This window comes from Megalobrama amblycephala, linkage group LG3 (genome assembly GCF_018812025.1).
Source record: "Megalobrama amblycephala isolate DHTTF-2021 linkage group LG3, ASM1881202v1, whole genome shotgun sequence".
Taxonomy (NCBI): Eukaryota; Metazoa; Chordata; class Actinopteri; order Cypriniformes; family Xenocyprididae; genus Megalobrama; species Megalobrama amblycephala.
The window spans coordinates 40,825,755-40,897,843 of record NC_063046.1 but is presented as its reverse complement, the minus strand read 5'-3'; the positions used below and the strand labels follow the sequence as shown (position 1 = coordinate 40,897,843).

Genomic DNA, 72,089 nt, shown 5'->3' with positions numbered 1-72,089 from the left:
CTGCTCTAGAAACTCTTAGTTCCTAAAAAGGAACATCTGTAATACAAATGATTCATTTTCGTTCATCATTTTTTCACATGTTATCTCTCCTAACAGCATTTTTTAACAAGCCGTAAAATATTAAACTGAGTGTCTTCAGGCAAAACTACTCAAAATCGTGAAGGAAAGATAACAGCACTTTCAGGCTCTGTTGGTTTCCACTGTGTGTGGCCTCAATAAACACAGCCTCGCTCTAGTCTACACTACTGACACAGTAGCCATGTCAACCAAAGGGGAGTTACAATTTCAAATGTAGACAAATTCAATATGATTAAATTCTGCTCTTTTATTAGCATAAAAATCACCATTTTTCATGTTAGCATAGTTTCGAAAGGGTCAGGTTCTGATCAAAAGAGCACAAATGGAGAAATGCATGAAAAAGTTTCTCTGAGGACTGACTGTTTGTGTAATTAACCATTCCTAAAGGAAAAATCTTCGGTTCTTCAGCGGGCAGAAAGTCAGTAAGTTTCAGTGGTTGATAAAACAAGCAAAAGTTGAACCTGAGAGTCTGAAAAATCTATAATTTAACTGAGATTGTTTCTTCTGCTTTCTAAATTGAGAAATCAAAGTAAGTGGAAAAAGAAAAAGGTAGACAAGTATGAATAAATACATGTATCCCATGTTATTTAGCAAGGTTAATGTAAAATGTAAAAAAAAAAAAAAGTTGGGGGGGTCCTAAAATTATATATTCCTTTTGCATTTAAAGGATTAGTTCACGTTCAATGAAAATTACCCCAAGCTTTACTTACCCTCAAGCCATCCTAGGTGTATATGACTTCTTTCTGATGAACACAATTGGGAGTTATATTATTAAAGGCCCGCTGAAGTGTCTTAGAACGTGCAGCATTTTTCAATGTGTTGACGTGATTTCAACTGAAACAGGAAGACAGGGCGATATATCGAACAGCCCCGCCTCTTTTTAAAAAAAATAGCCAATAGTGTTTCGTTTATATCACAGCTTGGCCAGAGCAGTTAAACTCAGTAAAACCTCTGTTTCCTATTAATATCTAACCGTTTCTCCTCCTAATCTCCTCTATATCACTGTAAATTTAGCATTCTGTGCAGAATTTAAATGGGTCCGATACTCGCGGATATGATCCGCTCTGTCCTCTCGTGTCCCTGGGCCAGAGAAGACAGTGCTCGCGCTGCGGCAGTTCACGTTATAATAACGACTTCATTCACATCAATGGAAAGCATATTTACACTGTCTGAATCGTTCCCTATTCTCTATATAGTGCACTATGTGCACTTTACCATGTAGAAACTAGTAAATGTGTGAACAAATGACCAATTTCAATTTGTCTGTGTTGATAGTGTAGGAGGGGGCGGGACTTCAGACTCTAGAGAGCATTTGATTGGACAGAAGATTTGATGAGAAGCTGAGGGATGTCATGAAAATCTGTGATCCATTTTAGCGGAAGTGAGAGACTACGTTTTGAATGCTTATATCTCCTAAATGTGAATTTTGTCATTGTTTTGGGACACACCAGCTTATTCATAACCTTAAGTCTAACATATTCATACTAAAAGCTAAAAAACTTAAATTTTGATTTCATGCTGATTTTGATTTAATTTTTCCAATAGCAATTAAAGGCAGCATTACAACACTGATTTTTATCCTTAGGAACCATATACTACATCAACAAAACAAAGTAGACTACTGTCATTACTCATCCCTTCATTATAGATTTACATATCACAAACACATGACTGAAAATCAAAGACAAAAAATATAGACCAAAATCGCACACAGATACAATCAAGTGTAACCTCAGCATTTTTGGTATCAAAAAAATTTCCACCATTTTCCTGCCACAATGGACATTCAAAAGTAGCCAATAATTTAGACAACTCAATGTAGGGCTGCATAAGGCAGCCAAGCATTGAGATGAATGGAAATGCAATAGCTAACAATACCATTGTGTTTTTGCAGTGAGAATTGAAGAACATTAGGCAGAACACAAGTTATTTTCTCCTGAAGCAAAACAAAGCAATGAAACATTCATGATGAGAATATATGAAGACTCCACTCAATATAAGCCACTATGCTTTTTCAATTATACCTATTTCATTAATGTATTTCAGCCTCTTCATTGATTCACCCCTCCTGCTGTCAATGAACAGAGGACTAGAGTTCACTGGCTCTTTGTCATTACTAGGCCCTAATCTAAAATTCATAGCTTCACATTGAAAAAAAGATGATGTAAGCTTCACCTCAACGGGCAATTCCAGAATGAAGTGCATTACCTGCATCTCTCCCAGGAAATGTCATTTGATGAACACACGTAATCAAAAAATCAGGGCCAATAGTAGAGAGAAAATCCAATTAACCAAAGCAGGAGCAGCTCTCTCAGGAAAAGCTATATAGCATGAGGTAATTGGGAAACACCTAGCGTCAGATCCAGGGAGACCCCGTTATTCCACAAACAATGGATCATATCCTAGCAGAAGGATAGACCTATTCAAAACCACTGGTTTCAATTAACAGAAACTATTGTGCAACACGAAATATCATGTCACTTTCATACTGAACAAGTATCTGATTCATATCACCCTTTGGATAACTTGAATATGCAATTAGCTACTTGACTTTTAGTCTTTATGACAAAGATCTTCTTTATGTCATGGTGTGCGTTCGACTTAGTGAAGGCGTAGTGTCCTGACAAGAGTTCATCATGCTGCAAAATTGGAAAACAGCAGCTGTGCTTTTTGCTACTTTAATTAATTCATGTTCTACTAGAATCCCAGGTGATCAATTTTGCATATCTAATTAAGTCAAACCAAAGAGGACGATGGAAAAAAGCCATCCACCAAGAATTTCAGTAAAATTACTCTGTATATTTTAATAGTCCTTCAAGACTCTCCTTTAAGTCTGGGCGAGAAACCAAAACACCCCTAAAGGATCCAGCTGGGCAACCAGGAAGCCCAAGCCTCATCTCTTCGCTTCACGCTAGGATTTACACCAAGCAAAACATGTCATACTTGGAGAGGCAAGCAAATGGGTATCCGTTTACATGTAAAATCAGATTCCCAAAGACGGAAGTGAAACATGGGCCTTGAGGAATCTCTAAGCCAATTAGTTCAGCTCTTGAGAACAGAATGCGCCTGATCTGAGGGGCGAAACTGGATCGGATGCAAAGAACACTCAGGTTTGTGATTACTGCCCTAAAGTTATTGTGTGTTACTAGCCGTTTATTAGTTTAATTTATCATACAACTTTCATGACTGCTAATCTGCACTGAGAACCTTGGTAAACCAAGGATTCGCTTTCCAATAAAACAAAACAATGGACATTGAACTACACTTTTACATTAAAGGATTAGTTCACTTTCACAAATTTCCTGAGAATTTACTCACTCCCATGTCATCAAAGATGTTTAGTCTTTCTTTCTTCAGTCGAAAAGAAATTAAGGATTTTGAGGACAACATTCCAGGATTTTTCTCCATATAGTGGACATCAGCAGCTAGGGTTGAAGGTTCAAATTGGAGTTTCAGTGCAGCTTCAAAGGGCTCTACATGATCCCAGAAGAGGAATAAGGGTCTTGTTTAGTGAAACGATCTGTCATTTTCTAAAAAAATAAAGAAAACTGTATATACTTTTTAACCACAAATGCTCGTCTAGCACTAGCTCTGCGATGCGCCACGCATTACGTAATCATGTTGGAAAGGTCACGCGTGACGTAGGCGGAAGTACTGCAGTAGGGCTCCATTTCCAAACACTCCACCTCATTTTCTCCTCCAACTTCAAAACATTGTTGTTGTACAAGGGTGTTTGACTTAGTCTTTGTACATTCGCTTTGTAAACAGTTGCTCAGTACTTCCGCCTACGTCACATGTGACCTTTCCAACATGATTACGTAATGCATGGTGCATCGCAGAGCAGTGCAAGATGAGCATTTGTGGTTAAAAAGTATATACTTTTTTTTTTGTAGAAAATGACCGATCGTTTCGCTAGATAATACCCTTATATTCCTCAGCTGGGATCATGTAGAGCCCTTTGAAGCTGCATTGAAACTGCAATTTGGACCTTCAACCCGTTGAACCCCACTGAAGTCCACTATATGGAGAAAAATCCTGGAATGTTTTCCTCAAAAACCTTCATATCTTTTTGACTGAACAAAGACATAAACATCTTGGATGACATGGGTGTGAGTAAATTATCAGGAAATTTTAATTCTGAAATGAACTAATCCTTTAACACCAAAACTCTGGCATTGTTTTTCTCATGCTTCACTGCTATAAAGTCTAAAATTATCCACAAGCTTTGTGGTCAGCACATGCATTTGCAAGCAGTCATAAAGTAGACACACAAATCTCAACACAAGTCAATTAAGCGCCATTGCACCTGGTGCTATGCTATTGGGCCATATGCCAAGGGACGTGCACGGCCTCAGCTGACCATAAATCACTGGATAATGTGCAGCACGGCCAAGGTGAAAGTGTTCCAAGTTTCTCTTTTAGCATTAAAATAAAACTGCAAATGATTGAAATGCTGCAAATGAAAATTGAAGAATCAAATACAGGCACAATCCTATGTGGAAGCTGAATGTTCAAAAGCAAAATAGCGGAAAAAATCAGGAAGCTTTAAATTTATGAAACAGTGCAGTTTTACTCTCCTCAAAAAAGAAGATACTAGTATCCCAAATCAAATCACTCACCTTTTTCTGATCCTCCAGACCATGAACTACCTGCTTCCGCTTTTGAGGCTGAGATGTAGACGCCTCGGCTCCCGACTCAGACATCTTCCTAAAACACTCCTTGAAGTATCCACGGCACTTCTTCAAATAAAAATCCAACGCTCTCCTACCTGTTCCAGTGTTCCCGAATCCAAAGTCCCTATGCGACCGAGCTAATTCCCTTTGCCACAGTAGTGTCCATTCATTCGTGCGATTCATTGAGTCTGGGGTAGGACAGACGTGTGATCACACCATGGTGCATCCCTTCAGATGAAGCCCAGCACGGCTGCTCTGTGACAGGCATCGGGAAGGGGGGAAGGGCCCCTGTGACCAGCAACCCCAACTTCATAATTACACATTTCGGTATTCACAAAGTCATTTTCCTGATGAGATGAAAACTTGCAAATGACATAGTGTCATGTTCTTGCAGCTTTACATCACAGTTGGTTCTTGTAAAATCCTACAAATCCAGAGATGGTACTTTTGCTCCAGACTTGTTCTTCTTTACATAACCAGGTGCAGAAGAAAACAAGACAAAGCTAAATTAATTTTATTTTAATATAAAATAACTAAGTAAGGGCAAAATAACTGTTAAAGTTCACGAGTATTAATTTAATATTTAACCTAAATACAGTACAAGCAATTTTGCACAATGCGAGATTGCATACAAGGATATTTATTTAATATAGATAGATATTAAATCACAATTCATATTAGGAAATCGAATAAACAACAAAAAAACGTGTCTAAATAAACTTTCTACTCTAAAATACAAATACTAGAGTTGATACATTGTGCAAGTTTGATTTCGCGAACAATTTCTTAATTCGTAAGACACACAAACAACTAATTATTTTAAAAAAAAAATGTTTTAAAACACCTAATTCTTATTCTGACTTTGGACATTTTTTCATTCAAGACTCGTAATTTAAGTAATCATATCTCTGCCATGCAACCCCTCCTTCACAACGCTCGCATTGTAGTCGAAATAATTTGGTTCTTAAGTGATTCAATATAAAAATGTAACACTGCACAACAATTCTGCCCGCGAAGCTTATAAATGAGGTTTGATGAAGCATATTTAACACCGAGTACCTACTTACTGGCGACATATCAGAAAATAAAAGAGACAACTCACCCCAAACAAGAACGCGGAGCGTCCGCTGAGGGATGCGGAGCAGCAGTGGCAGGCAGTGCACGCGGGACCAGCGCTACACCAGCTTCAATCCATCACATTACGTCATTCCGCGCACGCTAGTCTTTCCTCGCCGCTTCATACCGCTGAGCGTCTCCATGGAAACGTCCACAGCGAATACGCACACTGTCACCTAGCGGCAAACAGAGGCGTTGTTGGTAGAGATATTTGACATATCAACAACACACATGTAAAATAACATGATTAGTTTAACATTTAAAAGTTAGATTTCATACAGTTGATTGCGAAAAAATGAAATTAACAATAATGTTTTATTATATGTAATTAAAAAATGTGTTTTGACGATTATTCTGTTCCAACATAGGCTAGTATTATTTAATAGGAACCTAATCATCGTCAAAACAGACGATGAAAATTTGTCTTTTGAAAAAGATAATCTATAAACCGCTGTCTTTTTTTATTTTTATTTTTTTTATTAATGCCATAAACCAACAATACAATGAGATATATCACTGAAGTAAAAAAAAATAAAAAATACAGCAACTAAAATAAAATGAAATAACAATGCCAGAGGACAAGAACAAAATTATAACAAACAAAAGGAAGAGGGTGCTACTTTATACATCATACCTGCTTACAATGTTAGCTCGAATTGCCTTTTTACTTTTACAATTACACAAAACAGAATTTTTTAATCCAAAAAAAATTGCCTTGGAGTCAGACCATTTCATCTTATGAATGTGAAACTTTTCCATTAATATTAACAATTGTATGAAGTATGCCTTCTCTTTCTCAATCCCATGATCATTAAAGTGTATCATTATATCAATAACATTAGTTAAAATGTATGCTCCACATCAATCCAAAATATTTTTGTATGTATACAATGGAAAAATAAATGAAAAACAGTTTCCTTTTCACCTTTACAGAAATTACAGTAAAAGTAATCAATATCTAATTTAATAGGGTATATGCATTATTTTAAAAGAGACTTCTTTTACTTTATTATTAACATAGAATTTATCCATTGTTCGCCAGGCTTTACGCCAATTCACATCCCCAAACACAGAAGACCAGAAAAAACGAGCTGGAGGATAAACAATATTATTAAGTATATTTCTAATATAGTTATTTGAGACTCTATTTTGTAAAATATTTGTATTACCAATAACTATTTTACCCTTGATATCTGTAAAATTTAGATCTTCCTCCTGTAATGCATTCCTCAGAAGAATCAATACATTTTGGGGAATTGCATCAATACAACAGCAAACTTCTTAGGTCTAACTGGCACTTTAGATTTATTCAAAAATTATCTTTATGTCAGTAAATTTCCATCATTATTTAAAAGCTGACTAACTACTATAATATTGTTTTCAAACCAGTGATCAAAAAAGAGATTTATTTTTGTATAGTATGTCTTTGTTGTTCCAAATATAATATCTCCTATAGGTGAAAAGTTATGCTTAAGGCCCAATATCCATGCCGTGAGAGCTTGTTTATGAAATTTTGCAAGCTTAACCAGTATTTTTTCGATTGAATAATTACACTTTAATAAAAATGAGAGGTCACCCAATTGCTTAAATAGATAATTGGGAAAGGAGTTCCAAATACTATCTTTATCTTTTAAATATTGAATAAGCCAATTTATTTTAAATACATTGTTTAAAGCATCATAACTCAACACCTCTAAACCACCATGATCTTTGGAATTGCATAAAATGTCTTTTCTCAGATAATGAGGCTTGTTTTTCCAAATAAAATCAAAACGCATTTTATCTGTTTGGTAACTTTAGGGGGAATGTCCAATGATAATGACACATATAGCCTACTAATCTGGAGATTCCTTCGGCTTTTGACAAAAGCACCCGCCCCTGAATTGACAAATCCCTTTGTAACCACATATTAAACTTCTTATTTGTTTTGTTAATAATTGGATTAAAGTTTAAACAATTACGCAAATATTCATCTTTACATATAACAACTCCAAGATATGTTACTTGATTTGCAATTGTACTATTACAGAGATTAGTTAAACGACAGTCTTTAAGAGGAAACAGAACTGACTTATTTACATTCATTCTTAGCCCTGATACAGCTGAAAAATATTTTATGCATTTCACTGCTTTAATCATTCCTATCTTTCACAAATAAGGCAGTGTCATCTGCAAATTGACATAGCTTAAATGTTTTTCCTAATGCTGTAATTCCTTGAAAATGTCCTTTTTTGATAAACCGCTGTCTTCATTGATGTATGTGCCAAGGACCACGTAACAACCTGGTTCACTGAGAGTTTTAACCCCCCTTGACCTGCTGTCGTATAGCAGCCGGAAGTCTGACTCCGCCCACCGCCGGGGTTTATCTAGCTGATTGGCGGAGAGGACTGTGGAGGAGGGGCTGGGTGTAGCGCGCTGTGTGTCCAGTATCTAGGCGGGACAAATGGTCAGACTGATCAAATAAACTTTTTTACTCACTAGGAAACGGACACATACAACTTTTCCCTCAGCTATGCATCAAAGGCAGTTTGTGTTCTCTTTTTATTTATTCACGGTTACTTTAATGTGACTTGGGTTAACTTACAGAAGCGTTGGATAAGATATTCTTGGAGACCAGGAACTGTAAACGTGTGATACTTACCTGTAAAGTATTCCTACGGATTTATGGGCACGACTGATGCCGAGTAGTATGTGAGAAAGGTACAATTCTCTTTTTGGGTAAGTAGCTTTCTATATTTTGTCATGTTTTTGTAGTTTTACTCTATGGAGAATGGAGAGAAGTGGAGGTAGTTGGATGTAAGCTCGCGAACTAAGTTAGCTAGTTTCATGCTTGTTTTGCTTAACATGCCCGCGTTAGTTATTAAAACTAATCGAAAACAAAATTTTGCTCTAATATGTGCGTTAATTTCATTAATTATCATGCATTTAGGACACACATCAGACTGGCGGCTCTTGGCTCTCTGGATCTGAACCCGCGCTAACTGTGAAACCGCTAGTTTTGTAATGTTATGAGCCAACATGACTACAATCTTGACGTAAATACGTATGTTTGTATCTATTTAATTAGTTCCCGAGCGCTAATTAATTATATTCTAATTTTAAATGAATTATACAGCATGTAAGCAAATAAGTTATTAGCCAACTATGTTGGTTGCCGGGTAATTTTAAAAACTAGTTTCAGGAAGATTTATGGTTTATCTAGACCGTCCAGTTATTAAAAACGCAAGACAATCGAACAGATAGACGATTTATTTAAAGTTGTAGAAAAGTTAGTTACTTCCGGATTAAATATTTCGCAATCTGCTAGATTCCGCGCCAAGATTTCAAAAAGTGTGGAGGCGCGCTGGACGTGGTGGAGTCCCGCCTCCTCGGGCCCTCTCATTGGATGCTGTAAGTTGGGGGCGTGTTTTCGTTTAAGTTCTCCGTAGTCATTCGATGGAACGCTTGTCAGTTATTGCTAAGCGCAAAAAAAAAATCAACACTGTAATTTGAAATCAAAATACTTATTGATTTATTACACATTTATTCACATCTGTTAAATTAAAAAAAATTAGTTTTAGCTGTGCGAGAAACATTTGAGAATTTTCACAATGTTATCTCCAAGAATGTATAATGCTGTGAAGAAACGGTAGGATTGATTTATATCATTATGTAACAATGTACGTGAACGTTGATTATTGTAACGTTGCCTCGTGTGTTCGTTTTCTTTAGGTGGAAAATGTCCAGTCAATTATCAGAAGGTCAAACATTAATCAAGAAACCTTTAATAAGTCCATTGAAGGCCACAACAACAAATGACAAGGTCAGTTATAAGTATTTTGGTTTGACAGATGTCAACAAAATAGTGACTTGAAGAACCAGTACAAATTATTGTCACACTCTAGAAGCATTTTTTGAAAAAGAAAACCTATTGTGTTTTCTGTGTAACAGGGACATGTTTTTGCGGAACCACAAACGCCACTAAAAAACGCAAATAAGGCTCCAGTATCTGAAGCTGCATCACTTGAGAGCCATAATAACATGGGGCCCCTGACAACTCCTACTAAGGGCCTTGAGGCACCGTCTAGCGAGCCCTGGACACCCACCTCCAACCTGAAGATGCTCATCAGTGCAGCCAGTCCTGAGATTCGCAACCGTGAGAAGGAACAAGCCGTGGACAGCGGTGAATCGGAGAACTCACAGGTATCAGTAAAAGTCTATGTGTAAAACATGCATCTCTCACTCTGTGTTGCTAAAATGCTTTGATATGTGTGTGTTTTCCACTGTCGTGCCACACAGGAGCCTGAGCAAGGGGAAGAAGTAGAAAAGCTCCAGATAAGTCGTAAAGACAAAAGCCTTGGTTTGCTGTGTTACAAATTTCTTGCAAGGTACCCAAACTACCCCAATCCTGCTGTAAACAACAAAATCAGCCTCGACGATGTGGCAACAGAACTGAGTAAGTCACTCACTGATCAAACAAAACTACTTATCATCAAATCATGCTTGTTTCATCAATCCTAATTGCTTCCGTTCTCATTATCCCCTCAGATGTGGAACGACGCCGGATCTACGACATCATGAACGTTCTCGAGAGCCTAAACATGGTCAGCCGGCTGGCTAAGAACTGCTACACGTGGCACGGCCGGGTAAAACTTGCGCAGACGCTTGCCGAGCTGAAACAGGCCGGCAAAAAGAACCGTTATGAGCAACTGATGCACCAGATCCGTCAAAGGAACCTAGAGCGAGAAGAGAGAGAGTTTGACTTGGAGGGAGAGGAGAAGGAGAATGAAGAAATGTCCAGTTTTGATATGGATGGAGACTCTGGTCAAGCAGAGCTGTCAGGAACAGATCCTAAAGCAGGTAACAATATCAGACCCTCTGCTTAGGCAGCACTGTTTTATTATATTTATCTATGCATTAAATTAAGACATTGGGTCTCATTCACTAATAACTGCATGGATTATTTTGTATTTGTACACACAGGAAAAATGTCTACCTAATTCAAAACGTGTGTGCGCACATTAATTTGTTCTTAGTTTTGTTCTAATGTTAATATGGAGTAAAATATTTTCCATAAAATAAGTTACATCTGACTATAAGTCACTGCGTGTCAAAATTCCATTGTTGAGAGAAACAAAATACACAGATTGAGTCACTTAAAAGTTCAGAAACGCATTCAGAAATAATGCAAAATGCCGGTAAATAAAACAAAACATTTACAAACATTAAAAATGTATTAGTTTCTCTCAGTCCACAACAAATTCTTTCAATTTAATGGTATTCAGAACAGAATAGGAATGAAATCAAATTATAGTGTCATTCGTTATAAGCAACACTTTTGATAAACACCAAGCCTAAACAAATTTATTTAAAGCAAAACTTAAACTACTGGCATGTGGGAAATGTGCTATACAAATAAACTTACCTTCCTCATCTGGCACAAATCCGAATGTGAGCGATTTTCCTATGTTTTGTGTGCAAGGTATATCTGTGCTTTTATGCAGAGAAACCTCACAGCTGCTATAATGCAGTTTTTCCTGATGTATATGATTAAATGTGTTTAAAGGTGCTCTATGTAATTTTTGGACTGTACTAAAGCATAAAAAATTCCGAAATATGTTTGCCGATATTTAGGAAACATACTAGGTTCACATACTTGTTACTCCGAAAAACAAAGCTACCGCCAGTTATTCTACCTTGAGATGTTCTGTATCAGAATATCTGTTTTTGATTTGATCTGTGTGATCCCGCCCACTGCCAATTTACCCAATAGTATTTCGCCACCCCGGGTTGCCATTTGGTGGAAAACACCGTGATGGAAGCCAGCAATCAAACTGGCTCAGGGATCGCAGATTCTACCCGACCTAAAAAGCTATAGCATCCATCTAAATACCACTATGACCAGAGGCATATTAAAACACAGATAAATAAACTCAACTTACAGTGTAAGACTTGTTGCTTTCCGTTGTCAGTTGCGTTCATTCCTGTTCCATGTCTTTAACCTGGCAACCTACATGAGCTTTGAGTTTGAGGGGTTGGGAGAAACAACTCTCCAATATTTTACATTTGGAGTGCAGTACCCATTTCTACCACTAGCTGTCAATGTTACATACTGCACCTTTAAAATGAAATATCTCTGTTTAACATTTTATCTCAAAACTGTTATAATGCTATGCCACCCTTTGTAAATTTAGAGTACATTTTTTATATGAAAGTTATTGGCGAATCATGATTTGTTCATTAAAAGATTCGTAGGCAGATTTCACACCCAAATTTGTGCTCAGTGAATAAACTTTGCTTTTTCCTGCAGCTTCAGCGAATAGTCGGAAAGACAAATCTCTGAGAGTGATGAGTCAGAAATTTGTCATGTTGTTCCTGGTGTCCAGCCCTCCTGTGGTTAGTCTTGAAATAGCTGCCAAGATCCTCATCGGTGAAGATCACGTGGCGGATCAGGACAAAAACAAGTTCAAAAGTGAGTGCTTTTGTCATCGTACATATAAAATACACTTTGATCACTATGTTATCCATTTCATTTGGTGGTTGAAAACAGATACAAATCTTGCAAGAAGTGCATAATCAAATGTACTCAACCAGTAAAAACTTCTTTGAAGAAACTGATTTTCTTATAACTTGAGTTAGGGATTGTTTACATGACAGTTTTCCCAAAAAAATTTAAAAGTTGGCCTGAAAACAGGTTTCAAAGTGCATGTTTTTGAAAACGATACCATTATAGTCTACAAAAAATGCAAATTTGTGAAAATTATGACGTCATGCATGCTACGTTTGTACATTGTTGTTGTGTAAACATACCCTAAAATTCATCTAATTTAACTGGAGATGGAATTGATTATCTCTTTTTCTGATGGCAGCTAAGATCCGCAGGCTTTATGACATTGCAAATGTTCTGAGCAGCCTAGAGCTGATAAAGAAAGTGCATGTGACTGAGGATAAAGGAAGAAAGCCTGCTTTCAAATGGACTGGACCAGAAGACTTACCATCTCCAAAGGGTGAGTGTGACTTGTCTGATTTGTTCATAATCCTATTCGGACTTATGTTGTTTATTTTAAGCAATGTGCATGTATGTTCTTGGTTATGTTTACAGATCTGGGGACCTCCACTACATCATCAGCATCACAGCCTCTAGAGTCTCGTTCCTCTGTTGATAACTGTGCTAAAAATCTCTTTTCCTCCCCCGGAACAAAGCGAGGTTTTACCCGCCACCATTCCTTAGTCAAGCTGGTTAAGACCATACAGAACGACCGCAGGAAAATAAACTCCGCACCTTCTAGTCCTATTAAAATGACAGGTGAGCCATTGTTGTTGATTCATCGAAAGCAAGCAACTGACTGATCATCTTCTGTTTTCTGTGGGAATTTGAACTACTTTCAGATATCAACTGGTTGTTAAGGTCAGTCATTATTAATAGTACCAGTCTCAAGTTTACCTTCCTTCTGCCTCCCAGCTTGAGATTGTCTCTTTGAAATCTGATCGCACAAACAAAATTTATTTTAGAGGCTTTGTGTTGACACTAAAAGCCTGACATGGGTGAACAGTTTCTGGTTCTCCACTGATGTCCATTGAAATAGAGACAAAGTATTAAATGGATAAGTTTTTTTTGTTGTTGTTTTTTAAGAGAGAGAGAAAAATTAATACTTTCAGCAAGGATACATTAAATTGATCAAAAGTGATTGATCAAAAAATTCTTTTTGAAATAAATGTTTATTGAACTTTCTATTCCTTTAATCATTGGGGAGGAGTATCACAGTTTCCACAAAAATATTAAGCAGCACAACCGTTTTCAACATTGATGATGATAAGAATGTTTCGCATCAAATCAGCATAGAAGGATTTCTAAAGGATCATGTGACACTGAAGACTTGGAGTAATGATGCTGAAAATTCAGTTACTTTAAGTTGTAATAATATTTCACAATATTACTGTTTACTATATTTTGGATAAAACAGAAAGTCTCATTTCTTAACATTAGTTAATGCATTAACTAACAATGAACAATATATTTTAAACAGCCTTTTATTAATCTTTATTGACTATTGTTAGTCAACACAAATGTTCATGTTAGTTCACAGTGCATTAACTAAAGTTAACAGATTCAACTTTTGATCTTAAATTTATTAGTGAATGCTGTGATTAACATTAACAAAGATTAATAAATGCTGTAGAAATATTGTTCATTGTTAGTTCATGCTAACAAAATCTTATTGTAAAGTATTACCAAAAACTCAAAACTTTTCAACAGTTTAAAACTTATCAATTTCTGAACTTTTACTACACCAGAAAACTAATGCTCCATCTCTTGTCTGATAGGTGATTCTGCAAACAGTGAGTTCTACACAAACAAAATGGCCCATCTGGCTGCTATCTGCAAAAAGCAACTAGATAAACAGTCAACGTAAGTAAACGTAACCTTTGCATCTTAAAACAGAAAGCAGACAATGAAATACCAATTTCAGATATAACGCCTATGGATTTGGCTTACAGGGGCCGTCATATTCAACCAAACAATGAGGTGACAGATGCTCTGAATGGAAGCCCTTCACACTCATCTGAATCCACGTCTGCTAGCAATCATCAGCCCCATGGGCCTTCAGGAATGCAGATCCCAGTTTTGCCCGCTGGGGCAATCTCATACCTTTCTACTAAGTGCTCTCCAATCATCCCGGTTCTGATTCCTCAGCACCAGGCTGGTGGGTCATATGCCGTTTACGTGCACCCCACCTCTCTTAGACCGCAGCCCACCAGCCTAGCGGTCCGGTCAATGACGTTTGAGAGCCCAGGGAGTGCAAACGCAAAGACCTCACCGGCTGCCATGACTAGCAGTAACCAAACCAACCACCAGTCATCACATGATAAAGAGCCGACAAGTCCCTCAACCCTTAAACGAGCATGTGGAGAAAAGAGCTTAGTGGAAAGTCCATCCAAACTTCAGCGGATAGAGCCAAAGGTGAGGATGCCTGAGGTTTTTAGTTAGAAGTAGTTTTAAATTTTGAAGGTCATTCAGTCTTTCTCAATATGGCTCTTTATTGCTTGGTCCATATTTTTTCAATCTGAAAAGAAAAAAAATTTACTAGCATTTGCAGTCTGAACTGTTAAATGAACTGCATTTCATGTATTGACATTACTTTTAGTAACATTTCCAACCTTCTGGTGTTTGTTTCCTATTAAGAGTGTTTCTCCAAAGCTGTGTGAGATTCTTCAAGCTCGCCTAAAGGCCCGTAGAGGGGCTTCTGTCTCCCACCGCCCTTCCCCGCGAGCCCTGCATCTGGAGTTCTCCAAGCCCTGTGAGAACCAGCCTCCCTCATTGCCCACCAGCACAGCGCCTCTGGAGCACAGCGTGGAGACCTTCCTGGAGAAGGAGGACAAGGTTCAGACCTCAGACAGTGAGGCAGGACTGACCCCTGTCCGACCGCCACAGTCGCAGGCCCAGAAGCTCAGCGTTCCCTTTCAGGACATGGGACTGCCATCCGGACCCATACATACAGAGGTAGGAATAACCACATATGTGCATCTTCAACAATTCCTCATGTAGGAATCATCCAAATGGTTTTATTTTCGTACGAGTTACGCTCTTGACTATAACTTCTCTTGTTTGTATCAGACTTTGATCCCTGCAGGTTATTTGATTCCGATCCCTCAGCAGTCCATCGTCAACTTCAGAGATGTGCAGTGCTCCGCTGGAGAAATCTCCAAAGCCTCCACACCAACATATAATGTCTACCACACCCCAACAGCAGGTATGCTAGTACCCAAGATAAGTACTTATTTAGTAATCAAACAGCTGGAAACAACATGGATATTCAGTGCTCAGAAAGTATAGGAACCTACATGAGACGGTTTGAGAATTCATTTTGGCCCAAATTCATCATAAGGGCTTTTCACACTGTGCTTAACCCTGGGTTATCATTGTTCTAAACACCACTTTTAACCCCAGGTAAAGGAGCGTTTCACACTTATAATTTAGAAGCAGGGTTAGCACTGCTTTTTTCCCGGGGTTATGAAACCCTGCTCCAGAGCAGGGTTAGCACAGCTTTTGCAGTGTTAACCCGCATTGCGGTGCCAAACTTGTACAGTGTGAAATGATGCGGTGTTAGAATGTTACAGCTAGACGCTTAAAACCGACAACCAATCGCGTATTTGCCTGCTTTGGACAGTAAATATAAACCATATTGTATATAAACAGTAAATTCAGCATTTGAGAGGAAAAAATGTCAAATGCTGACAGACAACACAACTATTTGAGTGAAGAAGAGACAGTTTCATTCTTACCTTTATAGTCTGAAACGTCCATTCAGTATAAACTCGATAGTACAGTCGGCAATACGAGGATGCGCAATGCTAGAATTGTGTAAACAGGTGGCGTGCTGCGTTTATCCAATCAATTACATTAACACTGCAAATATGCAAATAAGGACTTAACCCAAGGTTTAGGAAGGTGTGAAACATCAGCTTATGAATACCCAGGATTAATTGTTAACCCCGGGTAATTTATGAGTAGTGTGAAACGTGAAGATACCGGTTTATCCGTTGACCCAGAGTTAACTATAGCCCTATTCGGACAGGATTAGTTTTACATGGGGAGGTGGGGGTAAAGTAATTATTACCAGAGCTTCTCAGTGATTTTAGTCCCGTCCGAATGTGCCGTCTGAGTAATCATTATGGACAATGTCAGTAAAGATTACGGCGACTTTTACCTTCTGTAAAAAGGTCTGGAAAAATTACCTCAGGTAATACTAATCCCGTTCGAATAGTCCCGCTGTATGTACGGTAAAATTCTGTCATTTCCTGTTTAAAAGTAGTTTTCTGTGCATTTTTCAAGCATGGAAGCACTTGAAGAAACATTCATTTGTGTTGTAGGTGGTGGGACAAGTCTGTGGCAAACCTCAAGTATTTTCCACATACCATTCAGAGCAAAAGGAAGATCGTCGCAATTGTCAGAGGCACAAAACTAATTTTATCTTTAGCTAAGTGCCTATTACCATCATAATCCAATCAGAATTTAATTAATAAATCGGACCTAACTGCTATTTATAGTTTATATATTTAGATTATATGTGTTTTCGCACATTGTATCAGGAAGCAACGTATACCCACATGACGACAGGGAGGTGACGGCGGTGCATAAATCGGCCCCTCCCACTTCTGCTAGTTTTACTGAGATGTCTTGTCCCGTGCGAATTGGCCAATTAATATTACAGACATCCTGAGGCAAAATTACTTTACTCCACCTCCCCACATAAAACTAATCCTGTCCGAATAGGGCTTATGTCAAGTGTGAAAAGCCCTATATAGTCCACAATGTTTCACAATAAACATAAGTGAGCATTAGACTAGCCAGGTGAACATGATTTCACCAAGTACTACATGTTCCTGGATCAACATCTTTGTTGACTTTACAGTTTATGTCAAGTTTAGGCTGACAACCAGGGTTAGGTGCTTCTACATCAGTGTTATTCACCCATCATTTCTCTCTGATTTTAGGGATCATAGGGATAAGGGATCTGATTATAGGTAGGGTTAGGTTTAGGAGTAGGGATACAGTTAGGACTCAATTTTCGAACAGGAATGTTCCAGGACCAACAAAATATGTTGATCCAGAAACAAGCCATAAGGGTTCTTGTGCAGAGTGCTATATATACAGTTAAACTTGAAAAATCACTGATGTAGCCATTCCCATTGTTTCCAGGTTCTAGACCCCCTCTTCCTCAAGAAGTGACCCCGACTCGGCTCCCTCTCCACCGGATACCGCCCATGTCCCCCTTTCCTTCTCACGGCCATCGCATCCACAGCCCCAGTCCTGCTATTCTCAACTTCACGCTGCAGAATCTGGGCCTCATTCCCGGCACCACCACACCAAACTCCACTCCTGAGTCATCCAGCACACTTCCATCTCCCCACCCAGGGCTCCCTCACCAGGGCATGATCTTTGTAAAGCCCCTCTCACCTGCCCGAGCTCTGCAATCGGCTTCAATACACGGACAACCCGTCACGCTCATCAGCATACCACAGGTACAACCACTGCTGTGCAATACATCAGATAATGTAAGAGATAATGTACAGTTTTTTTTTTATTATTATTATAACAATTATTATTATAATCTACATTAGATGGATAACTGTTGAAAAACCCTGACGTAATTTAATGTTGTTGACAACAATACATGGAATCAATTTTCTTTCTCTTTGTATTTTTTATCAGTATGGCACAAGATTATACTATTTGTTTTAAACAAGTTAGGTCAAAAGTAATCAAATGTGTAACAATAGGTTGTTACCAACTACAATTTTAATCATGCAATAATTTGTAAGTAATGTACCTAGCACTGCACTGAAGACTGGTCTAATAGCTTCTGAAAATTCAGTTTATCATCACAAATAAATGACATTTTATTATACAGTAATCAACATTTGAAGTGGATCAAAAAAGTTAATCAAAGTTGTCTTAAGAAGAAGGTTTTAGGAAAACTTTGAAAGGTTTTGTTTTCAAATTTTGACTACTATATATTCAAATAGAGAACTTTTATTTTAGTGGATTTTACTGTATTTCTGATCAAATAAATGTAGCTTTGCTGAGCATAAGAGACTTTCAAAAACATTAATCCCCAGTTTCACAGACAGGCTTAAGGCTGTGTCCACCAAAGTGTTTTTTCCAGTGGCTAGTGTACTTTTCCAATTGTTTTCAATGGGAGCACTGCGTTTTTTTAAATGCCAGGAGTGTAACAAGGCACTGAGCGTCTTTTTCATGCTCAAGCACTGGCCCTTTTTTACCGTCGCTGTGAGTTGAAGCATGTTCAACTTTTTAGCCAGCCACTCCATCAGAGTGGAGGAGGGGCGGGACAAATACAACTCTGACCAACTGTCACAAAATTCTTGCTGTACAACAAAATCAACAAGCAGAGAACCGGACAAAACGTATGAGAAAATAATATTGCTGGTCTCCAAACATGCATTGCAAGCACTCTACGTTGTGTCGACTTTTTTAGTCTGAAACAAATTATTTGCCAAATCAGTTACAAGTAACAGTGCCGCGGATATTCCATATCTTAGCAACAAAGCGTCTCAACTGGGGAAGAAAAGCAGAGAGCCTAGCGTTTTTGGTGGACAAACGGCCTAAGTCTAGTCTTAGGGTGCGTTCACACTTGTCATGTTTGGTTCGATTAAAACAAACCCCGGTGCGATTGCTCGGATAGTGTGGTTCATTTGAACATATGTGAACGCTGCCATCCGAACCCTGGTGCGCACCAAACAAGCGGACCGAGACCGCTGAAAAGATGGGTCTCGGTCCGCTTCCAAATGAACTCTGGTGCGGTTCGAATGATATGAACGCAACACGGACCAAAGACATGTAACCGAACCAAAAACAGGAAGACGAGAACCGCAGTAAAGATAGTTTGCGGTTTGATATTCAGATTTCTTTTGGCTATAAATACACAGTGCGCTGTCATAGACATGCAAATAATACGTAATATCGTTCTCCATGATTTGTGAATTAAGGTGACACTGTCCTTTGGGCCGAAATCAGGTTTTTTTTTCGTAGCGACTCTTAATTTTATAATGGCTATAGCTCCAAATGTTGGACACTTAGAGGAATGAAACTGGTGTCATCTTCACCAGCTTGATCTGTGAATTTTTTCACAGCAAAGCTCTTGTCCGTAAACCCCTTGGTCAGACCGCCAGTAAGGAATGCGAAATAAAGGCGTTCTTCATGTTTAACGTCTATTACCAATGAACACGCAGACTGCTGGAATAAAATAACATTGTTTTAGGTCGAGCTCGATTTGTGAAAACTTTCAAAATAGCATTTTATCTCGTGGTAGTGTTTCTCTTTGCTCTGCCCCCCGTTTTTTGTATAATATGATATATATATATATATATATATATATATATATATATATATATATATATATATCATATTATATAAATGACCTTGTACAGATAATGTACATCACTATTCTCATCTGTGAAAACTTTCACAGTTCAGTACGGGTCAGCTGACCCATCCCAGGGTCACTAACATCGCTATTCTGATCTGTGAAAACTTTCACAGTTGAGTTTTGGTCAGCTGACCCTTCCCTGGGTCACTAGCATCACTATTCCGATCTGTGAAAACTTTCACAGTTCAGTACGGGTCAGCTGACCCATCCCAGGGTCACTAGAATCACTTTTCTGATCTGTGAAAACTTTCACAGTTCAGTACGGGTCAGCTGACCCATCCCAGGGTCACTAGAATCACTTTTCTGATCTGTGAAAACTTTCACAGTTCAGTACAGGTCAGCTGACCCATCCCAGGGTCACTAGAATCACTTTTCTGATCTGTGAAAACTTTCACAGTTCAGTACGGGTCAGCTGACCCTTCCCTGGGTCACTAGCATCACTATTCTGATCTGTGAAAACTTTCACAGTTCAGTACGGGTCAGCTGACCCATCCCAGGGTCATGTACATCACTATTCTGATCTGTGAAAACTTTCACAGTTCAGTACGGGTCAGCTGACCCTTCCCTGGGTCACTAGCATTACTTTTCTGATCTGTGAAAACTTTCACAGTTCAGTACGGGTCAGCTGACCCATCCCAGGGTCACTAGAATCACTTTTCTGATCTGTGAAAACTTTCACAGTTCAGTACGGGTCAGCTGACCCTTCCCTGGGTATTGTACATAACTTTTCTGATCAGTGAAAACTTTCACAGTTCAGTATGGGTCAGCTGACCCTTCCCTGGGTCACTAACATCACTATTCTGATCTGTGAAAACTTTAACAGTTGAGTTTTGGTCAGCTGACCCTTCCCTGGGTCACTAACATCACTATTCTGATCTGTGAAAACTTTCACAGTTCAGTACGGGTCAGCTGACCCCTCCCTGGGTCACTAGCATCACTTTTCTGATCTGTGAAAACTTTCACAGTTCAGTACGGGTCAGCTGCCCTTCCCTGGGTCATGTACATCACTATACTGACCTGTGAAAACTTTCACAGTTGAGTTTTGGTCAGCTGACCCTTCCCTGGGTCACTAACATCACTATTCTGATCTGTGAAAACTTTCACAGTTCAGTACGGGTCAGCTGACCCCTCCCTGGGTCACTAGCATCACTTTTCTGATCTGTGAAAACTTTCACAGTTCAGTACGGGTCAGCTGCCCTTCCCTGGGTCATGTACATCACTATACTGACCTGTGAAAACTTTCACAGTTGAGTTTTGGTCAGCTGACCCTTCCCTGGGTCACTAACATCACTATTCTGATCTGTGAAAACTTTCACAGTTCAGTACGGGTCAGCTGACCCCTCCCTGGGTCACTAGCATCACTTTTCTGATCTGTGAAAACTTTCACAGTTCAGTACGGGTCAGCTGACCCTTCCCTGGGTCATGTACATCACTATACTGTATACTGTGCGTCAAGAGAGATAATAACCGTGTCTGTTTGTTGCTTGGCATATAAAATATTAAAGAGGCGGCGTAAATTAAAAAACATGTATCTACCAGGCATAAAGCCTGTTTGGTCTGAATGTATAATAGTGCAAATATGACTTTTCAAACGATTTGCCAATATTTTTCCAATAAGTTTTGTTTCTATTGGGATCAATGAAATAGGACGATAAGAAGAAACTAATAATGGATCACATCCTGGTTTAGGAATTAGGGTTATATTGGCCTGATATAAAGTAGGAGGCAATTCGGATATGTCACGACTATATTTATACATGCGTAAAAGAAGGGGGGAAATTATGTCACCAAATTTCTTAAAGAATTCAATAGTAAACCCATCAGGGCCAGGAGATTTATTGTTTGGAAAAGAAAAAATGGCTTTATTAATCTCTTTAAGGCTTATGTCTGCATCTAGATGTTTAACTGCTTCTTCATTTAATTTAGGAAGATTCAAATTGGCTAGGAAATCTACTGCAGTGTTTGTAGTTGTATTGTCCTGAGACCGGTATACGCATTCATAAAATTTAACGAAGCTCCTATTTATATCAATTGGGTCGTTTATGAGTTTGCCGTTATTCAATCTAATTGAATGAATAGCTCGGGATGCTTGAGCCTGCCTCAACTGACGAGCAAGCAACGAGCAAGTCTCCCAATTCAAAATATTTTTGTTTAACTTGATTAAGCATTTTTAATACATTTTTGGACATAAATGCATTATATTCATATTTTAATTTTACAATTTTGCCAAGCGTTTCAGCATTTTGAGTGGCTCTATATTCCTTCTCCAACTGTGCTAGCGCATCCTCGATTTCCTTCAGTTTACCTCTTTCCTGTTTCCTTTCTGCAGCCTCATATGCTATTATATTTCCTCTCAACACAGCTTTCATAGATTCCCATAAAGTTGCATCGTGAACATCACCTTTATCATTTGTAGAAATAAAAAAATCTATTTTCTCCCTAAGGTAATCACAGAAGCGAGTATCTTTTAATAAATTATTATTCATTCGCCATGTATATTCTCCCCTAATTATACCTAAATTCAAATCCAATGAATGTGGGGAGTGATCCGATATTAACACATTATGATATTTTGAGGCAACAGCCCTAGAAATTAATTTGGAATCAACTAAAAAATAATCAATTCTTGAATAAGATTTGTGCACAGAAGAGAAAAAAGAATAATCTCTGTCAGTGGGGTGGAGTACTCTCCAAATATCTACTATATTGAGATTTTTAATATAATTATTAATAGTTGTACAAGACTTTGATACAGTTAACTGACTTGGCTGTCTATCAAGAGCTGGGTCTAGGACGCAGTTAAAATCTCCTCCAATGATGACATTTGCGTTTTGTAGGTTAGGAATAGCTTCAATTACTTTAATGAAAAATGATGGATCATCGAAATTCGGGCCATATAAATTGACAAGAGTAACTGGAGTCTGATTAATCATCCCTTGAACCACAATGTATCTGCCATTTTGATCTGAAATAGTTTGTTTATGTATAAATGGAAAATTCTTCCTAATAAGGATAGCAATTCCCCTAGCCTTTGTTGTAAAATTAGACTGATATACCTGGGAGGCCCAGGCTGGCTTAAGGCATCTCTGAGCTGTTTTTTTCAAATGCGTTTCCTGGAGAAAATGTATATCTGCTTTAAATGTCTTTATGTGCGCAAATACTTTCCCCCTTTTCAATGGGCTATTTAAGCCACGTACATTCCAGCTTAAGAATCTAACCAACCCCTCAGTCGAATTACTCAGAGCTATAATCCAGTAGACATTTATGATAAAGTGCCCTTAGAACAACATAAATTATATAACATAACACAAGAACGCTGACATAATAATTAGTACATAGTCCCTCATAGAACTCAAAGAACATTCCCCCATACTCCCAGCAAGTCCATCTTTCTCTTCTACTTCACTTAAACCTAACATCACGGTGCTGTGGATGTAGGTTCCCATTCGTTATACCAATCAAAACAGAAACAAATATAGGCTATGCTCCATCCAACCTCCCTCTGAATTATTAATATCTTATTGTATAAAAAATTAAATCTCACCCTTTTACCTTAAGCAAATCAGTCTGATAACATGTAAGAGTTCAATGTCACTCATCTGCATTGTAGACCATCGAAATAACTGAACACATCGATGATTCAAAAACTTCAAAGTTCTTGGCCGCCGCTGGACCAGTTCGCCACCTTGTTGCTCAGAAATTCGTTCGCAGATTCTGGGGTCTCAAACGTCGCCGTGATGCCGTCCGCTGTTACAATGAATCTTGCCGGAAAACGAAATCCGCACCGTATCTTCATAGCTCTACACTTCTCTCTGATGCTGTTGAACACCTGCCGCTTTTTCAAGGTATCCGTTGTCAGGTCTGGGTATATTGATACCCGTGCTCCCATATAGATCAGCGGTTGGTTCTGTCTGGCCAAACGTAAGACGAGCTCCTTGGTCTGATAATGGTGAAGCCTGACGATGATTGCTCTCGGCCTACCGTTAGTCGCCGGTTTTAGACTACGGTATGCCCGGTCCACCTGAACCGGAGTTTGAAAATGTTCCTCTCCAAAGAGCTTCGGAAGCAGCATTTCGACGAACCTGGTAGGTTGTCCTTGCTCCTCTTTTTCTTTTATACCTACTATCCGGATGTTTTGGCGACAGGATCGAGATTCCAAGTCGTCCAGTTTTGCATACATTTGTGACGACTCCGTAGTCAACTTTGAACACAGCAGCTCTAAGGCCTCAATACGCTGTTCATGTGCATTCGACGCTTGTTCAATTCCATCCACTCGCACGACAACTTCATCTACTGCATTTTTTAGTGTGGAGAGTGAAGCTGAGATATCGTTAAACCTCTTGTCCATATTGGCGCTAAGAGTATTAATAGCAACCATTAGGTCATCATTACTAACCGATGGAGCGGGGGAGCTCGTGCTAGCATCCGCTCCTTTAGCGCCTTCGCTAGCTTTCATCGTCCTGGTTTCTTCCTCCTCTGCGCCTTTATCTCCTTTTTTAGCTTTGTTTGGCTTTGTCATTATTCAAAGAACTATGCGTGACTGAATTTTTATTGTTTTTTCACAAATAAAATGATTTAGGTGAGAAAATTAGGGAAGGTGAGGCAGAGCTTCAGAAAATGCGTCTATTCCATTTCGCGCCACCGGAAGTCCCCCGTACATCACTATTCTGACCTGTGAAAACTTTCACAGTTCAGTACGGGTCAGCTGACCCTTCCCTGGGTCACTAACATCGCTATTCTGATCTGTGAAAACTTTCACAGTTCAGTACGGGTCAGCTGACCCATCCCAGGGTCACTAGCATCACTTTTCTGATCTGTGAAAACTTTCACAGTTCAGTACGGGTCAGCTGACCCTTCCCTGGGTCACTAACATCGCTATTCTGATCTGTGAAAATTTTCACAGTTCAGTACGGGTCAGCTGACCCATCCCAGGGTCACTAGCATCACTTTTCTGATCTGTGAAAACTTTCACAGTTCAGTACGGGTCAGCTGACCCTTCCCTGGGTCACTAACATCGCTATTCTGATCTGTGAAAATTTTCACAGTTCAGTACGGGTCAGCTGACCCTTCCCTGGGTCATGTACATCACTATTCTGACCTGTGAAAACTTTCACAGTTCAGTACGGGTCAGCTGACCCATCCCTGGGTCACTAGCATCACTTTTCTGATCTGTGAAAACTTTCACAGTTCAGTACGGGTCAGCTGACCCTTCCCTGGGTCACTAGCATTACTTTTCTGATCTGTGAAAACGTTCACAGTTCAGTACGGGTCAGCTGACCCATCCCTGGGTCACTAGCATCACTTTTCTGATCTGTGAAAACTTTCACAGTTCAGTACGGGTCAGCTGACTCTTCCCTGGGTCATGTACATCACTATTCTGATCTGTGAAAACTTTCACAGTTCAGTACGGGTCAGCTGACCCATCCCAGGGTCATGTACATCACTATTCTGATCTGTGAAAACTTTCACAGTTCAGTACGGGTCAGCTGACCCTTCCCTGGGTCATGTACATCACTATTCTGATCTGTGAAAACTTTCACAGTTCAGTACGGGTCAGCTGACCCTTCCCTGGGTCACTAACATCGCTATTCTGATCTGTGAAAATTTTCACAGTTCAGTACGGGTCAGCTGACCCATCCCAGGGTCACTAGCATCACTTTTCTGATCTGTGAAAACTTTCACAGTTCAGTACGGGTCAGCTGACCCTTCCCTGGGTCACTAACATCGCTATTCTGATCTGTGAAAATGTTCACAGTTCAGTACGGGTCAGCTGACCCTTCCCTGGGTCATGTACATCACTATTCTGACCTGTGAAAACTTTCACAGTTCAGTACGGGTCAGCTGACCCTTCCCTGGGTCACTAACATCGCTATTCTGATCTGTGAAAATGTTCACAGTTCAGTACGGGTCAGCTGACCCTTCCCTGGGTCATGTACATCACTATTCTGACCTGTGAAAACTTTCACAGTTCAGTACGGGTCAGCTGACCCTTCCCTGGGTCACTAACATCGCTATTCTGATCTGTGAAAATGTTCACAGTTCAGTACGGGTCAGCTGACCCTTCCCTGGGTCATGTACATCACTATTCTGATCTGTGAAAACTTCCACAGTTCAGTACGGGTCAGCTGACCCATCCCTGGGTCACTAGCATCACTTTTCTGATCTGTGAAAACTTTCACAGTTCAGTACGGGTCAGCTGACCCATCCCAGGGTCACTAGCATCACTATTCTGACCTGTGAAAACTTTCACAGTTCAGTACGGGTCAGCTGACCCTTCCCTGGGTCACTAGCATCACTTTTCTGATCTGTGAAAACTTTCACAGTTCAGTACGGGTCAGCTGACCCTTCCCTGGGTCACTAGCATCACTTTTCTGATCTGTGAAAACTTTCACAGTTGAGTTTTGGTCAGCTGACCCTTCCCTGGGTCATGTACATCACTATTCTGACCTGTGAAAACTTTCACAGTTCAGTACGGGTCAGCTGACCCTTCCCTGGGTCACTAACATCGCTATTCTGATCTGTGAAAACTTTCACAGTTGAGTTTTGGTCAGCTGACCCTTCCCTGGGTCATGTACATAACTTTTCTGATCTGTGAAAACTTTCACAGTTCAGTATGGGTCAGCTGACCCGTACTGAACTGTGAAAGTTTTCACAGATCAGAATAGTGATACTAGTGACCCAGGGATGGGTCAGCTGACCCGTACTGAACTGTGAAAGTTTTCACAGATCAGAATAGTGATGTACATGACCCAGAGAAGGGTCAGCTGACCCGTACTGAACTGTGAAAGTTTTCACAGATCAGAATAGCGATGTTAGTGACCCAGTGAAGGGTCAGCTGACCCGTACTGAACTGTGAAAGTTTTCACAGATCAGAAAAGCGATGCTAGTGACCCTGGGATGGGTCAGCTGACCCGTACTGAACTGTGAAAGTTTTCACAGATCAGAAAAGCGATGCTAGTGACCCAGGGAAGGGTCAGCTGACCCGTACTGAACTGTGAAAGTTTTCACAGATCAGAAAAGTGATTCTAGTGACCCTGGGAAGGGTCAGCTGACCCGTACTGAACTGTGAAAGTTTTCACAGATCAGAAAAGTGATTCTAGTGACCCTGGGAAGGGTCAGCTGACCCGTACTGAACTGTGAAACTTTTCACAGGTCAGAATAGCGATGTACATGACCCAGGGAAGGGTCAGCTGACCCGTACTGAACTGTTAAAGTTTTCACAGGTCAGAATAGTGATGTACATGACCCAGGGAAGGGTCAGCTGACCCGTACTGAACTGTGAAAGTTTTCACAGATCAGAATAGCGATGTTAGTGACCCAGGGAAGGGTCAGCTGACCCGTACTGAACTGTGAAACTTTTCACAGATCAGAAAAGTGATTCTAGTGACCCTGGGAAGGGTCAGCTGACCCGTACTGAACTGTGAAAGTTTTCACAGATCAGAATAGCGATGTACATGACCCAGGGAAGGGTCAGCTGACCCGTACTGAACTGTTAAAGTTTTCACAGGTCAGAATAGCGATGTACATGACCCAGGGAAGGGTCAGCTGACCCGTACTGAACTGGTAAAGTTTTCACAGGTCAGTATAGTGATGTTAGTGACCCAGGGAAGGGTCAGCTGACCCGTACTGAACTGTGAAAGTTTTCACAGATCAGAATAGTGATGTTAGTGACCCAGGGAAGGGTCAGCTGACCAAAACTCAACTGTGAAAGTTTTCACAGATCAGAAAAGTGATGCTAGTGACCCTGGGATGGGTCAGCTGACCCGTACTGAACTGTGAAAGTTTTCACAGATCAGAAAAGTGATTCTAGTGACCCTGGGATGGGTCAGCTGACCCGTACTGAACTGTGAACGTTTTCACAGATCAGAAAAGTAATGCTAGTGACCCAGGGATGGGTCAGCTGACCCGTACTGAACTGTAAAAGTTTTCACAGATCAGAATAGTGATGTTAGTGACCCAGGGAAGGGTCAGCTGACCAAAACTCAACTGTGAAAGTTTTCACAGGTCAGAATAGTGATGTACATGACCCAGGGAAGGGTCAGCTGACCCGTACTGAACTGTGAAAGTTTTCACAGATCAAAATAGCGATGTTAGTGACCCAGGGAGGGGTCAGCTGACCCGTACTGAACTGTGAAAGTTTTCACAGATCAGAAAAGTAATGCTAGTGACCCAGGGATGGGTCAGCTGACCCGTACTGAACTGTAAAAGTTTTCACAGATCAGAATAGTGATGTTAGTGACCCAGGGAAGGGTCAGCTGACCCGTACTGAACTGTGAAAGTTTTCACAGATCAGAATAGTGATGTACATGACCCAGAGAAGGGTCAGCTGACCCGTACTGAACTGTGAAAGTTTTCACAGATCAGAATAGCGATGTTAGTGACCCAGGGAAGGGTCAGCTGACCCGTACTGAACTGTGAAAGTTTTCACAGATCAGAAAAGTGATTCTAGTGACCCTGGGAAGGGTCAGCTGACCCGTACTGAACTGTGAAAGTTTTCACAGATCAGAAAAGTGATTCTAGTGACCCTGGGAAGGGTCAGCTGACCCGTACTGAACTGTGAAACTTTTCACAGATCAGAAAAGTGATTCTAGTGACCCTGGGAAGGGTCAGCTGACCCGTACTGAACTGTGAAAGTTTTCACAGATCAGAATAGCGATGTACATGACCCAGGGAAGGGTCAGCTGACCCGTACTGAACTGTTAAAGTTTTCACAGGTCAGAATAGCGATGTACATGACCCAGGGAAGGGTCAGCTGACCCGTACTGAACTGGTAAAGTTTTCACAGGTCAGTATAGTGATGTACATGACCCAGGGAAGGGTCAGCTGACCCGTACTGAACTGTGAAAGTTTTCACAGATCAGAATAGCGATGTTAGTGACCCAGGGAAGGGTCAGCTGACCCGTACTGAACTGTGAAAGTTTTCACAGATCAGAATAGTGATGTTAGTGACCCAGGGAAGGGTCAGCTGACCCGTACTGAACTGTGAAACTTTTCACAGATCAGAAAAGTGATTCTAGTGACCCTGGGAAGGGTCAGCTGACCCGTACTGAACTGTGAAAGTTTTCACAGATCAGAATAGCGATGTACATGACCCAGGGAAGGGTCAGCTGACCCGTACTGAACTGGTAAAGTTTTCACAGGTCAGAATAGCGATGTACATGACCCAGGGAAGGGTCAGCTGACCCGTACTGAACTGGTAAAGTTTTCACAGGTCAGTATAGTGATGTACATGACCCAGGGAAGGGTCAGCTGACCCGTACTGAACTGTGAAAGTTTTCACAGATCAGAATAGCGATGTTAGTGACCCAGGGAAGGGTCAGCTGACCCGTACTGAACTGTGAAAGTTTTCACAGATCAGAATAGTGATGTTAGTGACCCAGGGAAGGGTCAGCTGACCCGTACTGAACTGTGAAAGTTTTCACAGATCAGAAAAGTGATGCTAGTGACCCTGGGATGGGTCAGCTGACCAAAACTCAACTGTGAAAGTTTTCACAGATCAGAAAAGTGATTCTAGTGACCCTGGGATGGGTCAGCTGACCCGTACTGAACTGAGAAAGTTTTCACAGATCAGAAAAGTGATGTTAGTGACCCAGGGAAGGGTCAGCTGACCAAAACTCAACTGTGAAAGTTTTCACAGATCAGAAAAGTGATTCTAGTGACCCTGGGATGGGTCAGCTGACCCGTACTGAACTGTGAAAGTTTTCACAGATCAGAAAAGTGATGCTAGTGACCCTGGGATGGGTCAGCTGACCAAAACTCAACTGTGAAAGTTTTCACAGATCAGAAAAGTGATTCTAGTGACCCTGGGATGGGTCAGCTGACCCGTACTGAACTGTGAAAGTTTTCACAGATCAGAATAGTGATGTTAGTGACCCAGGGAAGGGTCAGCTGACCAAAACTCAACTGTGAAAGTTTTCACAGATCAGAAAAGTGATTCTAGTGACCCTGGGATGGGTCAGCTGACCCGTACTGAACTGAGAAAGTTTTCACAGATCAGAAAAGTGATTCTAGTTACCCTGGGATGGGTCAGCTGACCCGTACTGAACTGTGAAAGTTTTCACAGATCAGAAAAGTAATGCTAGTGACCCAGGGATGGGTCAGCTGACCCGTACTGAACTGTAAAAGTTTTCACAGATCAGAATAGCGATGTTAGTGACCCAGGGAAGGGTCAGCTGACCCGTACTGAACTGTGAAAGTTTTCACAGGTCAGAATAGTGATGTACATGACCCAGGGAAGGGTCAGCTGACCCGTACTGAACTGTGAAAGTTTTCACAGATCAGAATAGCGATGTTAGTGACCCAGGGAAGGGTCAGCTGACCCGTACTGAACTGTGAAAGTTTTCACAGATCAGAAAAGTGATTCTAGTGACCCTGGGAAGGGTCAGCTGACCCGTACTGAACTGTGAAAGTTTTCACAGATCAGAAAAGTGATTCTAGTGACCCTGGGAAGGGTCAGCTGACCCGTACTGAACTGTGAAACTTTTCACAGATCAGAATAGCGATGTACATGACCCAGGGAAGGGTCAGCTGACCCGTACTGAACTGTTAAAGTTTTCACAGGTCAGAATAGCGATGTACATGACCCAGGGAAGGGTCAGCTGACCCGTACTGAACTGTGAAAGTTTTCACAGATCAGAATAGCGATGTTAGTGACCCAGGGAAGGGTCAGCTGACCCGAACTGAACTGTGAAAGTTTTCACAGATCAGAATAGTGATGTTAGTGACCCAGGGAAGGGTCAGCTGACCAAAACTCAACTGTGAAAGTTTTCACAGATCAGAAAAGTGATGCTAGTGACCCTGAGATGGGTCAGCTGACCCGTACTGAACTGTGAAAGTTTTCACAGATCAGAAAAGTGATTCTAGTGACCCTGGGATGGGTCAGCTGACCCGTACTGAACTGTGAACGTTTTCACAGATCAGAAAAGTAATGCTAGTGACCCAGGGATGGGTCAGCTGACCCGTACTGAACTGTAAAAGTTTTCACAGATCAGAATAGTGATGTTAGTGACCCAGGGAAGGGTCAGCTGACCCGTACTGAACTGTGAAAGTTTTCACAGATCAGAATAGTGATGTTAGTGACCCAGGGAAGGGTCAGCTGACCAAAACTCAACTGTGAAAGTTTTCACAGATCAGAAAAGTGATTCTAGTGACCCTGGGATGGGTCAGCTGACCCGTACTGAACTGTGAAAGTTTTCACAGATCAGAAAAGTGATTCTAGTTACCCTGGGATGGGTCAGCTGACCCGTACTGAACTGTGAACGTTTTCACAGATCAGAAAAGTAATGCTAGTGACCCAGGGATGGGTCAGCTGACCCGTACTGAACTGTAAAAGTTTTCACAGATCAGAATAGCGATGTTAGTGACCCAGGGAAGGGTCAGCTGACCAAAACTCAACTGTGAAAGTTTTCACAGGTCAGAATAGTGATGTACATGACCCAGGGAAGGGTCAGCTGACCAAAACTCAACTGTGAAAGTTTTCACAGATCAGAAAAGTGATTCTAGTTACCCTGGGATGGGTCAGCTGACCCGTACTGAACTGTGAACGTTTTTACAGATCAGAAAAGTAATGCTAGTGACCCAGGGATGGGTCAGCTGACCCGTACTGAACTGTAAAAGTTTTCACAGATCAGAATAGTGATGTTAGTGACCCAGGGAAGGGTCAGCTGACCCGTACTGAACTGTGAAAGTTTTCACAGATCAGAATAGTGATGTTAGTGACCCAGGGAAGGGTCAGCTGACCAAAACTCAACTGTGAAAGTTTTCACAGATCAGAAAAGTGATTCTAGTGACCCTGGGATGGGTCAGCTGACCCGTACTGAACTCTAAAAGTTTTCACAGATCAAAATAGCGATGTTAGTGACCCAGGGAAGGGTCAGCTGACCAAAACTCAACTGTGAAAGTTTTCACAGGTCAGAATAGTGATGTACATGACCCAGGGAAGGGTCAGCTGACCCGTACTGAACTGTGAATTTTTTCACAGGTCAGAATAGTGATGTACATGACCCAGGGAAGGGTCAGCTGACCCGTACTGAACTGTGAAAGTTTTCACAGATCAGAATAGTGATGTACATGACCCAGAGAAGGGTCAGCTGACCCGTACTGAACTGTGAAAGTTTTCACAGATGAGAATAGTGATGTACATTATCTGTACAAGGTCATTTATATAATATATATATATATATATATATATATATATCATATTATACAAAAAACGGGGGGCAGAGCAAAGAGAAACACGACCATGAGATAAAATGCTATTGTGAAAGTTTTCACAAATTGAGCTCGACCTAAAACAATGTTATTTTATTCCAGCAGTCTGCGTGTTTATTGGTAATAGACGTTAAACATGAAGAACGCCTTTATTTCACATTCCTTACTGGCGAACTTACCAAGGGGCTTACGGACAAGAGCTTTGCTGTGAAAAAATTCACAGATCAAGCTGGTGAAGATGACACCAGTTTCATTCCTCTAAGTGTCCAACATTTGGAGATATAGCCATTATAAAATTAAGAGTCGCTATGAAAAAAAAAAACTGATTTCGGCCCAAAGGACAGCGTCACCTTAATTCACAAATCATGGAGAACGATATTTGGTATTATTTGCATGTCTATGACAGCGCACTGCATATTTATAGCCAAAAGAAATCTGAATATCAAACCGCAAACTATCTTTACTGCGGTAAGACGAGACCCTAAAAAGGACAGAATCCTCACGCATGTCGGTTTTTCTTGTCATAGTCGCGAGTTTGCCCATCACAGGCATCAGACACGCGTCTCCATGCAGCAGATCATTTGTGTGTGTGTGTGTGTGACGTATGGATTCCCGCCGCTGTTTTGACTACACATTTTATAAGCTCTTCACGAGTTCCCAGCTGGCCAAAATACCATCACATGCAGACTACGCACACACAACGACCGCATTTACCTCAGCACACAGCATTGTTTTGGATGTTCGGTAAGTTCCGTCTCAAAATAGGCAATACGTCATAAAATCCGACCAATCACGTTGTGAATGTATCCCTATGCCTTAAGGTTCGGTGATAAAATTGCCAATGTGAACGCTAACCGGACCAGGACTAAATGTTTTTTTTTTTCTTCTTTGGTCCGGACCAAATGAACCAAACGAACCGAACTACAAGTGTGAACGCACCCTTAAACTAAAGGTTTGAACTGAAAGCACTCACATATCTTAAAATATGTCAGAACCATTATTTTGTCTCAAGATGCACACCAGTAATGTTTTTTTTTTTTTATAAGGCACGTTTATAAAATCCCTTAAATGTCCTAATTGAACTAAGACCTAATCCTGGCTCAGTCTAAGCCCTGTCTGTGAAACCAGACCTAATACAATCTTACCGACTCCAAACATTTGAACTGTAGCGTAATTTCCATGTTTCTTGGAGCCTCCCTGAGTTTGTGTGAATAGTCCTTTGTTGTTTAAGACAGTCATTTGCATATTTGCGCTCTCTCCTGCAGGCTTTAGTAACCACACCTAAAGGCGGTCAACCCCTCCAGCAGAGTTTCTTTCACACACCCGTCTCCTTCCCTACTGTAACCAACACCACAGCTCCCAAAAACATCTACATCCCTCAGAGAAAGCTTGATGTGAGTCCAGAGGACAACTAAGACCTTCACACTGAGGATCATCACACCTGCAGTCCTTATGCTGCTAAAAACCACTGTTCTGTTTGAGCCATTGTGTGTGCTTGTTATTTGTCTTCGAGTGTTTTTATGTTTTTTTTTTTCCTTTTTTATATTGTTACTTTACTGTAGATTCTGCATTAACTTCACATGAATCTGTGGTTCTTGGTGCTTTTCACTGCCGAGACCGAGGAAGGCAGGACAGCATGCAAACATGGTGCTACACTATTTGGCAGGAAAAAGGTTAAGGGTTTCTTTGCAAAATGAAAGAATAATTCAGGTGGCTCTTTTTAAAATTCTGTAAATGTAGGGTTAAAAAAGGAAGAATGAACAAAAACTGTTTAAAGATTTGTATGAAATGTTAACAGGAACTCTAATTTCAGGGATTTTGCCAGAAATTGCCAAATTTTAAAGATTTTGTTGCGAATGGCATTGACTTTAAGTGTTAAAGTACCACAGTATATTATATAGCCATAACTTGGCTATTGTGTTATGATGTATTAATATGGGAGAATGTTAGATTAAGGGTGTTATAAAATATTGTAGATGTATTGTATTTTATGTTAATGAAATCTAGTAATATTACAATCTGCACATCATTTATTTGAACAATTGGATTTCTATGTAATAAAGAAATGAATGTGCTCTACTTTTGTTTCCCTTTTTTTTTCTGTTAATTGTTGGTGAACAGTAGCCACGCCCCAAACTCACGCTATTGGTTGAGCTGGAGATAGATTGGTGGATCTGAGCGGACCGCTCTCATGTTTACATGTTTTGAGGGAGATAAACCCTTGAATGGCAGACTAATAGTAGTCAAACATTAAACTAGATCAAGATAATGCATTTTAACATTTAAAAAAAAAAATCGTACATACTTCACCTGTAAACTCACCGTTATCACTTTAAAGCAGGGTTCTCCAGACTCGGTCCTGGAGGGCTACTGTCCTGCAGAGTTTAGTTCCAGGCTGCGTCCGAAAACTGGAAAATGCTGCCTTCTGAGGACACATTTCAAGGTAGTGAGGCATCAAGGCACGTCCGAATCCAATGTTAGCTTCACTTCTATGGAGTTTCTTTTGTGTCTTTTTTATTCAAACAAACATATTGTGTTTGAGAGTAAAACTAATTATTTTGTAATTAAGAAATATATATATTGCAAAAAAAGTCGTCTTAAGGCTCAAAAATAAAGAAGTTGATAACAGAATTATTTGCAGTGCGTGTAAATCTTTGAAAACCTTTATTTTTCCTTGTGCACTTCTAGAACTTTTCATCCCAAACCCACACATTTTGCTCTCTTTTCTGCTGTCTTTTTTGCGGGTCAAAATATTTTGCTTGCGAGGTGAATAGGTTTGCAAGCTGAAAAGTTTTGCAAGTTGAAAAGTTTTGCGAATTGAAAAGTTTTGTTTGCACGTGAAGCTGTAGCTCAGTGGGCGGTCTCTACCAACCAGGATGAAAGGCATTTTTCTATTGGTCACCCTCGATTGAAGTGACAAGTTGGCCACGCCCACTACGGTTTCCAGCCTCTGCTGCTGCCACCGAGAAGATAAGAGAAGCGAGAATGGTGACCAACAGGTCGTTTACTGGGTAAGATAACTAATTTAATATCATAAACGCAGTGACAAGTGAACTGAATGATTCTCTCTTCTTATGCTGCCGTTGACTAGATTTTATTAACGTTAGCCAACACTAGCAGCCAGAGCCACCATTAGTAACGTTTGCCGTGTGGTCGATGTCCAGTGTTGCTAGCTGAGCTGACATTCATAATCACATTTGGATTTTCTCAGCGTAAAGGTTGAGAGGCACTATTTTCGATGTTCGTAGAGTTGGGCCTAGGTTCTGGGGTAAAAATATCCGCTTGTTAACTCGTGACGTAAGGAACGCCGTTTCTGGGTCCAAGCCCCGGCTAGTTTGACTTGAGAATGCCATCTCCGCGGCCGTTTATGAGCGCTATTTATTCATAATAAACATTTATCATTTTAAAGTTACACGTTTAAAATACTTACAGTCTATACAACAGTCTCCATGGTCACAGCGTCACAGACATTAATATTTTAACGATTTATAAAAGATGAATCACTGTCTGGACATCTGGGATTTTGGTATGGAGATAAAGGTTATGATTATAATTTTTTTTTTTTTGTAGTATTACACCACATTATGTCAACCTTTACGCAGAGAAAATCCAAATGTGATTATGAATGTCAGCTCAGCTAGCAACACTGGACATCGACCACACGGCAAACGTTACTAATGGTGGCTCTGGCTGCTAGTGTTGGCTAACGTTAATAAAATCTAGTCAACGGCAGCATAAGAAGAGAGAATCATTCAGTTCACTTGTCACTGCGTTTATGATATTAAATTAGTTATCTTACCCAGTAAACGACCTGTTGCTCGCCATTCTCGCTTCTCTTATCTTCTCGGTGGCAGCAGCAGAGGCTGGAAACCGTAGTGGGCGTGGCCAACTTGTCACTTCAATCGAGGGTGACCAATAGAAAAATGCCTTTCATCCTGGTTGGTAGAGACCGCCCACTGAGCTACAGCTTCACGTGCAAACAAAACTTTTCAATTCGCAAAACTTTTCAACTTGCAAAACTTTTCAGCTTGCAAACCTATTCACCTCGCAAGCAAAATATTTTGACCCGCAAAAAAGACAGCAGAAAAGAGAGCAAAATGTGTGGGTTTGGGATGAAAAGTTCTCGAAGTGCACAAGGAAAAATAAAGGTTTTCAAAGATTTACACACACTGCAAATAATTCTGTTATCAACTTCTTTATTTTTGAGCCTTAAGAAGACTTTTTTTGCAATATATATATTTTTTAATTACAAAATAATTAGTTTTACTCTCAAACACAATATGTTTGTTTGAATAAAAAAGACACAAAAGAAACTCCATACACTTCCTGTCTCATGAGATACCTTCCTCAGATCGATTTTTGAAGGAAGCATGCCTTAGCTGCCTTTGATATCCCACAATCCTATGTGCTTTCCATTCTGTGACAGTTGAGCTAGAAAAATAAAGATGGCGTCCGAAAGTTGCGTTTGCTGCTTATTTTGTGTATAAATGCACGATTTTGATCAACATATTTCAATTTTGATATCATTTCTATCGAGAAATTACTACTGTAATAATTAAATATTTGTTTAGTTCTCACCAAAGCTCGCGCTATATTGCTGTAGATCATTAAACTCTTACGCTGCCTCAGAAGACTGTCCGAAATCAATTTCGTGAGGTGCCTTCACGCACAAACGCTGCCATACAAGTCATTCTCTTATAAGACAGCGAGGCAGCAAGACAGCTACCTAGGTTTTCGGACGCAGCCCCAGTTTGCCTCAACAAACAACCCTGGAAGTTTGTTGCCTAATAGGATCTTGATCAGATGGTTCAGGTGTGTTTAATTGGGATTGGAGCTTAACTCTGTAGGACAGTTGCCCTCCAGGACATAACAATATCCCTAAAGATGCGACCCCGGCAGGACTCGAACCTGCAATCTTCTGATCCGAAGTCAGACGCCTTATCCATTAGGCCACGAGGCCAGCTGATATCAAACTATAATAAAGGGGCCTTAGCCTAAGGATCGAGCCTTAATTCAATTAGGTCATTTAAATAGCTTTTATAAACTTCACTAGAAAAAAAAAACATTACTGATGATCATCTTGTGACAAAACAATGGCTAGCTTAAACCGTGTCTGAAACCAGGGGTTAATCTTTTGTTAATAAGCCCAGCTGGGGAATTTTCTTTAAAGTTATCTGGTTTTTAATAATGTTCTTATCCATAAACGCCGGTTACACTGGAGTGTTGTTTATTCTGATTTAGTTATTACTTTTCAACAAAGAATTTCATTCTCCGTATTATAAAAAGCATTATTAATATTTTATAGATAGTTACCCCCCCAAATGAAAAATGTCCTATTTACACCTGGTCACTTCATGCGTTTTCTCTGATCGGATATCAATCCAATCGTGAAAAGAACATATGTAAATACCCTGGACAAGTGTAAATGCATCTTGTTGTTGAAACCACATATATAAATTTTACTCCTCCCAAACTGTTAATAAAGAAAGAAAGAAAGAAAGAAAGAAAGAAAGAAAGAAAGAAGCGTGTGAGAGCGTGTTATAGGCTATGACATGTTATAGCCAGATAATGTGCTACTGTCTGCAACATACACATGAGGATTTATTTTGAAACCTTACAAGGACTCTCAAACCGCAAAGCAATCAGAACTATGGATATTTACAAAGACTTTAAATATACATGTATGCCCTTTTCTGTTTTTTTTTTTTTTGTTGTTGTTTGTTTGTTTTCCCCCTCAATTTCTAACAATATTTTTTTCTAATATCTTTGATATGAATGTTATTGTTGGCAAAATATAATGACTAAAGCTAAAAGTATTGATGGTGATACGAAACTCATCAAAGCATTGCTTGTGAACTCCAAATTTGCCTGAATCCGGTAATCCTGAACGCTGCAGTTCGGAGGTTCGGGTGCGTTTGTTAAGCGTTGGAGCTGAACTCTGCAGTACTTCAGTTCTCCAGGAGCTGCATTGGCTGCTGTAAATATAACAATGTACCTAAAGATGCGACCCCGGCAGGACTCGAACCTGCAATCTTCTGATCCGAAGTCAGACGCCTTATCCATTAGGCCACGAGGCCAGCTGATATCAAAGGCGATAAAACATGTATTAATCCTAATAAGCCCAGAAAATATTACTACTTACTACTTTTCAGATGGTCCAGAGAACATTAAACAGTAACTTTACCAATATGTGCAAAATAATCAAATATACAAAACATTCCCTTTTTTTCTGATGTTCACATAACCAAGAAATGCAATGCACTGAATCAGATACTCCATCATTAGAAGTATCTTAGAAAAGATGCCTTCTATATGTCCTTCTATATCATATTTAATAATTGTAATTAGGCAAAGAGATTATCACTGTTACAAATAGTTTGACATCATCGGGTTTAATATTCATCTATAGAGACAAATTCAAAGTAAATTTAGTGAACTCTTCACTGCATAGTTGTCATGGGCGTATCCCGCACTTTTAATACAACGTAAATTCGTCGCCCGCACTTTTTGCATGTCCTGCCGTTTTATTCTTAACAAGAATAAGGCGATCTAAACATTATGGAGCGCTCATTCTCGTGTAATATATTTGTATTCATACTGGAAGCCGGAGGGCGCTCTCTCGCAGAATGTCCAAAACAGTTTCGTAGAAGTAATTCAGCTATTTGCTCTAGCAACAGAAACGTGAAGACAATAAACACGCGAATGCGACAAGGTGTGGATTATTATGTGTGCTTTTCAAGCCATCTCAAGGTATTTATTGACAAAGTATATGAATAATACAGTGCTAATTGACAATCTTGACAATTATTAATTGACAATCAATCAATATTGACAAAAATGTTTTTGAAAGAAGACCCCTTATGCTTGCCAAGGCTGCATTTACTTGGGTTAGTTAACCCAAAAATGAAAATTCTGTCATTTATTACTCACCCTAGGGTCACAGGCCTAGGGAGTTCGCACCTTGCTGTGGAACAGGTGGTAGTTTGGATGAAGGACCATGGGAAAGGGGCACACCCACGATGGTAACCAAAGTATATCTAAACTCTTAAAATCTTTATTACCTTTTGGTTTACTTCCATGTAGACGAGGCCATTGTACCAGTCGCATTGAGACATTTTAAATGATACCAAACATGACTGTTAATTCACTTGCATTGACATGATGATCTTAAAATCTTTCTAAGTGAACTGAGTGAAGGGAAGAATGTGTAAAGGGAAGGAAGTGGGGGAGAAGGAACAAATGTGAAGGAAGGACAAGATGGTAAGAAGCTTTCCCGCAACTTCATTCTGTGTGGTGTGAAGACAAATGGCTGTATGTGTTTGTGCTGTCCATATCTCAGGAGATCAAAGTATCTGAGGTTCTGTCTATCTTATAGTCATTATTTACTTGCCCTGGTGTTGTTCCAAGCCTATATGAATTTCTTTCTTCTGCTGAACACAAAAGAAGATATTTTGAAGAATGCAGTTCATGGGCCCCATTGACTTCCATTGTATTTTTTCTTTCCCCATACTGTGGAAGTCAATGGGGCCCATCAACAAAATAGCTTCATTTGTATTAAGTAGAAGAAAGAAGATTAATTCAGGTTTGGAACAACTTAAGGGTGAATAAATGATGAATAAATGAATTTTCATTTTTGGGTGAACTATTACTTTAAACTGAGTTGAACATCCAAGGCTTTAAAGTGGGGAACAAATGTTGTGGTGTTTGTAGAATATCTGCGTTCAGGATTGGAAACCACTGCAGCTACATTGCATTTGTGTATTGTCAACAGTTAATTTAGGAGGATGGACTAATCTGAATGTCAGCACAGCCTTTGGTCCTCTTGAAATTATGAGTGTGTGTTTGGAGCTGAGGGAGTGACGCCCAGTATATAAAGACCAACCACAGAGGGCCAGAAATGGACATCATCAGGGACAGAGGAGGAAACACTGTTTCCAGAAAACAAGCATTCTTATATAACCTGTCAGTGTAAGTAGAATTTTAACATTTCAATTTAAATGTCTGACCATGGCTTGATCATTTGTCCTGTACTGAAATCATATTGTATGTATTGATATTTATTAAAATAAGCTTGCTGTGAAGTGATTCAACAAGAATTCATCAGGTTTAAGTGATTTGATTATTATAATGCTAAACCACCTAGAGCTAAATGATGTTAGTCAAAAATTATCACTTTTTGTATTATTATTTCAATTAAATGATTCTACATATTTAAGTTCGATAATGTTTTTTATTTAATATTTTGTATATTTAGATGATTTTATGGTACTAAATTATATTTATGCAGTAGTTTTATTGCACTTTTTGACCATATGAAATCTCCAGTTTAATCTGTCTAAAATCTTGAATGCTTTGGAACACAGACACAAGTTTGGTCTGTTTTTAAAGACGACATTGGCAGATTATTGCTGAAATGAAAAAGTTAAAAAAGAAAAAAGTGAACTTGAAAAAAGTTCAAAAAAGGTACATTTATTGGTATGAAAAATGCTCAAAAAATACCATTTTCAATTTTGATACTAAATATATTTCCAAAAACACTTAATCTAAATATCTAAATCTAAACAAGTTGTGTTCCAAATTTGAGAAGATATCTCAAAAAATGAGCTTTCAGTAAGAAATTGTTTGTGTGCAATACCAAACGTTTACACTATATGAAATGTGTCTCCCATTCAGTTCTAATGCCGTCCTTTTTGAGAGCAAACATGGACCATTTAACCTTTTTGAGGAGTTCATAATTTATGTATTTTTTGTTCACACAGCAATTGCAAAACCTTTACCAAGTTTTGTACCATTCAAAAAAAAAAAATCCTGAGAAGTTAAAAAAAAAAAATCTGTCAAAAATGACCAAACACCACCAAAGGGTTAGCAGATAACAATAGTACATTTATATAGTTAAAAAGATCATGAAACAAATGTATTTAAAAGTACAATTAATTATTTGATATGTATCGTACTGCATAATTACTTTTTTAATGAAAGTTGATGAGTGTTACTGTTTAATATTTTGGCCTTACAGTTTCCCTGACATTAGTAAGCCTTTCTTTCTTAAAAAGTAGAGAGATCCAAATATGGTTTAATTATTTTAATTGGTATTTATTCTTTTTAGTATTCCTTTAGCCACACAAAGCAGACACTTCTTTTAATCAGGCAGTGCCATTAATAAAAGGCCTATTTCTGGACCCTTATCTCTGCATTCCACACTAGTGAGGTGATATTCTGCTTGCTCAAAGACATGAGACAGAGACGAAATGACATATTCCTTTGAGATAGGATACATCTATTTTTATAACTGACCTATCACATAAATGAAGGTAGTCAGATTTTTCCCTTGTATTCAAAAAATGGTAACCGTTTGTAAACTGATTCTAACACTCATCCCTTTTAGTCAGTTTTGGTTGATTTGTCTCTCTTCCCATCCCTGTAAATGTCAGAGTCTTTGCAAGAGCCAAGGATGCCAAATTGGGGAGGAGGAGCCAAATGTTCGGCCTGTGAGAAGACGGTTTATCATGCTGAGGAGATCCAGTGCAACAGCCGGAGCTTCCACAAAACCTGCTTCATTTGCAGTAAGTCCACAATACAATTCAGCTATTAAAAGGTATTAATTAAAAGTTACCCTTACTTACAAAAGTAAAAAATATAAAGGTATATTAGAATCAAAAAATGTTTATACAAAACTTTATATAAAAGTTTATACATTAAATATGTTATTTAAAGGCAGGAACACACCAAGCCGACGGTCGGCCGTCGGGCAGTTTTTCTTCGTCGGCCGACTAAGTTTTCTCAGTGTGTTCTGAAGTTGGCTGAAGTTGGTCCTCGTCGGCCTTTTTTCGGCCGATTCGAAATGTTGAATCGGCGTCGGAGCTCGTCGGGCCATCTGATGATTCTGATTGGCTGCTCAGCTACTGCCGCCTGCTGTTTCGGAAAGGCATTTCATCTCACGCAGGTGCAGAACTGACGTGCTGGTTGGCCGTCGGCTGTTTAGCGTCGGTTTGGTGTGGAAGGGCAACTTTGGACACAGACGCTGCCGACTTGAGCCAACACCACAGTCTGCTTTCGTCTCCGCTAGTTCGTCGGTGTCGGCTTGGTGTGTTCTGGCCTTAAAGGTTTTTACAGTTATAGTGCCACCTATGGAGATATGCCAGTGTCCTCATAGATAATCATGGCTTTTTGGACAAAGACACTGCATGCCAATTTTCAAATCAATCGGACTACGGTTGCGTAGTTCTAGCTTTTTGCACATTTTTTCATGTTATAGCGCCACCAAGTGTCCAATCGCCACGATTTGTTTTACTGTGACCTCAGATTGAGCCCATACACAAGTATACCGAGTTTAGTGAGAAAACTCTTCATATTCAGTCTCCAGAGAATATGCACTGGTTTGGATCCGATCCGAATGATTGGGCGAAAAACTAACATTAGTTCGCAAAAGTAGGTTTTGGACAGAGTTTCCAGGTTTTCGTAACAAAATCTGCCCAAAAGTAGCCCAATCGCATTTCAGGTGTGTCCCACGGTAAAAAAATAAATGTGTTCCGGGGAAAAAACTGGTAAAACCATTGCGGGAAAACCGCGGACTTGACTGGTTTTGAACAAGATTAAAAATGGCGAAAATTTTTTCCAGGCGCAAATATCGGAGATTTCACATTTTGTTTTGTTGGTATTTTGTTTTCTTCGTAGAGTTATGAGCGGTTTCATGTTTTTACAATAGGGTTTCAGCATTTACCATAGCAGTTTGATGCCTTTTAAAAAGATGTTAAAAGAAGAGCATAATAATAAAAACGGAATTTGTTCATTAAAGATCATTTTATTTAATGACTACTAGTTTGTGCAAACAGTTATCGCTTGTCTGAGCAAATGTGCTCTGTCCATTGGGTCTGTTATTATATTTGACAACAGATTTACCTTTTAGATTTAAATTGACCTTTAACCAAAATATTTACTTCAATAGCAACAGTACATATACTGACAGAGCGATAAACTTCAAGTCAAACATTCTTTTAAGAGAAAGAACTAATGAAAAAGAAAGAGAGAAAAAAGAAACAACCCTAGAGTGCCATCAAAATCAATAGAGCTCTTTGAAATGTTTCCCAGTGAGCAGACAGCTTTCAGTGGCACGGCATTAATTCTTAAACGCTTGAGTTGTGCCAGGAAGGGTGGTAATAGTCAGTTTGAGACTGGTAACACTGTGGTAGAGCTGACACCCCTGCAGTTAGCCATCATTCAAGGGCCTGTTTCCATCTGCTGCGGATGACATCGGCCGGGATGCTTCAGTCTCTCTGAGCCTCTTGTTCATCCAGCCCAAAATTAGACACAAAGCAAAGCTCACATGAGCCTCTTGAGCCATCCTGGCTGAAAGTGCAGCAGCTGACGAACGCAGACAGGAGATGACAGCCTCTGGAGGAGCTGTGAGATCATGATCCAACTCCAGACTCCCTCTGTCTCTCACAACAGATTTTATGTTGAATGTAGTATGCAGAATTTTTTTTTTTTTTTTTTTTTTGCTGGTCTCAATACAACTAGTATTGGAATTTATTTATTTTAAAATAAGTTTGATTTAAAAAGTTTTTTGAAAGAAATGAATACTTTTATTCAGTAAGGATGCACTAAACAAAAGTGACAGTAGAGACATTTACAGTGTTACAAAACAATTCTATTTCAAATAAATGCTGTTCTTTTGAACTTTTTTTGTGTTCAAATTTTACAAAAATTATATAATGAGAATGTACAACATGGATCCATTTTCCAAACCGTGTTTTTGTCTTACCCTGAATCATTATGGTACACTTATAATAAGTGTTTATATTCGGACTATTTCAGACCGGACTGGTAGGACCCGCCGCAGAGTATCACAGTAACTGCGTGACTCGGCATAGACACACAGGGAGAAAAGTAGCTCCGGCTACAATGTTCTTCCACAAGACGTGTGCAGTTCTGTTTATTAACCGCTAGAGAGCCAAAAATCGCGGACTGCAGCTTTAAGATAAAAAAAGAGAGAGAAATCAATAGTTTCATTCATCAAGGATGCATTCAATTGATCAAAAGTGACAGTAAAGACATGTATACACAAATCCGCCGCGAACTCTATGGGCGCCGCCATCTTGCCTGCCGCCATTACTGCGTGCCTGCGAAGTGTGACGGTGTGACACTTGCCGGTGCCCTCTAATGACATTTCAATTAAAGTTCATCCTGCTCATTAAAGAAAATGTCTGGTGAAAGGGAACATGGGTAGATGTCAGGCAGTGGCCAAAACTTACCGATAAAGGTAATTTATTGACAACATAATGTAATAATGTAAAAATGTAATGTAATGTAATTAAGAAGTGTATTAATTGATGACAACAATAAAACCGAACGCTGTCATTACTAGCTGTGTTGCTAATATGTTCACAAGCTTAAGTTTCAAATAATTATTAGGCCATCCTTAAAAATATTCTTGTTTGCCATAACCCGACCGACCCTGTCAATTTAGGACCGACCCAATTAATTATTTTTTCCCCTTTTAGTCCGACCGACTTGCCAATTGTAATTGCGTTAAGACCCACGGATTTTTTTTTTTACTCTTCAAACAGCTAATACAAATGCAATAAAATGTGAGACACACGCAATTGACGCTTTTCACACGCTCTCACGCCACACATCCATTTTCTCACGCACAGAAAAATCGCGAAGTAAAGAGGACACAGAGACCGACAGACTAGACAGAGCAGGTTACTTATGATAGAAAAAAATCTCAGCTCTCAGATTCTGTCAATTTTATTACGAAATTCAAACAATAAATACCGTTTGGTGCTTGTAAATGTGACATGCTAGAAATACAGATTAAAAAATATTACAACATCAAACGACGTATAATGTTATGTTCTTGTAAACATGTTTTTCAAAATGGATTTATGTATTCACACTTACCTTCTTCTGAGGTAAATCTCTCAGAAATGACCGAACGCTGTCAGCTAGCAGCCCCTCACACAGAACCTGTTTTGGCTGATATGTGTACTGTATTACATCTTTATTATATTTTTACTTATATCATTAAATAAAGTTGTTATTATAATAAAAATGCATTATATTTAAATTGTTATTTTAAAATAATACTGCCAGCTGATAGGGCTCTCTGTATGTTTACAGCATTAAGTTAGGTGAGTTGTTTTTTTCTTGAGAAAAATTAATGCCTACCTTGTGTAGCCTAGCTAATATTTATCCAAATGAGTCAATATTAAATCAAATCACAATAATAATTAAATAATAATAATTGAATAAAAATAATAAAAAAGTGTAGCTTACCAGAAATTGTAGCCTACCATGTAAACATTGTAACAAGTCACTAAACCTAATAAAATTCAGCTTAGTTACTAAAATGTTTTGACAATCACAATACACTTAATGTGATGCAATAAAATATATTTTTTTTTTTTTTACATTTTTTACGACCTACCGACCATTTTTTATTTTTTTGGCTGTTACGGCAAACCAAAATATTTTTAAGGATGGCCTTAGCCACGACCAGTTGTAGCAATAAAATACATGTTCTTATAGGTATTCAAGATTATTTTATTAATCATCTGGCATGCGATGAGCCATCTCGGTTATGTGTTTCATCCACTTTTGACGCACATCTTGGTCCTCCGCTCGACCAGGAACTCTGTGCAATCCGTATGGCCGTAAACATGGGCAGTCAATGTGCAACAAAGCTTCGTGGATTACACAAACGGTTTTATTCCAGGCCTGTAGTTTTGTGCTGTTGTTAAAACAACCAACCACACAACACGCTCTGCCCGGCATCACTGGACAGCATAGGTACTAAAAAAACGATATAGCTAACATCTGCTACAGCCTACGGGACCAACACGCTACTTCTGCTACTTCCTTAGCAGCAAGGCACGCAGTAATGGCGGCGCTGCTTTACTTCCGTGTTTCGCCGGATTTGTCTATAAAGTTACAAAATATTTCTATTTCAAATAAATGCTTTAATAAATTTAATCAATAAATGTATTAAATGCTGTTCATTGAACTTTCTATTCATCAAAGAATCCTGAAACACAGCAAGTATCACAGTTTCCACAAAAATACCAAACTGTTCTTAACATTGATAATAATAAATGTTTCTTGAGCAGCAAATCAGCATATTAGAATGATTTCTGAAGGATCATGTGACACTGAAGACTGGAGCAATGATACTGAAAATTTAGTTTTAATCACAGGAATAAATTACATTTAAAAAAATATTCAAATACAAAACATACAATACAAAAAATACAAAAGTTATTTTAAATTGTAAAAATTTTTCACAATATTAATGTTTTTATTGTATTTTATGAGCATAAGAGACTGTCAAAAACTTTTGCATTGTAGGGTATATTTATATTTTTATATAGGCCTACATATTTATTTGGTATGATATTTATATGTCATTTTTTTTTTTTTACACAGTTTTGTTTCTGTTCTCTAGTGGTTTGTCGTAAAGGTTTGGACAGCACAACGGTTGCAGCACACGAGTCTGAGATTTACTGCAAATCCTGCTACGGCAAGAAATATGGTCCAAAAGGTTACGGGTACGGCCAGGGTGCCGGAGCGCTGAGTTCTGACCCGGTGAATAATGAAGAACTGCAACCTCAAGAGTATGTCCTGAAAATATCCTTCAAATTACATACTTGAAGAGACAGCAGCAGTGCAGCTTCTAAGACAACGATACAGTTAGCCTACAAAACATTATCTGAATCAATTAAGGGTCCATTAACATCACACATTTTTCAACTTAAAACTTATGCGTTTTGGTCATTCATTTACACAACAATGGCGTTTTGGGGGTCCGAAGACGCTAACTTTTGAAAAAGTGCAAATCTTTGAAAACGATAACGTTATCTCCATGTAAACTACAAAAATGTGAATTTGTGAAAATGGTGACGTCATGCACGTGTATTATGTGTTCAGTCTATAGGCGTTTAGTGTTTCTTTACAAAGTGACATCGCCAACTACTGGCCTGGAGTGAATAATACAATGTTTTTAGTCGCTTTCGCAGATCCATGTGAACGGGGATCATTTTGACGATGTTGTCATATGTACGCGAAAACACAAAGAAAACACGTTTCCGTTTTTTAGCACACCATTGTCGCGTAAACGTACCCTGAGTAAGGCTGGGCTTTTCATTTACTGATAATGTTGAAAATTTAAACTGATTTTGGGTACATTTACATGACAACGATGAACTAAAAACGGAAAAGTTTTTCCTTTGCATGTTTCGCATACAGACGATAACACTGTCAAAACAGTCGGCGTTCACACAGATCCATGATAACTACTAAAAACGCTGTATTATTCACTCCAGGCCAGTAGTTGGCGATGCCACTTTGTAAAGAAACACTACACGCCTATAGACTGAACACGTAATACGCATGCGCATGACGTCACCGTTTTCACAGTCTCATGTTTTTTGAGACGATAACGGTATTTTTTCAACAAACTTGCACTTTGAATCCCATTTTCAGGCAACAAAATGCTGTTTTTGTGTAAAACGGCCAAAATTACATATTTAGTTGAAAATGGTGTCGTGTAAACTGCCCTGAAGAATTTAGAGGTTTTTGTTGTTGTTTTGTGTTTCATTATTGTGTGTGTGTTTAAAATATTAAGGTCTAAAGCACGTCCGACATCTGCAAACTCCAACCCAAGCAAGTTTGCACAGAAATTTGGGAGCACGGATCGCTGTCCTCGCTGCTCCAAAGCTGTTTATGCAGCAGAGAAAGTCATGGGTGCTGGAAAGGTAAAACTGCAGCTATAATGAAAGTGAGAAGCTGGCTCAGAGTTTTTGCTACTATATACTGTGTTATGATGAAATATATTAATATTAAACCATTTAACCACCAGTATAAGCAGATTTTGAGAAACTTCCATTCTCAGCACTCCTGCAATATGCCGCTGTCACAGGTCAGCGCTGTGTAAAGCAGATTTCTCTGTAGTAATTTATAAGTCTGTCACTGGTTCTGATCCAACAGGCCTGGCACAAAACCTGCTTCCGCTGTTTATTGTGTGGGAAGAGCCTGGAGTCCACCACGGTGACGGATAAAGATGGAGAGCTCTACTGTAAAGGTACAATTTATCAAATGAGACTGCAAGATCTCTGCCAGCTCAATTCACCAATCAATAGATGTTCTGTTTCAGATAGACAATTACTGTTCAACGGCCATTACAGGACAATTGATGCAATCAAGAGCACAAATGCTTGATAATTGCATCATCCTGACTGTTTTTGATCATGCTAACAGAAGTTTGCATTAATTATTAAGATAGAAGAAAAAGAATAACACTTTAAGGTCCCATTAGTTAACAATGAGCCATAAAGTTGCAGAATTTATTCTTCTTTGTTAACGTTAGTTAATAAAAATGCATGTTTATTGTTAGTTCATGTCCATTGAATAACTTTAACAGATATAACTTTTAATTTTACAGGTACAGTATCCGTCAAACGTGTGGGAACATTACAATTTTTAATGTTTTTGAAATAAAGTCTCGTCTGCTCACCAAGGCTGCATTTATTTAATCAAAAATACAGTAAAAAAAGTAATATTGTGAAAAATTATTATTATTAGCCTATTAAAATAACTTCTCTATATGAATATATTTTAAAATGTAATTAATTTCTCTTATTATTTATCATTACTCCAGTCTTCAGTGTCACATGATCCTTCAGAAATCATTCTAATATGCTGATTTGATGCTCAAGAAAACAGTTGTGCGCTTAATCATTTTTTTGGAAACAATGACAACATTTGCAGTAAATTAAAAAGAGAGTGAAATCAATACTTTTATTCATCAAAGATGCTTTAAATTGATCAAAAGTGACAGTGAAGATATTTATAATGTTACAAAACATTTCTATTTCAAATAAATGCTTTAATAAATGTAAATCAATAAATTGGTAACCCTTAACTAATGTTAACTAAAGAACCTTATTGTTAACTACATTAGTTAACATGAACTAATAATGAACTGCACTTCTACAGCATTTATTAATCCTTGTTAATGTTAATTTCAACATTTACTAATACATTATTAAAATCTTGTTAACATTAATTAATGCACTGTGAACTAACATGAACAAACTATGAACAGCTGGATTTGTATTAACTAACATTAGCGAAGATTAGTAAATACAGTAACAAATGTATTGCTCATGGTTAGTTCATGTTTGTTAATACATTAAATAATGAACCTTATTGTAAAGTGTTGCCAATAAAAGGTAATAAATCTGTTCATTGAACTTTCTATTCAAAAATATTAAGCAGCACTGTTTTCAATATTGATAATAATAAAAGATGTTTCTGGAGCAGCAAATCAGCATATTAGAATGATTTCTGAAGGATCATGTGACACTGAAGACTGGAGTAATGATGCTGAAAATTCAGCTTTGATCACAGGAATAAATTACATTTTAAAATATATTCAAATAGAAAACGGTCCTTTACATTTTTAATAATATGTAGCAATATTATAGTTTTTACTGTATTTTTGATTAAAAAAATGCAGCCTTGGTGAGCAGAAGAGACTTTTTCAAAAACATTAAAAAAAATTGTAATGTTTCCAAACTTTTCACAGGTACTGCATTAGCAAATATTGGATTTACCTTGAACTAAGATTAATAAATGATTAAGAGCTATTTTTTTTAATTATTATTTTTAGTTCATGGAACCTTATTGTAAAGTGTTTCTAAAGATATCGGTGATTACGTATTATTGCTGAATACTAGTTGAACCTTAGCCTTGATTTATTTTATTATTCTTAACATTTTTGTCATCCGATTTCTCTTTTGTATTTTTTTTTTTTTTTCAGTTTGCTATGCCAAAAACTTCGGTCCAAAGGGGCGGGGCCTGGGTAACATGGGCGTGGTCGAGGACACTGAATGACAAGTTTAAACCAACCCAGTGCAGCCTCCTTTTCACTGCACACAACATTTGAATACAACAGTCGGAAATCGCCCCCTAGTGGCAGTTGTTATGAACTTTTTGTGTATTAGTAAAGGAAGGTGCACAACAGAAAGGTCACTTACTATGGTGGAATAAATAAATTAGCACAAACCATCTTGACTAGACCAGTCTACACTAGCGTGTCGCATACCATCTAGTTACTTACATTCACATTTTTAATGCATCCAAAGCTCAATTCGGATCCAAACATTACACACCTGCCCCTGTGTGACCTACCATATGAAATTAATCGAATTAACGATGGTCCGCTGAATGTCGTTTGTTGTGTGCAATGAAGAAGTGGCTTTATACTTAAGCTGGAGTGTGTGATTTCTGCCATTAGCGATGCTCAAGCAGTATAATGTGATGGTGCCAAATGTTTACACTTTTTGGGAAACTCATCTTACCAACGGCTTACTTATCTCTTCATGTTAAGTTGGGAAAAGAGGGAGTATCTTAACATAAAACAAATGTACACACTTCAGCTTTAAACATCTATTTTTTAGACTACTGCATTAAAAATGTATTAATTCTATCTACTGTAACTGTATATCACTTCATAGCATAAAAACAAAGAATAAATAAAGATGTCATCCAACACTGTTTAAAGATTATCTGTAGCTAGGAAAAAAAATGCTTTAAAAATACAGCAATTTAAAGATTTATAAATCAACTTACACACATTCACATAATGAATTACAGTGATCAGGGACATAAGCATCTCAATCATAAAGCATCTTCGCTGTTAGATAATAGAGGCTATAATATAAGTTACTCAATATTAACTTGTTTTTTTTGTTACCTACAGTAGATAGTTATTTTAGCCCAGCAACCAATAATAAACATCAAAATATACCTTGACCTGGAGAAACACTCTGACCCGCAGATTACAAAAGAAGTCTGATTTATTCCAAAGCACAGAGCAGGATTCAAGAACAGCACATTTCCCTTATAATGATAAAGTAAAATTAATAATATTGAGAACTGCAGTAAAGATGAGATGATGCTAGCAGACATGGGCCTGTACTACACAGTGGTTATTAAAGGCTAAAAAATAAGATCAACTGCCACTGAAAATATTACTGATAACTCAGAAAATGTACAAAGGGCAATGTGATACTAATAGCTGCTGAAATATATTCAAGTATATGATTCATCTTGCATGTATAATGCTATAAATGTTGCGGTAGCTCAGTGGGAGATAAAGTCATTTCAAATGCATTTTGAAGCAGCAAGAGATGTACGTTTCTCAAAATTACAAGAAATCAGATTTTCAGATAATAATCCATATCAACTAAGATTTGTAATTGGGTGCAATTTTTTTTTTTTTTTGGTAATAATTTGTTTTGTAGAAATAAAATTACAAATCTCTTCAAAAAGAGCATAAGGATAGTGGTCATTTCCTGTAAAAGGATTGGAGTAAAACCCAAAACGACGTGATCTTACCGTAGCTTACAAAATATTTCAGTTCAAAATATATCAGTATGCTTATAAACATTCTTATGTATAACTTAAGCTGTAAGGCAAAATCTAAACATCCTTACCATGAATGAACATCACATACATATTTCACTCAAATATAAAAGGTGAACGTTCTTGCAAATAGAACAAAAGATTATCCAAATTAGCATTCAGTCTATTCTTCATTTTCATCATTAAAAAGGCATTAAAATCAAACCAATGGCTCCATTACTGGGGACGTCGCTCTCCCTGAGTGGGTGACTGACCCCTGGTGGTCAAACAGCATCGGGACCGCTGAACATGGGATGGTCTCTGCTGAGACCCATCGGATACTGTTGAGTCCAGTCCAGCACCATTGGCTTACAGAGACCGCAGCACCGGCACTGGAAGAAGTTCACCAGGTTCCTCACCACTCCAAGACTATGAGAGAAGAAACCAGATTAAATAAGAACTGCCACATTTATGAGTGTTCGCTATGGTCGCACAAAAGTAACTGCCAGTTTATATCTCACAATTCTGAGAAAAAAAACTGAATTGCAATATAACCTCACAATTGCGAGTTATAAAGTGAGAAATGCAAGATATAAGCTTGTAACTGCAAAAAAAGTGACTTTTTAATCTCACAATTCGGACTTGATAACTCACAATTCTGAGTTTATATCTGAGGAAAAAAAAAAAAAAAGTGCAAGTTATGTCAGAATTGCCAGAAATGAAGCCAGAATTTTGAGATATAAACAAGTCAAGTAATTGCACATTTTTATCTCACATTTTGGATGTTCATAACTCGCAATTCTGAGAAGAAAAAAAAACAGAATTGAGAGTTCTAAACTCTAAATAAAGTCAGAATTAAGAGATAAAAACTTGTAACTTCAAGGAAACAAGTAATTGTGACATTTTATCTCACAGTTCGGACTTGATAACTCGCAATACCGAGTTCACATCTAAGAAAGAAAAAAAAAACAGAATTGCTAGTTGTCAAGTCAGAATTGTGAGAAATAAAGCCAGAATTGTAAGATATAAACTTGTAATGGCGAGAAAAATACTCAAATAATTGCTAATTTTTTATCTCATATTTCGGATTTTTATAACTCGCAATTCTGGGGGGAAAAAGTCAGAATTGCGAGTTATAAACTAAATAAAGTCAGAATTGCGAGATAAACTCATAACTGCAAGAAAACAAATAATTGCGACTTTTTATCTCACAATTCGGACTTGATAACTCACAATACCGAGATTATCTAAGAAAAAAAAAACAGAATTGCTAGTTTTCAAGTCAGAATTGTGAGAAACAAAGCCAGAATTGCGGGAAAAAGTCAGAATTGTGAGAAACAAAGCCAGAATTGCGGGAAAAAGTCAGAATTATGAGAAACAAAGCCAGAATTGCGGGAAAAAGTCAGAATTGTGAGTTTATATCTCGAAATTCATTTTTTTCCCCCCTCAGATTTGTGAAATATAAACTTTCGAGTTATAAACTGAGAATTGTGAGATATAAACTCAGAACTGCTAGAAAACAAAAAGTAATTATGACTTTTTATATCACGAATCTGGCTTTATTTCTCCGAATTTATATCTCAGTTTATATCTCAATTCTGAGGAAAAAAAACAGAATTGAGAGTTGTAAAGTCAGTTTTGCGAGAAATAAAGCCAGAATTGTGAGATATGAACTCGCAATTGTGAGAAAACAAGTCAAGTAATTGCAAATTTTTCTTTCACATTATGGATTTTTAGAACTTGGAATTCTGAGTTTATATCTCACAATTCTGAGAAAAAAAAAAAAGTTTTACAAGAATTACAAGTTATAAACTCGAAATAAAATCATAATTGCAAGATATAAACGGGAAAAGTGAGGGAAAGGTCATAATTGCGCTATCACGCAATTCATATTTTTTTCAGAACTGTGAAATATAAACTCGCAATTGCGAGTAATAAAGTCTGCATTGTGAGATATAAACAATTCTGAGGAAAAAAATAAAGTCGCAACTACCTTTTTTATTCCATGGTGGAAGCAAGCTTTTATAGTTATCAGCCCTAAACTAGTTCAAACATGCTTACTTGAATGGGTTTTGTCTGAGAGAGAAGGCTTGAGGGAGTTTTCTCTGCCTGTGCGTCAGGTTAGCTCTCTCGGCCGTCGTCAGCCCAAGGAATGCAATCTGTGAAGAAACAAAGAAAACCATAAAGAGTGTGTGCATGTATTTGCGTGAGATCACAGAACAAAACAGTCCTCCACATTAACACTTTCCACTATTGACCACTATTAACTCCCGACAGGAAGCCTAATGCCTCTGCAGGGAGAACCTCTTTACACCATGTTAATCATGTGAGAACAGCTTGAGAAATTCAGTCTCCTGCTGACACACTGCATATGAGAAAACCTTTTAAAAGATTTACACCATGATATTTTCATTTCAATTCAATTGAATTATACTATTTTTAAAAATATACTATTATTATTAATCAATTAATTGTATTTACTACTATAGTATTTATTAATATTTTGAATTAGCTTTTAAATTAGTCTAATATAAGTATAATAAGTATAATATTAGTATAAGTATATTTACATATTTAAGAAATATTTGCATGTATATATATATATATATATATATATATATATATATATATATATATATATATATATATATATATATATATATATATATATATATATATTTCAATTCATCAATTCATTCACCTGGTAGAGCTGCAACAAAAGCAGGATGGAGGCCCAGGAGGTGTGAAAGAAAGTGAAGAAGAAGATGTAAAGCACCCAGGGAGAGCAGCCCATCAGAGCGGTCACCGCCCCCCACACGCCCTCCTCTGTGTAGTGCAGCGGACAGTGTTTGGACCAGTCTATACACAGAGAAACGCACACATGTTTTCTTATTATCATTCTTTTCTAGAGCATAATGTGAGAGTGGATATTGGCGAAATACAGACAAAAAATAAATGCACTGGTCTGCAAATCACCCTGAATGGAAACTGATGCAAATGGGTTTAAATTAATAGGAAGATACATGAAATATGTTTTTACTTTATTTTTGTAGTTTATTTTATTTTATTTTATATGTCTGCATAAACTTTGAAACTAAGTTGAAATGTGGTTTTAATAAATAATACACTTACTGGGATGAGTAGGATATTTTTAAAGAAATTGATACATTTATTTATTTCCAGCAAGGAAACATTAAATTGATCTAAAGTAACAGCAAAGACATTTATAATGTCATAAAATTTGAAAATTTATGAACTTTCTATTAATCCTAAAAAAAACAAAAAAACAATGTATCACTGTTTCCATAAAAATATTAAGCAGCAGTGTTGATAATAATAACAAGATACTGCATATTTTCATAGCATGAACTATTGACATATATTACCATTCAAAAGTTTGGGGTCTGGTTAGTAAGATTTTTTTTTTTATTTCAAATAAATCCTGTTAAAAAAATAATCCTGAAAAACAAAATGTATCACACTGAGAAAAAAAAAAACACTTTCAACATTGAAAATAATCAGAAAGGTTTCTTGAGCATCAAATCAGCATATTAGAATGATTTCTGAAGGATCATGTGACACTGAAGACTGATGTTGAAAGTTCAACTTTGATCAGAGAAATAATTTACATTTTAAAATATATTCAAATACAAAACAATTATTTTCAATTGCAAAAACATTTTACAACATTGCTGTTTTACTCTATTTCTGATCAAATAAATGTAGTTTTGCTCAGCAGAAGAGACTACTTTCAAAAACATCAATCTTTCAAAACTCTTGACCACAAACTTTTAACGTTAGTGTACTGTACATCTGAGTTCCAGTGGTGACTTACACATGATACTGCCGTAGAACATCCACATGCAGAGGAAGTTCAGAGCCACCAGGAAAAGCACAAAGAACGGGTGATTTCTGGCCCCTGTGGAACAAGTTAGCATGAGCAATACATAATGAGAGAAAAAAAATGAACGCAAAAGACGTACATGTCATTAAACATCTTAGTTTGTGCGTGTTACCTATGCAGCCATTGATCCAAATGGAGTGATGGTCCTGTTTAGCGACACAGGCATTACAGGAAAAGCAGTGATTGGCTCTCATTGGTTTCCTCATCTGCAAACCAAGGTTTTAAATGATCTGATATCAGACTTTTTAGAATGTTTACAATGTGTGTTCTTGTCAGGAGAATATTACACAATATTACAGTAAAAATGTGTATTTTTTTTTTAAACCATGGCCTGGTGGTTAGTGCACACGCTTGAACTCATTCAGTTCTAATTCTTTCTTTAAAGTAATGTGACGTGTAGCCAAGTATGGGGTCCCACACTTGGAATTTGCTGCATTTCACCCATCCAAGTGCACACAGAGTAGTGAACACACACACACACACCCGGAGCAGTGGGCAGCCATTTTTGCTGCGGCACCCGGGGAGTGACTGGGGATTCCGTGCCTTGCTCAAGGTCACCTCAGTTGATGTTCATTCACTCCCCTCACCTATGGAGACTTGAACCCACAACCTTCGGGTTATAAGTCCAACTCTCTAAACATTAGGCCACAACTTTTTTTTTTGAGTAGTTAACACAAGTGTAAATTTATCTTGTTACATTTCCCAATGTAGTTTTCTTCTCATCATTTCCTGTCCTCTATACATTATGAATGAATAGACATAACAACTTACCATACATGAAGTACAAAATATTCTGGGATCCAGACAGCCCGCCTCTGCCAGAACCACAATATTCTGAAGAAAGACATGATGACAGAGTGTCACAGAACCTAAAGGAATCATTTGGTCAGACTAACTGTCGTACACTGTGCGAGTTCGGACACTCGGGAGGTCGTAAGCCATTGCACACGTTGACCTGATAAACGTTTCAAAGCAGCTGGTATACAGCACGACTATACTGCATGGCGAGCCAGAGGGGATCACATGAGTTTTCATGCTAAACACGGAGACTGGAGCTATCAGTATTGCTGCTATAGCTTGGGATAGAAAAAGGTGTGTCAGTGTATGCAAGAGTTGCAGCCACTGGGCTGTAATAATATTCATAGATCTAGCCTATGTGACGTGGTTGTGTATGATTTGGCAATAGGGAACAACCGGTCAAAATTTTTTTAAACATATGAAAATTATCAGGAGGTCGGGAGGTGCTTGTAATACGCTCAGCTCGGCTTGTAATTCCCCTCACACCAAGGCAGTAACCTAGTCTTGAACATTTTTTTTGCATATGGGGGGGGGGGGGGTGTTATTGGTCTTTTATTGGTCTTTTATTTAAAAGGAATTACATAATTAAAAGGGATTTAAGGAAAAATAGAAAAAGAAATAAGAATGGTAAAAGTTTTAGTTCTACTGTAGTTTTGAAGTAAACTTTTTGCAAGTATTTCTTTTAAATATGCACACATTCACTCTTAATCATATGTCTAATATGTAAATGTAAAATGTTTCTTGTCTCGTCACATTCAGTTATGAATTGGATGGATAAATAACAGAATATTTTCAATTCAAAACGGTGAAATTTTATACAAATTTTATTACATTTCTATCGTAAAACAGTTGTCAAATATTACATAATTGGCCATTTGCATCTTAAGACACTCTCTATAAAAAACTAAAACTAAAGTGTGGCGTTTGAATTCGCACTCGTCTTCAGTGAAGAGTGAGGCCCTCCTTCTTTGATTTGATTGGCCATCTCAATCATTTTGATATTGACGAGCGCTATTTAACCGTTGATGGTACAAATATAACATTTCAAACTTTTTGTCATCCTAACAACAAACAGAGCAGCATCAAAAGAATATCAAATATTGAGGGGGACAATTTGGCCATTTCTAATAAGTGACGGAACTTGTCAAATGTCTATGGTGGTTACGGCGATGTCTCGCACAATGCGAGCCATGACCATATGAGCATCAATGATTTACATGCAATTTCTCCCAAGCGGAAAAAAATGTCTGTGAGCTTGTACGACAGCAAAAAAGTAAATGCCAGTTTATATCTCACAATTCTGAGAAAAAATTGAATTGCAATATAACCTCACAATTGCGAGTTATAAAGTGAGAAATGTAAGATATAAGCTCGTAATGCAAAAAAATTTTGACTTTTTAATCTTACAATTCGGACTTGATAACTTGCAATTCTGAGTTTATATCTGAGAAAAAAAAAAAAAAAAAAAGTGCAAGTTATGTCAGAATTGCCAGAAATGAAGCCAGAATTTTGAGATATAAACAAGTCAAGTAATTGCAAATTTTTATCTCACATTTTGGATGTTCATAACTCACAATTCTGAGAAGAAAAACAGAATTGAGAGTTCTAAACTCTAAATAAAGTCAGAATTAAGAGATAAAAACTTGTAACTTCAAGGAAACAATTGTGACTTTTTATCTCACAGTTCGGACTTGATAACTCGGAATACCGAGTTCACATCTAAGAAAGAAAAAAAAAAACAGAATTGCTAGTTGTCAAGTCAGAATTGTAAGATATAAACTTGTAATGGCGAGAAAAATACTCAAATAATTGCTAATTTTTTAATCTCATATTTCGGATTTTTATAACTCGCAATTCTGGGGGGAAAAAGTCAGAATTGCGAGTTATAAACTAAATAAAGTCAGAATTGCGAGATAAACTCATAACTGCAAGAAAACAAATAATTGCGACTTTTTATCTCACAATTTGGACTTGATAACTCACAATGCCGAGATTATCTAAGAAAAAAAAAAACAGAATTGCTAGTTGTCAAGTCAGAATTGTGAGAAATAAATAAAGCCAGAATTGTAAGATATAAACTTGCAATTGCAAATAAAATAGTCAAATAATTGCATTTTTTTAATCTCATATTTCGGATTTTTATAACTCGCAATTGGGGGGGGGGGGGGGGGGACCTTTGTGAGAAACAAAGCCAGAATTGCGGGAAAAAGTCAGAATTATGAGAAACAAAGCCAGAATTGCGGGAAAAGGTCAGAATTGTGAATTTAGATCTCGAAATTCATTTTTTCCCTCCTCAGATTTGTGAAATATAAACTTTCGAGTTATAAACTGAGAATTGTGAGATATAAACTCGGAACTGCTAGAAAACAAAAAGTAATTATGACTTTTTATATCACGAATCTGGCTTTATTTATCCGAATTTATATCTCAGTTTATATCTCAATTCTGAGGAAAAAAAACAGAATTGAGAGTTGTAAAGTCAGTTTTGCGAGAAATAAAGCCAGAATTGTGAGATATGAACTCACAATTGCGAGAAAACAAGTCAAGTAATTGCAAATTTTTCTTTCACATTATGGATTTTTAGAACTTGGAATTCTGAGTTTATTCCCAAGCGGAAAAAAATGTCTGTGAGCTTGTACGACAGCAAAAATCGGACTATGTACACCAGGGCTTAAAGGATTAGTTCACTTTCAAATAAAAATCTTCCTGATAATTTACTCAGCCCCATGTCATCCAAGATGTTCATGTCTTTCTTTCTTCAGTTGAAAAGAAATTAAGGTTTTTGATGAAAACATTCCGGGATTATTCTCCTTATAGTGGACTTCAATGGACTCCAGACGGTTGAAGGTTAAAATTACAGTTTCAGTGCAGCTTTAAAGGGTTTTAAACGATACCAGACGAGGAATAAGGGTCTTATCTAGCGAAACTATCAGTCATTTTCAAAAAAACAACAACAACTATATATGCTTTATAAACACAAATGATCGCCTTGTACGTCCGTCTGCTTTCCATATTCTTCAAAAAGCTTACGTTGTATGTCCTAAAAACGGAACTGGTGGCGTGTTCGTTATGTAAGTAGAATAGGAAAGGCGTAGGACATACGGAATGTTTTATGAAGAATGCGGAAAGCGGAAGCACGTGCAATGCGATATTTTGTGTTTATAAAGCAAATACAGTTGTATTTTTTTCGAAAATGACTGATTGTTTCACTAGATAAGACCCTTATTCCTTGTCTGGTATTGTTTAAAGCCCTTTGAAGCTGCACTGAAACTGTCATTTTGACCTTCAACCGTCTGGAGGCCATTGAAGTCCACTATAAGGAGAAAAATCCTGGAATGTTTTCATCAAAAACCTTAATTTCTTTCTGACTGACGAAAGAAAGACATGAACATCTTGGATGACATGGGGGTGAGTAAATTATCAGGAAAATTTTATTTGAAAGTGGACTAATCCTTTAATCCAAAAGGTCAGAATAAATCAATATGATCAATTTTGATGAATCAAACTGCACTCAAACCAGCAACAATTGCACAGAAGCAGCACACAGACCAACTATCAGAATCTCACCACAAGTAACTGCCACATATATTGACCAATCAGACAGCAGCATCTCACCAGCTAATCACAGCCAGTCCTTACCTTCTTTTTCTCCTCCTCGGTTGCCTTGACGATCCCAGGGTCTGTCCTGCAGGAGCGGAGGTAGTAATACAGTAAGGCTGTGATGTTGACCGTGAAGAGCATCTGGACTGTAGCGCTGGGGTCATGTGAACGGCACGCACGTTAAGGCCTTTACAAACACCCAGCAGATATCACTTGTATTTTCCTCAAACAATGAATTTGTATGACAAAATTTATATAAAAGTTTAATAAATTCCATAGAGCAGGGGTTTTCAATCTTTTAGATGCCACAGATGCCCTAATACGATCATTCTCATGATAGGGATCCCCATCCTAAAACGTAAAAGGCATCTATATAATTTATTGTATAAAGATCTAATTGATACCGAGAAAAATTATTATTATAAATGGGTCTAAAATATTGTTTGGAAAATAAAAAAAAATTATATTTTTCTACTTATTAGTCCTACTGAAGTACTGTATTTATTTTTTTACTAATGTTAATCTAATATTTATTATTTTTTATATTAAATCTAATTTATATTTGCTTGTAATAATCTAATGTTTGTTTATATATTTATTTTATGACATTTTTACACTTTTTCCCAAACATTTCCACTGAACCCTTAGCACTCCCTGACGGCCCACCGAGGGTCTCCAGACCCTGGTTAAAATCTCAGTTTGAAAAGTGTTAATGAATCTCAATATATGATCCATGGGGTAGTTAAATACTGCGGCTATTCATCAGGTTGATAAATGTGATTCTGTAGAGAATAAAGCCATTTAGTTATCATATTAAAGGTATTTGCAGCACTATAGATGTTCAGATTTTATTTTAGCAGTAGATAGAGTTTTAATGGCAATAATTAGTGACAATTCAGTTCATACAGCATCAACTCCCCATGACGCACTAAACACGCCCCTGGCACTTCATTTCCTTAATTAGCGTGTTATTAGGATTAATCTGGACGCCTGAAAGATAAAAATCTTGTGTAAAACAAATGCATTTATTCTGAAGAGCTTTTGAATATAGTGGAACGTAATGTGGACATGTAAAACACATCATGGCTGGTATAAACGTGTATTTTAAAGTCTATGATTAGTTTCATATGTGTGTGATGTATGTGTATTATACAAGGATATCAGGCAGAAACCACAAGCCCCAGGTGACCACCATCCAGAAGATAGAAGCCATGAGACCAGTCGAGGGAATCAAAGACCGTATTGACACAGTCGCCAACTGCCTACAGACACAAACAAGACAGCACTGTTAGGACACTTTCAAGAGTGGGAACAACAGTTCTACTTTTACATTTTCCTGATCTTGTTGTTCTGACCTCTTACTGTCTCTGTAACATTTAAATGGCTCTCTCTGACTAAACAGAGCTGCTTCACTGAGCTTACAGCACCCTCGTGAGGAATTCAATATTATTGCACACTCATAGTTGACCAGTTCACATATTTGCATTTGCTTAAAACTGAAACCCTATTAAATTTTATGGAGAAATTCTTTACAATATAATGCTCCTACTAAACAACCTCAAATATAATGGATCTTGAATTTGCTTTTTACTTATTAAATTATCCTTTAATTTCTGTCTGTTTTTTTTGTTTTTTTGTTTTTTTTACACCTGCTTTGCTATCGAGGCAAATTGAGGCAATAATTACAGAATTTAGCGATTCTGTAAAGACAATTCACATCGTTTATCTTTTTTTTGCCAAAACATGCATTTGGTTTTAAACTGAAATGTCCTTCATACAGACACTTAAAGGATTAGTCCACTTTTAAATAAAATTTTCCTGATGATTTACTCACCCCCATGTCATCCAAGATGTCCATGTCTTTCTTTCGTCAGTCGAAAACAAATTAAGGTTTTTGATGAAAACATTCCAGGATTTTTCTCCATATAGTGGACTTTAATGACCTCCAGACGGTTGAAGGTCAAAATTATTCAATTCAACCATCTGTCCACTATAAGTCCACTATAAGGAGAAAAATCCTGGAATGTTTTCATCAAAAACCTTCATTTCTTTTTGACTGAAGAAAGAAGGACATGAACATCTTGGATGACATGGGGGTGAGAAAATTATCAGGAAAATTTTATTTGAAAGTGGACTAATCCTTTAAACATCATACTGCCATGATTTGCAAAAAAAAAAAAAAAAAAAAAAAAAAAAAGCCAAAAGATTTCAATGCCAAACGATTCATAAAACTTTTCTTTTGTCAAGAATTCAGAATCATGTCTTTGTGCAATATGGTGTGCATAGTTTTAGTGAACAAAATGTTTAAATATGTTATACATTTGTGTTTAGTCACTTTAGACAAACAGTCACATCATATCCAATGCAATACACATTTGTTTTGAAAACGATAAGCAAAGAGTTATATTGTCGCAACAGGGCATTTTAAATCTATATGTAAAAGGAATCAATAAAAGCAGCGTGTTTGCTGATGGTCAAAGGGCACCTTGCAGTGAGGTTGATCACAGCCATGATGCAGGCCAGCAGCACACCCTTCAGTAACCAGGACTCGGTCTTCATGTCTAATATGGCACCGATGGCTCCGACCACAACAACACTGAACGCAGACTGTAGAAACACCTGAAACAGACAAGAACACACAGTTCCATACACACTGCCACACACTCACACTCTGTATAATGAAGTCTTTACAACGGCAATGAAAAAAATCAGGGTTACAGCAGAGGAATGTGGGTCAGAGAATAAGTGGAATGTTATTTTCTTGTTTAATAAAAGCCTAAAATGGAGAATTCTCCAGGGCCAAACACACATTATGTGGGAAATTGGTTGCTTTTGTTTCTGAAAGCTTAATTCAAGGTTAAATACAGCCCTGGGATTTCGCCTCACGTCTTCCTTAATAAGGTTAGTGAGAGTGGTGTGTGTGTGTGTGTCTGTGTGTGTGTGTGAGAGAGAGAGAGGGAGAGTTTGTCTGAAACGGTTGTAACAAATACAACCATTAAAACCACATGCAAACCACACTATTTTTTATTAAACTTTATTTTACATTTTCTTAAGGAAATGTGACTATGACTAAATGTTACTATTATAAATGTGAATAATTATATGATAATTTATTCATTTATTTATATATCTATTCATATTTTTCTGTTTTTTGACACATCTAAATAAACAATACACTTTTAAAATAATAAAAACATAGTAATTTTTTCATAATAATATTAATAATAAATTGATGATGATGAGTAAATAAAGGTAATTATTACTAATGCCTTATTTTACTAAAAAAATCATATTAATAATAAATAATAATAATAATAATAATAAATAATAATAAATATATATATATATATTATTTTTATTGGAGACCATATCCATATAACATAGCATCCACATCGTGTCCAGAAACAATATTATTATTATTATTATTATTATTAAGTAAATAAATTATAGAGTTTAATTGTATGAATTATTTTATGATAGTTATTACTTAGTACTAATTGTACTATGAATTTTAAAATGACATTATAATTATTATTATTATTATGAGATCATATCTATATAACATCCACATCATATCTAATAGTGTATATAAATTATAGATTTTAATTTTATGAATTTTACTGTAATGATTACTTATTACTAATTTTATTATGAATTTTAAAATGAAAAATAATAATATTTAATATAATGAATTAAATTTATTATATTAAATTAATATAATATAATTAATAAAGTTAATTGTTATTATTAATATAATTAAATTAAATTAATATAATTAAGATCATATCCATATAACATAATTCACATCATATCCAATAACGATAATGATAATAATAAATATATGTATAAAAATATAGATAATTTTATTTATTTTTATATATTTTTTTTTATTTTATTTTATAAATTCAAGTCATGTCTTTAGCACAAATTAGTGGTTTATTCAAATCCAAAATACCTAAATAATCTGAAGAATACTCCAGATTTCAGTGCATTAAATCTACATCACAAAGTGAAATTTTTAATCAATTTTAATTGTGTAAACTTACTTGTTTTTGAAATAAGACCAATATAAAGAGGTTTAAACTTTATTTTATTATCTGAACAGGGCATGAGTGTGTGCGCATGAGTGTACCTTGTATCTATTGAGCAGTTTGAGACATGTGGAGTTGGCTTTGATTCGTTCGGTCTTCACCACCCCGAGCGTGTGAATGAGCAGAGGGCTGTGCACCTGGTGCGCCAGGTCAATGGGAGTGTGACCCTGAAAATAACACAACAACATCAGCAAAAAAAGGTGAGTGTGAGTGAAGGGCAGTGCTACAGAACCAGTTTTACAGCTATTGTTCTGCTGGTTTAAACAGCATCATTACAGCTTTGGATTTAGAGAACAGACATGTAATAAAAACTACAATAGGAAAGGAAAGACTGTTAAACAGTGGTTTTATAGAGGACCTATTATGTTTTGTTTTTTTTCCCCCATTTTCAACTTCCTGCCCAAGGCATACATAAACAAAAAAATGGACAAGGCCTGATTGAGTTAGTTAGTAGAGTCTACTGGTTAGTAGTGTGTTGAACAGATAACAAGACATACTTAAAACATAAAATTAAAGTTGACCCTATTTACTTCATTAATAAATGTCTCTGGTCTTATTATGCACAGTTCACCAAAAAAGTTTGTTTTCATAAACTCCTAATTTTCATAAATCATCAAAATGTAATAACATTCTCCTTCCTTGAAATGTAACCAGGCTGAAGGGTGCGTGTCTGCTTACATTGGTATTCTCCAGGTCGACGCTGGCTCCAGCCTCCAGCAGGATGTGGGCCGAATCGACATTGCCGGCCAGTACAGCACAGTGTAGAGGCGAGTTTCTGTTCACTTTATCGACCGCGTTCACTGAAGCGTTGCACTTTATCAGGAAGTTTGTGGGCTCAGGTCTGTATCAGTGAACCACAACAACAAGGTGTGAGAAGAGAGAAATAGCAAGACAGGAAAGAGTTGAACCACAGCCTACAATATGATAGGCATTGTCAGCCAGACCACATCTAATATACTTTAAGATATCTGAGCTAGACGTTTTGAGTGAAGGCTCTAAAATTAACACTCGGTAAGTGCCAAATGTGATTAAAAGATGAAAAGATGGCTATAAAACATAAAAATACAGGAAAAATGGTAATACTGTGAAATTTTATGACAAACATTACTGACATTATTAAACTTTTTTACATATCAATATATTTTAAAATGTAATTTAATCCTGTGATGACAACTCCAGTCTTTAGTGTCACATGATCCTTCAGAAATCATTCTAATATGCTGATTTCCTGCTCAAGAAACATTTCTTATCATTATCAATGTTGAAAACAGTTGTGCCGCTTAATATTTTTGTGGAAACCGTAACACATCTTTTCAAAATCCTTTGATAAATAGGAAATTCAAATAAACTTTATTTAATTTAAAATACTGGAATATAAAAATTCTGTAAAAGACTTTATTGTCACTTTTGATCAACTTTTGATATGACATGATATTTGCATAAAAAAAACTGACTTTTATAATTGACTATGTTACTGTACTAAAGCCAAAGAAAATATTATACTACTATCTGAAAAATATTGACTTTGTATTAATTGTATCTTTTATCTACCCATTATTAACCTAATTTTAGATGGATAATCCTGAACAAAAACATTAAAAATTTCTTTTCACTTGAAATCTTTTTAACATTATAAAATTTCTTTTTCACTTTTGATCAGTTTACAATTTAATAAAACCATGCTGAATAAAAGATTTAATTTCCAAAATAAATAAATAAATAAATGAATGTATATACAGTTTAATGGTTGGTTAAATAAACAGTGAAAGGGAGATGTAGTAAATAATGATTGGCAGATGTAGTAAAAAAAAAAAAAAAAAAAAAAAAAAAAAACTAATTTCAGACCCTGATTGAGTCAACTGTACTTCTTACCCAATGATTTTTTGTGCCGCCAACATGAGTGGGGTCTGTCCATTTATGTCTGGTAAATCCACTTCCTATAAAAACACAGGAACAAGAATTGTATTCAGCTTCATTGCTCAGTATTCAAACACTCAACCAGTATTTGAAATGTCACTGTGTGTGTGTCACACCTGTCCTTTGGCCATGAGGTAGGCAGCGATGGGCATATGCTGGAAGAGCACAGCCAGATGGAGACCGCGATACCCTTCACCATCTGCTAATGATGGATCAGCTCCATAACGCATCAGCTGAATGACCATAGACAAATGACCCTGTCTGTTCAGAGGTGACAGAGAACAACATCCGGAGATATAAAACACTGGCAAGTGACATTTACAAGCAAATGTTGCTAGAATCAACATTTTTAAAAGGCATTTTTGCATTGACTTTTAACCAACTGGAATTTTGATGACTTGTATGATGCATGAAATCAGATATCAGTTCTTCTCAAGATCACAGAAATGTCGTTCATTACATTAAATATGACATGTTCCAATATGTTATATCATTGCAAAATGATCACTATTTCAACTGAGAATGTATCTTACCGTATGGCCCAGTGGAGTGGCGTAGAATTCAGATCACCGCCTAGTTGGTCTATGATGGCACCTTTAGATATGTAGTACCTATGAAATACAGCAAAACATATAAATAAGAAGCGTTATAACGTTTAAAAGTGATGCATAACCTTGAACTAGAGCTGCACAATTAATCATTAAATGATCGCAATATCTTATTTCTAAATGACAATGATTCGGCTATGTCTATTAAACAAGAACGATCAAAGCAGAACATTGAAATATGCGTTGGCACTGCCGCTGACCCAGAGAGAGCAGTTGTCATGTACAGGTATAAAACAGGTTCATAATTAGTCTTTTCAACCACACAATATCATTATTTCTGTGTTACAAACATTCAAATTATCACAGAAATACTGGGATAAATGTTTATATTTCGGATATAAACACTAATGTCTACAGAATCGATCAAAACTGAGTAAATCACCTTTTGAAAGTAATTTTATGCTTCAAATAAAAAACTAAATCGTTACACCAGTAGGTGGCGACAAGTGACTGTAAAAAAAAAAAAGATTTATCATTGAATCATTCATTTAAGAGATTCATTCAAAAAGCGCGTATTCATTCAGTAAGGAAACAAGTCATTGAATCATTCACTCAATTCACAAAGCAATTAAATTTTGTTAGAACCTCTAGTAAATCACATTATTTTATTTAGTTGTCTATTTAGAATTGTGGGAGAATCGCGATCTCTAGTTTAAACAAAAAAAATTTAAAAAAATAAATTGCGATCAATTTATGCAGAATCGTGCAGCTCCACCTTGGACCTTAACCTAAATCAACTTTTAACTCTATGAAAAAGCTATGAAACAACAGAAACATATAAATGGACAAATCTTACTTGACAATATCTGCTCGATTATTGATGGCGGCCCAATGGAGCAGTGTAACATTCTCTTTATCAGGCTGCCTGACGTCATAACCAGCCTCTATAAGTTCTTTACACCTCTCAAGAGCACCAAACCTACAATTTAAAACAAATAATGGAAAAATGTTTATTTTTTCATTGTGTACACCCACACACACATCAGGTTCTCTGCCTGAACAAGTGGTAAAAATGATATGCATCCTCTAATGGAAATGAACTATTTGAGCAGTGTGAAGCATGCAGGTGAGACAACAGATATGGACGGCACTTGAGTAAACAGAAACCCAGATATTACAAAAGCTCAATCGTATCCTGTATTTGTACTCTATAATATCACTCTCAAGTTTTGTCTGCATCTCTACAAAGGGAAGATTATTGATCTGTTTTACAGAATCTTTCTACTCACTACTGAACAGCTAGATGTCAGAGTAAGATCAAAAACATGTGCAATGAGTTTACTGGATGCTTGAAATGCCACTAAAATGTTTAAGTGGGAATCTCACAAAGACTGTCAAAACCACACTTTTAGGACCATTAAGATTTTTTGCATTGTCAATAAAGCACTTGTCAAATAAGCACAATTTACCTCCAATAATTATTAGTGTAATAAAAAAAAAAAAACAATACTGCAAAACTGTGAATGGGTTTAATTTAATTGTTTAATTGTCAAGCAAATCACAAAATTGGCAAAATTAGGATCATATAAGAGGTCTTAAAGTTGATTATTTTTAATTATGGAATATACTTTTTTTTTTTTTAAATTAAAGTTAATTATGTCCTGAAAACTGTGAGATTCACGCTTAAAGGGACAGTTCACTCAAAAATTAAAATTATCCCATAATTTACTCACCCTCAAGCCATCCTAGATGAATATGACTTTCTACTTTCAGTTAAACACAATCGGAGTTATATTAAAAATATTCAGGCTTTATAATGGGGGTGAATAGTAACCGATATTTTGAAGCCCAAAAAAACGCATCCATCCATCATAAAAGTAATCCGGGGTTAATAAAGACCTTCTGAAGCGAAGCGGTGCATTTTTGAAAGAAAAAATATCCAAAATTATCCATATTTATAACTTTATAAACTAGAATCAGTGGCTTCTATACGCAAGTCAATTCGCAAGTCAATTCCGGCGGAAGAGTGAACTTTGATCTGACGCATGACGTATTGACGAACACGGAAGCGCAGAGGATAGAGCAAAACAAAATACCGGTCAAGAAGTCTAAAATGAGAATTTTTAAAGAGAAATGTCGGAGGAGCTTGAGTTTGTTTCCCAGCCCTATTTGTTTAAACCGTGAGAGGCATGTACTCTCACCAAAGCTTACGCTACTCCTACATCCTACGTCATTCGCCGGAACTTGACTGAACGCGCGGATCGATGTTACCGGAAGCTATTGATTATAGTCTATATTAAAGTTTATGAATAAAATATTATGATTAAAGTTATAAATATGGACTTTTTTTTTAACAAAAATGCATCGCTTCGCTTTATTAACCCCCTGGAGCCGTATGGATTACTTTTATGATGGATAAATGTGCTTTTTTGGGCTTCAAAATCTCTAAAATCTCTAGTTACTATTCACTACCATTATAAAGCTTAGAAGAGCCTGAAAGAAGAAAGTCATATACATCTAGGAAGGCTTGGGGGTGAGTAAATTACGGGATAATTTTCATTTTTGGGTGAACAAAGCCTTTAAATTTATTCATAGAAATACACAAATATTTTCAGTACACAGCTGTGCCCAAAAATCTCCAGGGAATCTTAATAACATCACCAGCTGTTAAATATTCCCAGTGATACTAAGGTGTAATCCCATTGTGTTTATTGCACGTCTAGGGAATAAGTCTTACTGTGTTGCTTTGACGATATCCCAGGAACTGCTGTCCTCAGGGTGTGAGAACTTCCTCGGCTGCTGCGTGGAATCAAGAGGCCCGGGGCCGAGCTGACCGTGAAAGTTGCCGGGCATGAAACCACCAAAGCCAGGTCCTCCATGACCGTGGCTGTGGGAGTGGCCACCGCCATGTCCATGGCAACTATCACCCATGTGACCATGGGAATGGCACTGTAAAACATTACAATACAGGCTATTTCTGACTGATTGTAAGGTTAACACAAAATGCAAATGATTTGTGATAATTAACCATTTAATTGACAGAAACTGATGGAAAGTGCAAATTTTGTTGTAACTTTCCATATTAGTAGTTGTTGTAGTAACAAGTGCATGGCTGGTCAGGTGACAGCAACATAGCAATGCCCATGAGGGAAAGACCCTCTCCATGTAAAATAAAACAGATTTTTCCAGAAGACTGACAGGTCTGTAATCTTCGTGTCAAGTATGTATCATTTTAATTATTTTTCTTTGTGTGTAAAACTTTTTAAATTAGCAAAAAAACAAGTGCACATTTAAACAAAAGTCAGCAATTATTTTGTTCAATTCAGCACGTGTTGTTGCTAGTAAACCACTGGTTTGGTTCCTTCTAGTGAAGGTTTGAACTTTGATTCTGACGATTTAACCTTTTAATTAGCTAAAAACTGCAGTAGACCCATAACCCATGCTCAGTATTTAGCCCATATTTATGGTCAATAATAGCTTATTAAAGGCAATGATAATGGCACGGTTTGTTTAACAGGTCATATCTAATCATTATATGTGTATGATTTAGATTAGGACTTGAATCGATCAGCACGTACACACGTAGACAGGTGATCTGTTAGCAGAAGATGCTAAGTTAGCTTAACCAGTCTTATAAATCCATCTAATGAGGAAACAAAAGAGAATACAAAACATTTTTCTCTCTTACTCCGTCTCCTTCGGACCAGTCCATCACTTCTGAGCGAGGTTATCCGTGAGTAATCATAAAGAATTTACTCTGACAGATACTGAAGTCGAGCGTGCGTTCAACGCATCTTCCACTTCCTCGATACGAGTGACAAATCCTGCGCTCTGATTGGCCGCTTTGCCTCAGTGACGTTACTCCAGTTTACCTTATTTGCATTTCCTGCCATACAAGAGCGCATTCCGACAGGGTCAGAAAAGTAGATTATCATAACATCAAGTTTTACACTTTTTCAGTGTCATATACCAGTTAAACATGCTGTTCTAGTTCAGTTTGTGAAACACTGTGAAAGCCAAATATATGAATGATATTTTTCTTTAAATACTTTTCAGGCACTGTGTGATTTTCTTTTTATTTTAAAATAATAAATCTGACTATTCCCTATTCCATCTGTCTGTATAGCTAGCAAAAAGTGTCATTTAATACTATTTTATTACATTATACCAAGCAAATACTACATTTTTGAACATTACCATGGCATTTCAATGTTTATTATTATTATTATTAGTAGTAGTAGTATTGGATGTATTATTATTATTATTATGGGACGTACAATGAGGTTCTTTGAAGTACATTTGAGTAGCCTCCATTAACTGAATTGAATTTAATAATACTGACTTCACCAAACCCTAACACTAAAACTTGTTGTCATTTTTATGATGCACATAAGTACATTTTTACTTTATTTATGAATAATTTTTCCAGATATGTCACAAGGTAGGCTACAAACCTACAAGTGACACTCGTGTATATTTGCCTACATTTTGCATATGTATCATATGTATTTGCATTGTCATTTTTAAAGATGACAAAAAAAAAATGTTGTTGTTGTTTAAGGAATAATAAGGAATAGTGTGATTCGTAAATACACACTAAAAACAATTCATGTGGGGTTAATGTCATATTTATCCCAGCATAAATAACTTTGAATTGTTTTTGTTTTTTTGAGAGAGAGAGATCATATGACCCACAGAGGGAGTTTGAATTACTTACAATGCTATCTTTGAATACCTGTGTGGATGTTAGGATGTTATGAGAGGATGTTTAATTTCTTCTTTTTTGGGAAAAGTTGCTGAATATAACAATTCTTCATCAGGGAAATATAAGGTGTGTGGATTCTTTTGAATATAAACATAAGTAAACTGAAATAAATATTTCATGCCAAGATCATGGACCTATAGTCATCACAAGATGGCAGCATATCCTGCAAATTACTAACAGAAGCTCCTCGGCCAGGAAAAACCCTCACAGCATTTTGTTGCCAGTACAGTATTATTGATTATGTTGCCACAGATCAATCAAAGCCTGAAGAAATCCATCACTTCACACTCCTGTGAATTACTGTCCAAACCACACTGAACTGAGATATTACACATCTATCTATCTATCTATCTATCTATCTATCTATCTATCTATCTATCTATCTATCTATCTATCTATCTATCTATCTATCTATCTATCTATCTATCTATCTATCTATCTATCTATCTATCTATCTATCTATCTATCTATCTATCTATCTATCTATCTGTCTGTCTGTCTGTCTGTCTGTCTGTCTCTCTGACTGTCTGTTTGTTTGTTTGTCTGTCTGACTGTTTGTTTGTTTGTCTGTCTGACTGTCTATCTGTCAGTCTGACTGTCTGTCTGTCTATCTGTTTGTTTGTCTATCTGTCTGTCTGTCTGTTTGACTGACTGTCTATCTGTCTGTCTGTCTGTCTATCTATCTATCTATCTGTCTGTCTGACTGTCTGTTTGTTTGTCTGTCTGACTGTCTATCTGTCAGTCTGTCTGACTGTCTGTCTATCTATCTGTTTGTCTATCTGTCTGTCTGTCTGTCTGTCTCTCTGACTGTCTGTTTGTTTGTTTGTCTGTCTGACTGTTTGTTTGTTTGTCTGTCTGACTGTCTATCTGTCAGTCTGACTGTCTGTCTGTCTATCTGTTTGTTTGTCTATCTGTCTGTCTGTCTGTTTGACTGACTGTCTATCTGTCTGTCTGTCTATCTATCTATCTATCTGTCTGTCTGTCTGACTGTCTGTTTGTTTGTCTGTCTGACTGTCTATCTGTCAGTCTGTCTGACTGTCTGTCTATCTATCTGTTT

The 72,089-nt window shown here is 37.4% G+C and overlaps 3 protein-coding genes and 2 non-coding genes across 10 annotated transcripts; 2 read left to right on the top strand and 3 right to left on the bottom strand.

Annotated features, from left to right (window-relative positions):
• The first annotated feature begins 8,270 nt into the window (after nt 1-8,270).
• On the top strand, nt 8,271-34,084 carry e2f8 (E2F transcription factor 8). 3 transcript variants are annotated; one of them, XM_048185423.1, is made up of 15 exons: nt 9,332-9,495; nt 9,579-9,669; nt 9,798-10,049; nt 10,146-10,302; nt 10,395-10,706; nt 12,157-12,318; nt 12,716-12,853; nt 12,949-13,152; nt 14,172-14,256; nt 14,346-14,808; nt 15,031-15,348; nt 15,463-15,598; nt 17,548-17,870; nt 33,271-33,399; nt 33,568-34,084. In XM_048185423.1, exons 1-15 carry the CDS (start codon nt 9,458-9,460, stop codon nt 33,577-33,579), a joined length of 2,820 nt encoding a protein of 939 aa, XP_048041380.1. In that variant the 5' UTR covers nt 9,332-9,457; the 3' UTR covers nt 33,580-34,084. The 3 variants fall into 3 exon arrangements, with proteins under 3 accessions (XP_048041381.1, XP_048041380.1, XP_048041379.1); XM_048185424.1 differs by lacking the exon at nt 9,332-9,495 and adding an exon at nt 8,271-8,585 and having other exon boundaries at nt 33,271-34,084; XM_048185422.1 differs by having other exon boundaries at nt 9,333-9,495; nt 33,271-34,084.
• A 2,808-nt stretch (nt 34,085-36,892) lies between these two features.
• Nucleotides 36,893-36,965, bottom strand: trnar-ucg. The gene has a single exon. It is a non-coding gene; the product is annotated as a tRNA-Arg (tRNA).
• Nucleotides 36,966-38,009: 1,044 nt separating this feature from the next.
• On the bottom strand, nt 38,010-38,082 carry trnar-ucg. The gene has a single exon. It is a non-coding gene; the product is annotated as a tRNA-Arg (tRNA).
• Nucleotides 38,083-38,545: 463 nt separating this feature from the next.
• On the top strand, nt 38,546-50,555 carry csrp3 (cysteine and glycine-rich protein 3 (cardiac LIM protein)). 4 transcript variants are annotated; one of them, XM_048185417.1, is made up of 9 exons: nt 38,546-38,755; nt 38,941-39,027; nt 39,189-39,265; nt 39,777-39,973; nt 41,437-41,568; nt 46,449-46,617; nt 47,628-47,757; nt 47,990-48,083; nt 49,824-50,555. In XM_048185417.1, exons 5-9 carry the CDS (start codon nt 41,457-41,459, stop codon nt 49,895-49,897), a joined length of 579 nt encoding a protein of 192 aa, XP_048041374.1. In that variant the 5' UTR covers nt 38,546-38,755; nt 38,941-39,027; nt 39,189-39,265; nt 39,777-39,973; nt 41,437-41,456; the 3' UTR covers nt 49,898-50,555. The 4 variants fall into 4 exon arrangements, with proteins under 4 accessions (XP_048041374.1, XP_048041375.1, XP_048041376.1 ...); XM_048185418.1 differs by lacking the exons at nt 38,941-39,027; nt 39,189-39,265; XM_048185419.1 differs by lacking the exons at nt 38,546-38,755; nt 38,941-39,027; nt 39,189-39,265; nt 39,777-39,973 and having other exon boundaries at nt 41,446-41,568; nt 46,430-46,617.
• A 289-nt stretch (nt 50,556-50,844) lies between these two features.
• On the bottom strand, nt 50,845-70,116 carry zdhhc13 (zinc finger DHHC-type palmitoyltransferase 13). The gene is made up of 17 exons (XM_048185416.1): nt 69,956-70,116; nt 69,005-69,216; nt 67,124-67,246; nt 66,253-66,330; nt 65,836-65,980; nt 65,675-65,739; nt 64,481-64,643; nt 63,844-63,969; nt 62,197-62,330; nt 60,873-60,973; nt 59,751-59,875; nt 56,085-56,147; nt 55,426-55,519; nt 55,245-55,328; nt 54,111-54,268; nt 53,471-53,568; nt 50,845-51,838 (listed from the first exon to the last, which is right to left on the bottom strand). The coding sequence occupies exons 1-17, from the start codon at nt 69,977-69,979 to the stop codon at nt 51,694-51,696; spliced, it is 1,938 nt and encodes a 645-aa protein (XP_048041373.1). The 5' UTR covers nt 69,980-70,116; the 3' UTR covers nt 50,845-51,693.
• Between the last annotated feature and the right edge of the window lie 1,973 nt (nt 70,117-72,089).

Coding starts and splice junctions, on each gene's coding strand:
- e2f8 (XM_048185422.1), top strand. CDS start 9,458: ATGTTATCTCCAAGAATGTATAATGCTGTGAAGAAACG. Junction 9,496..9,578: donor TATAATGCTGTGAAGAAACG/GTAGGATTGATT, acceptor CGTTTTCTTTAG/GTGGAAAATGTCCAGTCAAT. Junction 12,319..12,715: donor GGACAAAAACAAGTTCAAAA/GTGAGTGCTTTT, acceptor TTCTGATGGCAG/CTAAGATCCGCAGGCTTTAT.
- zdhhc13 (XM_048185416.1), bottom strand. CDS start 69,979: ATGGACTGGTCCGAAGGAGACGGA. Junction 62,331..63,843: donor AACTGCTCAATAGATACAAG/GTACACTCATGC, acceptor TGTCTGTTTCAG/GTGTTTCTACAGTCTGCGTT. Junction 55,520..56,084: donor TATTTTGTACTTCATGTATG/GTAAGTTGTTAT, acceptor CTTGGTTTGCAG/ATGAGGAAACCAATGAGAGC.
- csrp3 (XM_048185418.1), top strand. CDS start 41,457: ATGCCAAATTGGGGAGGAGGAGCCAAATGTTCGGCCTGTGAGAAGACG. Junction 46,618..47,627: donor GAAGAACTGCAACCTCAAGA/GTATGTCCTGAA, acceptor TAAAATATTAAG/GTCTAAAGCACGTCCGACAT. Junction 48,084..49,823: donor TGGAGAGCTCTACTGTAAAG/GTACAATTTATC, acceptor TTTTTTTTTCAG/TTTGCTATGCCAAAAACTTC.